Consider the following 62,900-nt stretch of genomic DNA (forward strand, 5'->3'; position numbering starts at 1 on the left):
GGCATGCAATCAGTCAAACAGATGCATCAATTAGGACACGGGGAACAGTTCTGTGCAATCACTACCCCGCTACTGCCCGAGCGCAACACACACGCCGCATGAATGCTAAACAATGTTTGGTATTCCCCAAACTGTTCACCGGAATTGAAAATATTGGATGACTCAGAAGCGTGAAACATTCATTGGGAACTTGAGATTATGGCTGCAAATAACAATTAGAGATGCACCAAATTTCCGGCCGTCGAAACCTTTAGGCCGAAATTGGCAAAAAACTGTTTTGACCTCAACGTCTCCATTTTTATTCTCGTCAACTAACAATATCAACCCACCACTATTAAAAAAAACATTTTCAATCACTGATTAAGTATACTAATAAACGGCTAATCAATTACGCTGTCATTGTATGATATGGCAAGTCGCTAACGCTAGGGCTAGCGCTAATTATGTATGTGGTGCACATGGAGCATTCAATCTTAAACTCAGACAGAAAATCGCAATGCAATAAATATTAACAACTGCAAATGTCTGAATAAATTAGGCTTCCTTTCAATCTATAAAAGCTGTCATACATCAAGAATACATATTTTTAATATCATGTAATATTTATTGGACCGTATATAGTCATTTAATGTTGATTATTTGTTAATTAATCAAATAATCAGAAATAAAATAAAACACATTGCAATTTCTTTCCTTTGATACAAAAAAACGGACATAATTAAGATTCAGCTGCTGGTTTTGTTTATAACATATCAGAAAAAAGGAAATGTGGATTTTTTTCCCCAAAGTTGAAGCAAATACTTGCAAATGTTTTCTTTTGATTCATTGAACATGGTAAAATGAGATGGAAATCGATAGAAATAGGAGAATTTCAAAGGGGGAGCTGAAATTTGGACGCGTTTTGAAAGAAATGATAAAGATGAATCGATGATGAAAAACGGTCATTGATAAATTTTATTATCAATTAGTTGATTTATTCATTGAAGCTCTGATTTCATGGTAAAAAAATTTTTTTAGCTTCTTCCTGAATCCATTCAACAAAATAAGACACTCAAAAGTCTGATAAGTGCCAGTCTAGTGCAAATTTGACAAGTTACTTCAACACAAAAGGTGACAAAATCAGGTACAGTTTGTTCGTGTCAGGCAGATAAATTTGCTACCCTGAAGTTTCGCACTGATACAGTAGGTGTTTATTTGACAGGAAGTTTTTGTTCTTGCTAGCAGGCCTCAAGTGTTTTGCACAGTTAATGTGATCATCGCTACCTTAATTAGTCTCGAGGTAAAGAGGACATAAAAGATAATGCGAACTCATTTAAATAAATCTGCTTACTCGCAGATGATTCTTCAAGTGAGTGATTTCTCTGGGAGAAAAGACGAAAGCGAATCATTCTTACAACAGTTGGTCATTCTTTGATCTTGAAATTTAACACAAGGTCGCTTTGAGCTGCCGGAAAGAAAAAAAAAATCCTTTTATCCCTTTGGAATTGATTTTCCAAAAAGACGAACATTGAGAGGGAACTGTTTGTGAAATTTCCTGCCGGCCCACACGTGTACGTGATAGCAAATGTTCTCGCGGCAGAGATCGGGTCAAATGTGCTTCCGCGTCGCCTGGCGCCGCTAAGTAATTGTCAGCGCGTGCCGCAAATGCATACGTCGGACATGACAGAGGCCTCCGACCCGCGGGTGAAAGGTTTCGCGTCTGCCACTCATCATCTCCAATCGTCCCCTTCAAGTTGAACGGGGGTCAGCTCGTAATGAGATTTAATCGTGCTTGTTTTCGTCTTCGAGGAGCGGCTCCGCCGTAAAGTTAGCAAGCAGCCCTCAAAGGAACTTGTTATCATTTGTACCCAACTTATTACAGTTGTCCCACGTCAACGGCTCGAAAATTGCGGTGGGACTGTTTAACTTATAAAAATAAAGTGTCTTTAGTCTCTAAACTCATGAGCAGTGAAATGTTTTTTAGTTGTCAGGTAGTTTAGTTTCAGATTTAGAAAAGCTCTATTCCGTATCAAAGATATTTATTACTTTTTTTTTTTAGGATTTGCTGGGAGACGCTTAAAAAAGGACAGAAGTCCGCAAATGGCCCTCGGCCGATAGTTTGAACACCGATGGTGTAGACGGACCTATTTTCTGTTCTACAATATGCGCCATGTTGTTAGCGGCTCACAATAACGCCGAGATTTTTGCCCTAACATACAATGAAAGTGTAATTGACAAGCTGTTTTTTAGGATTAATCAGCAACTGACGATTTTTTTTTTTTTTTTTTTTAATTTTTGGCGGTGTGTTAATGTTGAGAGAGACGTGTTGTGATGACAATAAAAGCGACAATTTGCAGCTACAGTATTTATTATTTGGTGTGTTTACTTTGAAGTTCATTAATTACTTTCCGACAAACCCCAAAACTACGACACAGTTTAGCAAAAAAAAAAAAAAAAAAAAATATATATATATATATATATATATATATACACACACACACACACACACACACACATACACACAGTATATTGTGATTACAAAGAGTTATTAATAATCAAACAGAACATAAATAATTGTGATTAAATATGCCGGTGAGATGCTGAGTGTGGGGAGATGGTCAAAAATCCTTAGTAAGATGCAATAATAATTGGATAAGAGGATCAAGAATGTATATGCCTGTGAGTAGATTGTCTACCTGTGTTGCTCCATGGTTTGTGTTCAAATAGCCATCACTTTAAAAGGGACACAACTCATTTAGCCATTTTCGACGGTAAAAATGTGTAGGCCACAAAAATCATAGTTAAATGATTACCTGAGCCTTGAGCATTTCATGTCATTCTCAGTCGACAGTAAAAGAAAAAAAGTTGTTTTTAAAGTATTAGACTAGAATTAAAAATCACCTGGTTTTGAATTTAACAATAGACAAAAATTATTGTACTGCCGAAAATAACTAAATAGGTTTTGTAATGTTAATTGGTAGACTGCCTATACATTTTTTTGCATTGTTTGCAAGCATTAAGCTAACCAGACTTTTCTAAGGCGATGTGAAGTTATTTTAGCTTGCATCATGTTTACTTTGACAGTGAACTCATGCCAAAAGTGAAGCGTGCTCTCAGCAGGCTTTTCGCTGGCCAGCAACGATGCTTCCAAAAAAATAAATAAATAACACACACAAAAGCATCTTCACCATCACAATCAATTGCCGCATTGCAAAGACACACTAATGTGTGACATTCCGGTGAAATATTGATTGAAGGAGCTTTAAGTTGGTTTAATCTTTAATGGAACAGCAGCAGGGCGACATAAACATTTACTGGAGCACTTAATATGGCGTCGTTAAAACTCAATGAAAATATGTTTGTTTGCTTGTTTGAAGAGACTAACACAGCATCTAATCAATCCACAATATGGCTGTATGCTGCAGGCACACACACACACACACACACACACACACACACAAGCTGACCAAGATCAATGGACGCAATCATTAAGGGGCAGCTTTGGCACAGCTCTTCTTATCCTGCGCACGAATAATGGCGGTTAATTAGAAAGCGCTTTCAATGAAAGCACAGATGTGACTAACCCAAAGCAGGTGGCACTAAAGATTCTTATAGATTAGTGGGGATGCGTTCAGAGTCGCACTCTATTGTGAGGGCTTAATATTGTCTTCTCGGCTGATCAAGGAAAAGGGCGCGATGAGAGAAGCTAATTAAGGAGTTAGGTTCTCTTTGACAACAAAAGAATGCTAATGTGAAGTTTTGTTCTGTTGAAAATAAAAATCTGATCACAGACACTAAAAAGGGATTCATAAAGTACCGTTAGGCAATAAACCGCACCGGAGTATAAGCCGCGCCAACAAAAATCCAACAGAAAATTGATTTTTGTCATGCACAAGCCACAGCGGACTATAAGCCGCATGTTGAAACATCAGATATCCCCGCAGAAAGATGGTACATGGAAGTTTTTTTGGTTTTATTTATGTATTTTTTTTCCAAACTGCAAAATCATGCCCTCAACACAGACTGAGCATGCATGCACACAGAAATAAGGGAATCACCAACATATACTCAACATAACACATAAGCACTCTGATCGTTAGAATACTGCACCAGCACAACAGTAAAATGCCAGACTGTGTTTACTAATGGAGAGTGGCGACTGGTGGCGAGTAAAAAAGCAGTTCAAACTCAATGTCAATACTTCGATCACATCTTCTTCTGTCTCCATTTGTTTAACGAGGAATTGTTCTATGGTGGATAGTAAAAAAAATACATAGCCTCTGCTAGCTGGAATATATCTTCCTGGAAACATTTCAGTTAAGGTATGGTCCTTTAAAGCCCAAAATTACTTCTGAAAATCCTACAGAAAAAAAAAAAAAATGAACATTGCATGAAAATAACTGACGGATTACACCTGACATGGGCTTCTGCCAACACATTAAAATGAAATTATCAACTCGGTTTGCTCATCATCAAGCAGCATGCGCTTTCAGCTGGAGATGTTTTCACTTCTTTTTGTGTTAATTTCTCCACGTAGTACAAAACAGTTGCAGGAAAGGCAGCTTGTTTATTGCATTCCCCTCTGCCGTATTACAGATAATGTGGCCCAGTGTGCCGTACAGTCGCAATGAATGAAGTGTTTCACCAAAATAATTGCTTTTTTGCTTGTATGCAGCGAGCTTCGAGGAACAGCACAGCCAATCTCATCTGGGTTGCAAAATGTACACCCCCTTCGGCGCTTTTTTTTCCCTCTCTCCTAAGAAACCATCAAACCAAAACTACGCTTCATCTCCGCAACATAAAATAATTCCTTTTGTTTTTTTTTATAGTCTGCAGGAATGACAATGAGAATAAGGTTGCGGTAATGGACCAAATGGCCTTGAGAATGGCCTGGGGACTGCAAAAATTGGGGAAATAATCAAATGCTGCTGCTTTTTTTTAGAGGGGTAATGAAATAAGGAGACACTGGAGCAGAGATGTTTAATGGGATGCGGCCAGCGTCTTAATGAAGCTGTGAACGGTGAGCACGCAACGCCGGCTTGACATTCAATCAACCTGCGCGCGCATTGGGACGCCATCATTAACCATTAAGCAGGCTGACAGGTGTGTCAATATTTGGAGGGGGCTATCTCGGTGGTACATAGGAGGATCTCATTTAACCTCGGAGAGCCAATGTCAGCACCTCCGGGCAAGTCTTCAGTGACTTGTTCGGGCGATTAATCAAGCGATTCATTTGGTGTTTAGTGTGAGGTGTTTGGTCCCCACACATGGGAGAAAAAGATCAGCGCTTACGTATGGCTCTAATGTGGTATTATTTAACACGAAATGTAAAAGAAAGTATATTGTGGACACCCCAACACCATTATAACCCCTTAAAAAAGCATTGGTTTGAACACAAATGGTGGAGCAACACACGTTGACAGACATTGTAATAAGAGATATGATTAAATAATTAATCAATAATCAAATTAGGTTACTGAATGATTTATTTTGCACTTCATGAAACAGACTGATTATCAGAGTTGAATCAGGATAAAACATTTACAAATGCCTTGGTTTATTTTGAAAAATGATTAACATATTTTCTAACGGTACATACTAAATAGTCTGCAAAAATATAGGCTTCCTAAAATTTATTGGGAAATAAACGGTAATAACAAATCAGAAAAGTTGTATAACCAAAATATGCTTCAAGACGATTCCACAACATTAAGAGTAATTTGGTATCGTATCTGTTCTGGAAAAAAAATCATATTGTTGGTCGCTTGTATCATTAAAAACATGCATGTTCAAATGTTGAGCACGCTATTTTTATTAAAAATTTTAAAAATAGTTGTCGGAAGAATGATCGTCCTATGTTGGTTCCTCGATTTTTTAAAATGTTTTCAAACTACGATTTTTTTCTCCAACCGCACAGCCGAGCTTTAGCTGTACAGACGGTAGCAATCCTGATATCAGCAAACCTTAGCCTCCTTCTTTTTCCTTTCTTTTTTTTATCAGGTCACCCAAGATGGCAGTGCCAACGTTTGCCCATTCCAGACATGAAAGAAAGGATTAAGTTGTTGACCGGCACATTTTTGCACCCGCTTTGATGACAACCACTGAAGCCGCCGCAGCCGCCACCTCGCTCTCCGCCGACAAGTCTCACAGTCTAATCCCGCGCGAGTTGCCGCGTGACATCTTTTCTCCGAGCATCTCCTCTCTTGTAACCTTCCCTGCGTGGCTTAACGTGCGAGCGCCGATAGGAGGAAGCATCAAAATGCGACGGGACCATTTTATTCCCCCCCGATGGGCCTGTAAGCGCAGGTCAGAGCCGGGTCAAAGAACTTAACGAAAATTAGGAATGTAGTGCGGCTGCTAGTTCTGGATGAGACATTACCACCCACATAACAGCGTTATCTGCGCCGCTACAGAAGAGCGCGCATCGCCTGGAGTGCCTCACATGACAGAGTTGGCCTTCTTGTATTCGCCGGTAATTACCGTTCGCCTCTTAAAATTCACGTGGCACCTTTATTTTCGCCGCCCAAAAAGAGTCACAAAGCATCCAACAGCTTGGGCTCCGATCTATTAGTTTTTCTTAGTCAAATTTTAGCCAAATGTGCTGATGTGAAAACACAGCTGCGGGGCATCTGCTGAATTAAAGGCGCCGGAGAGTTGGCAGAGCGCAAGATGACGTCCCTTGACAGATGGCGAGCGATGGCGACCAATTGCTCTGTTATTCACTTGGAGCCAAACAATCATCTCAAGTCACACGTCAGAAAAGGAAGCGAGCATCTGCGCTGCTGGGACTTCCAGGGCTCGCCCCAAACTTACGTTAGGTGTGTCCCAACAAAGAGGTGAGAATAAAGAGTCTGCTATAAATGACTTGCTACCCATCCTTTGTCCTATTAGCTGAAAACACAGTCGAGTGCACGACACCCTCCACTGATCACAACGAAATATTGATGGCCCACACACAGAATGCTGGAGTCTCACTCTAGAGCCAAGGAAGGGTGGACGGAAAGACAGAAGGAATGAAGGATGGGAGGAAGAAATGGTGGAAAAACAGATGGATGGGTGGACAGAAAGATGGTAGGAAAGATGGAAAGAATAAAAGGAGGACAGAAAGGTGGAGACAAAAACAGAAAAGGAGAGAAGGATGAGAAAAACAGGCAGGCAGACTGAAAGAAGAACAGAAGGATGGAAGGGAAGATCGACTGAAAGAAGGCATGAATGAACGAAGGTAAGAGAAGGAAAGAAAGATGAACAGAAGCAATTAAGGAAGGAAAGAAGAAATGAAGGAAGTGAGGAAGGGAAAATGGAAGGAAGGGACAGAAAGAAGGAAGGAAAAAGGGGCGGATGGAAAAAGGAAGGAAGGAGGGAAGGAAAGAACCAAGAAAGAAAAGATGCAAAGACAAAAGAAAGGAAGGAGGGAGGGATGAAAAAAGGAAGGACAGAAGGATGTCAGAGAAGATTTATTGAAGAAAAGAATGCATGAACGAAGAAAAGAAGGAAGAAATGAAAGGATTGAGGAAGGGAAAAAGGAAGGATGCACAGAAAGAAGTAAGGAAGGAAGAAGGGGCAGATGGTAAAAAGAAGGAAGGACAGAGGGAAGGAAAGTGGACTGGATGGAAAAAGCAAGCGAGGAAGGAAGGAAAGGAGTGAAGAACCAAGAAAGAAAAGATGCAAAGACAAAAGGAAGGAAGGAGGGAGGGATGGAAAAAGGAAGGACAGAAGGATGGCAGAGAAGATTGATTGACGAAAAAAATGCATGAACGAAGGAAAGAAAAGTGAGAAAGGAAAAAGGAAGGAAGGAAGCAAGGAGTGCCGGATGGAAAAAGGAAGGAAGGAAGGAAGGAAGGAAGGAAAGAAGGAAGGAAGGAAGGCAAGAAGCAAGGAAGAAAAGATGCAAAGACAGAAGGAAGGAAGGAAAGAAGGAGGGACGGATGGAAAAAGCAAGGACAGAATGATGGGAGGGAAGATCAATTGAAGGAAAAAAATAAATGAACGAAGGAAGATGAGAAGAAGGAAGGAAAGATAAAAAATCAAGGAAGAAAGGGTCATACACGGGAAAAATCAAGGTCATAAAACATTTTCCATGTTCAATTTCCATAAAATATATGACAAAAATAGAACGGTTTGTATGTACTTTTGAAATGTACTATCAAATATTGGTACTCAAATGATGTATGTGGCTTGAAGAAAAATAAATAAATAAAGATCGGCCCATCCCAAGTCATTTTCACCATACTAGGAACTGGCTGAAGATCACCAGTCTACATTTTTTCGCATAAATCGACGAAGCGACGACGTTCCTAATAGGTGTGAATATTTGATCCGTTTTGGGCTTTGCATCCAACTGAATATAGCTTGAAAAAGAATTTGCAAGTCATTCTGTTTTGATGTTTTACACAGTGGCCCAATTACTGCATTTCATTTTCTACTTTTTGGATTCACAAACTTTCCATCTCAAAGCAGTCTGCGTCTCTTGAAACGCCTTTAAGCAAGCGCAGTCGCCATGTCGACGCATTTGAAGAACTGCAATGAAACCAGTGGAGAATGTTTTTTTTCAATTTTTTTTTAACTTAGGTCGTTAATTTCGCTCGGTAGCATTCACACGAACGACTTTTCCAACAAGTTTGGTCTTCGAGGATCAGCAAAGAATACGTCAAACTTTTTATTTTGACAATAAGTTAGGAAGGACGGCACTGCGGAAATGCGACATGCGTCGAGGAAAATGACTGCATGGAGATGGCTCAACTCCGGAGATGTTTTGTAGCCGGGGCCCAAGGCTACGGCCTCCCCTGGAGCCGAGGAACGCGCTCCTCTCCCGGCCGGGCCTACTTGACATGGAGATACAGTAGAATGTGTAAACCCGGGAGAACAGCGGGGCGGCACGCAAATGTTGTTTTTCAAACAGAGAGCGTGCTTGGCAGAAATTGGAGCAAGCATGCGAGAAATGCGAGCGCTTGGACTTTTACTGCGCTAAGCAGATAACGGCGCAGCCTCCGATTCGACGGCGTTAACGCGAGGTAATGGTGTCAAAGAGTCGGGGGATGATGGAGAGACAGACAGAGAGGAGGAAAGACGAAAGATGGAAGCGAGGACCAAAGGAAAGACCGATGGAATGAAGGGACAGGAGGAAGGAAGGAAGGAAGGAAGGAAGGAAGGAAGGAAGGAAGGAAGGAAGGAAGGAAGGAAGGAAGGAAGGAAGGAAGGAAGAGAAGATGAACTCCAGGAAAGAAGGATACAAGAATGGGCAGAAGGATCAAAGGCAAGATGAACTCAGGAAAGGAAGGAAGGACATAAGGAAGGAAGGAAGGAAGGAAGGAAGGAAGGAAGGAAGGAAGGAAGGAAGGAAGGAAGGAAGGAAGGAAGGAAGGAAGGAAGGAAGGAAAGATGAACTCCAGGAAAGAAGGATACAAGAATGGACAGAAGGATGAAAGGCAAGATGAACTCAGGAAAGGAAGGAAGGACATATGAATGGACATAAAGATGAATGGCAAAATGAACTCAAGGAAGGAAGAAAAGAAAGGACAGAAGGATGTAAGGGAAGATGAAATGAGGGAAGGAAAGACAAGGATGGAAGGAAGGAAAAGACGAGGATGGAATTAAAGATGGGCTGAAGGAAGGAAGGACAGAAGGAAGGACAGAAGGAAAGATGGATTGAAGGAAGGAAGGAAGGAAGGAAGGAAGGAAATAAGGAAGGAAGGAAAGGACAAGGATGGAAGAAAAGATGAACTGAAGGAAGAAAGAAAAGAAAGAGAAGGATGGAAGGAACGGTGGACTGAAAAAGGAAGGAAGGACAGAAGGAGAGAAGGGAAGATGGACTGAAGGAAGGAAGGAAGGAAGGAAGGAAGGAAGGAAGGAAGGAAAGGACAAGGACTGAAGAAAAGATGGGCTGAAGGAAGGAAAGAAGGAAAGACAGAAGGATGGAAGGAACGATGGACTGAAAAAAGTAAGGAACGAAGGATGTTAGGGAAGATGGACTGAAGGAAGGAAGGAAAGAAAGAATGAGGGAAGGAAGGAAAAGGCCCAGATCCATCATTGCATTCTATTTTATAGCACCCCACTAGATGTCTATTTAACTTTCAACAAGAGCTACACCAAGCCCAGTAGACGGCTAGAAGCGCACACAAACGACAAAAACCTCCACGAGAGCTAAGATTGACTTTTTTTTGCGCTAGCCATAATAAAGCCATCAGGCTCTCGAAATTGCAGTCTCATCACGCGTTGTTTCAACACTTGCGTGAACCCAAAAAAAGAAGAGCCCCCATTGAAGAGGAGCCTTTGCACAGAGCCATCCAATTAAAGGCAGCCCCACTGGAGATAAGGTCACCTGCGCCCGCACGCGCACAATGACAACCTGATGATCTCGTCGCCGCCTTTGAGGGGCTTTACAAAAGACTAACACCAACTTCAAAGTTATTTTCATATGAGAAGGCGTCCTCGGAATCGTAATTTCCACCCGGGGTGACGCCGGGGCTTTGATGTGTGTCCTCTTTTATATTTATTTCTTTACCCTTCTTCAATGTAATGAGGATATGAAAATGATTCCGCTGGCACCATTCAAGGCGTCCCCGTGGTGCTGATACTGGTCTACTCCAAAATAAAATGGCCGCAGGATATCCCGCTACTATCATCATTCATTCAGATGGAAATTACACTCAAGGCTCGCATTAGATCTTACGCGCACCAGAAAATGCACACGCGCACACAAAAAAAAAAATCTCATTTTGTCTTTGACCTTGAAGATTTAAAAAAAAAAATCCCTTTTGATTAACTGTCTAATATGATTAGTCTTAGATATTAAAAATGCATTAGATATGAAATAAATTTGAAAGTTGGCCTGCCAGTATGGTCATGCTATGAAAATCAAATGAAAACGATTCACCGGTCACGTTACTAATGAAAATATGTACTCAAATAAATTAAACTTCTACAGAAAGATGTTTGACCATTTAACAGTTACTCTATGGAAAAAATGGGCAACTTGATGGAGGAGGCCAGAATTTTTCAGCAGCTGCTGGGGGCCCACATTGGACCCCACACTTTCAAACCAGCCATATAAAAAAATTAATGATGTTAGTTCAGGAAAAAATGTCTTTTTTTTTTTTTTTAAAGGGAAAGTGTGTAAGAATTAGACCGTTTTTCATTCCGGACAGCAGGAAGTGCTGCAGGTGCTGCATTGACCATCGTCCGTAGCTAAAACAAACATGGCCGATGATATTGTAATATCATTAAATGATAACTAGACCAATAATTATATTTACACTATAGTGTTGGTCATTAAGAACATATTTATTTGCAAGTTTATTAAATTTATAATCATTTAATGTATTCCTTTTTAATGAAAAACACTCTAAATCTTAGACACTGTCCCTTTAATAAATCATAAACCCCCCAAAACATCAGCAGTAACCGGAATCGGCAAATTATGTTTTTAGTTTGTTTCTTTTGCTCCATTAAGCTGTTTCATTCTATTTTACACCATTAGAAGCCTGTTTTGGTCTGTGTTTATCACATAGTCAAGTATGATTACCAGACTTTTTACTCTGATAGCCACATAGAGGAAAATAGAATTACATACATTTGTTGATTGCAGTTATATTTACATTTTCTATACAATGCTATTTGAGCAGTAGGCCAGCCAATCACAGGGCGCACAGAGACAAACAACCATTCACGCTAATCACACCTAAGGACAATTTAGGATGTCCAATACGCCTTCCATTCACGTTTTTTGGAGTTTGGAGATCCCGGAGAGAACCCGGGTGGGCTCGGGGACAACATACAAACTCCACACAGAAAGGCCGGAGCGAGGTGGATTTGATTTGGAGTCCCTGAACTGTGATGTGCTAACTTCAAACCGCTGCGATCCCTTAAATTCTCCTCAAAAAAACAGAACAAAAAAAAAGTAGAGCAACCAACACCAAGAGAATTACGAGTAATTTGTTTTTATCATACAACTACAAAATTTGTTTGTTCGTGTCAGTCAAACTTCGAAATTAGGAGTAGGCTCACTCACCTGGATGCGTCCCTTCTGAAAAAAAAACCCAGCAGATCCAACGAATCCTTTAATCGCGGTTGTTAAGCGTCGATCATATCCATGTTTTGGCAGGACACAATTTTACTAACTTCTTGTGCACTTCAAACAAACTGTCAAGTGCGTGAGGGGGGGAAATCGCAATGAATTGAGGACTTTTGTGATCTGCAGCGTTGTTACTCTTCTTAACTTGGGGTTAAAGGAGCTAGCGGGCGATGTCTGCCACCACGTGGTTAACACGTGAATTACAGCTTTCGATGACTCAGCACAAGTATTTTTTCAATTAATCGCCAATTGCCTAATCTTGCTCTATGTGTTGTATATTTGTGTCATTGAATTTAATTTAATGAAAGTTTTTCAAACATTACTTAAAAAGTGGTAATGGGAGATCCTGTTGATGTCATTTTCATCATTTTGTCACTTTGATGCCCTTGGTCATTTTTTTCTGTTTCAGACTAAGCTGTAAACTTAAACTAAAAGCAAAGTGCTAATTATGACTTCAAGTATAGGGCAAAATTTCCGAGATGCCGTCAATTTATAGTTTTTTTTTTCGTAATCAATACCCCTTTTGAACAGTTTTTAGCAGCCGCTTATTTGAAAATGTGTTATGATCATACTTCAAATTTATTTGGCTTTAAAGGCCCCCCGACAAAAACAATGACACAATGACCCATGGTAAAAATGAGTTTGACATCGTTAGTGCAAGTGTTATATATTTTTTTTCTGTGAGTGAGAAAATCGAATGGCTTAGCTCCTGATGTATTTGATTTTATATACAATATATATATATATATATATATATATATATATATATATACATATATATATATATATATATAACCACTGCACTAGTGTTGTGTTAAAATGAAAATCACACAAGGTCCAATAAAGCACTTTTATTCGCATTTTACATTATACAAAATTGATCGAGCAACAAAGATAGTGACTTGATTACACATGAGGAAAAAGACAAGTCAAAACTAGAAGAGAAAAGTCTTGGAGAAACAATCTAGCGCCTTTCCGCTGGAAGATGGTCTCCCGTGCAGCGGAATAAGAACCCGGCGAATAAACAAGACTTATCAGGGCGCGCACAGCTTCTCGCAGCTTGTGAAAAGAGGGGCTGGGGTCTCCTGCCATGACCGCCGTGCTGTGAAGCCACAACGGGGCCAACTTAAGACACAAGCGCCCCGCGCTGTCTTACTCGCGCTGGCGCCAACGCGCTAACAAAACAAGAACAGTTCAAACGTGACGAGCCAAATGTTTGGGCTTTTTCGGGCTAAGAGGATTTACTCGCGAGAACGTAAAACGACAACATAGGAAGAGCACACATGTAAGCCTAGCATAAACGATTAGCGTGACTTTGTGGCGTTCTACTTGGTGGCCATTTTCCTGATGTTGATGATCAACCTTTTGCTGTAGTCGCTGTGGTCCACGGGCTTCACGTCCATCACTGTGGCCTTGATCCTGGACTCATCCTGGCAGACCACATCAAAATATGCTTGTCAAGAAAACATTATGTATACATTTACTTGTTTTTTTGTTTATTTTTAAGGTTTGATGAAAATATTTGGCCATTTATTCAGCCATTTTCTTTTTATAAAATAAAAACATATATTTTTGGTGCCTTAACACTTATAATTAAGAAAGTTGACGTTTTACTGCAAGTCCAAGGATTTCTTTACATTAGGGCTGTTATTTGACTTTTAAATATACTTGTTTTTAGGTCCGGGGAGTCACTCATTTTTGCTGTAGGCCGTTTAGTTACAACTCCATCTTCCCTCATTGGGGCGATACGATGAGGAAACAAAGTCAATTTGAAATAGTCTCATAGTACTACGAGTGTACACAAATTGATGGCTTCCTCGTTGTGAAATCAGAAGTAAAACATAACAGTGAGTTGAATAAAAGTACGTTTCTGTGAGAAAACAAGACAAAAATGATTGCAAAATCTCGACTCTTATTATACACAACAAATTTTGGAACTGAGTTTAGCAAGAATGGTGTAAATTTACGTGATTTGCTTTTTGCGGGCCACATAAAAAGTCGCTGCGGGCCGGATTTGGCCCCCGGGACTTGTGTTTGACCCCTTGTAAATCTTACATAAGACTAAATCATTTATGTATAACAAGTCTGATGATGTTCTTGGTACGAAAGGTAAAAACACACAGGCGGCTAAACAAAAACGAGAAAAAAAAAACAAAAAACAAATAGCGATGGCAATAAGATGGTGAAAAAACTGAAATGAAGAATACTTTCAAATATATTCAGCCCCATTTATCAGCATCCAGCCTACACGGCCAGCGCCTGAAAGACAAACCTGTAAAGGCTTTAATCCTTTTGTGAAGCAAAACACTCGGCGAATGAAAACGCATCCCAATGTAACAATAGTGCAAGTACGACAGATAATGGATAATGGAATGTTCTATTTCTCCACGTAGAAGCGCTGAATACGATAGACGTGGTTAATGTGACAGCGAGCAGCGGGCCAGCCAAAATGCCACCAGCGCCCCCGCAGCCGTCTAGACGGCGAAGGTCAGCCATTATTCCCCGCAAGTAAACAGGTTGCGCTCGTTTTGTCTCCATTAATCCCCCCTCGTTGCTCATAAAAAAAAATCCTGAGCTCGCCTTTGGTCCGGTGCCCACATTCAAGAACGAGCGTGCCGCACTGCTTCTCGCATATTATTATGATTATGATGATGCAAGAGGACGCTGTATGCAGACAACGTGAACACAAAATGGTGGCACGATTGTTTATCAAGCGCTAAAGAGAAATAAAATAGCCCAAGATTTAAAAAAAAAAAAAAAAAAAAAATTCTACCAGAATGTATAAGTTTGAAATATATATATATATATATATATATATATATATATATACACATATATACATATACATACATATATATATTACACACACACACACACACACACTGCATAACATGAGCATATATATATATATATATATATATATATATATATATATATATATATATATATATATATATATATACACACATACACACACACACAGGTTAAAGGGGAGCCTAATAATTGAAAAGCAATAGTACTTTTGTTACATCAGTTCATTTAGTTTCTGGTTTTGTAGGGACGTTTCTCTTTATGGCCATTCAAATAAAATGACCTTCAGATATGCTGAATAAGCAAATTTGCGCCTTCACTGTATTCTAATGACGTTGCGCTTCTCCGAAAGGGCAGCAATAAAACAAGAAGCGAAGGTTGCGCTGGATTGTGCTCTAACTCCCAAAGCACCAGCAGTGGGCCATTTGCAGTCTGCTGTCCATTTTGGAAAACTCGACAGTGTTTTGGCAGGAATATTTTAAAAGAAGGTCGAGAATTAAACAGTTTGTATATCATGATGACTGTCATTGTGCTTCTACTTTGGTGCGCATGCCTTGGCCACCAGGGGGAGACATAATACACAGATTTGATCGGACCAGAGGTGCCAAGCGTATGGTCCGTGGACCGAATCCGGCCCGCATGATCACCAAGCTGCCATTGGCTAAAATGAGTTTGACACCCCTGATATAAGTAGATCACAGAACATATCTGCGCTCACTCAAATCGAGAAGCCCGTTGGCCTTTGAAACCGAATGCGGAAATCGAATTTGAAGTGTATGGTTTGCGCAATATTTTAGCCAGTTAATGAGCATTGCACTGTTAATCGGCCAAAACAGCCATCTCCGCAGTATTCCAACGGCTACTTCGCCGTTGCTAGCGCGAAGGGAGTGAAACCGGACCAGAGAAGGTGTTGAGAAGCTCTCCATTGTTAGCTTGACCAGAATTCTGTGGTTAAATGTGGATTTGGGGTACCGCTCAAGGTCTGGGTTAATCAAACCAAGGAGACAAGGAACGGCAATAAAGAACTTTTCATTTTCCTTTTTTTTGTGGTTTTTAGAATTAATAATATTTGTACAGCCTTTTTTGAACGCAGGTTGATGACGCGGCGCCCGAATCTCACAGAAGAAGGCGTTTTTGCAGGTGTCTGTTGAAGAAGCGTTCCGTTTTGGCAACGAGAGCGACACACTGGCCTGGTCTGTACCACCAAGGCGGATGTGGCCGTTGGCTGGGCTCCAGACTTCCTGCTCAGAGGCCCAGCCCAATCAATTCTTTTATGCGCCGCAAAACAAAACTCGATCTGTGTGACTGCGACAAAGCTGTGTGTGTGTGTGTGTGTGTGTGTGTAGCTTCGAAAAGCCATGGAAAACGAGCAGCGCCGGCAGGCCAAAGGTGGATGCGGTTGCTATGTAAATGATTGGAATAGCAACATGTTAGGTTTTTTTTTAATTAAAGCCGAACACCTAAAAGTTAATTATTAGTCATCATGAATAAATCTATTTAAAAATGAGAATTGTTTAATTAATAGTATACATAATTAATCTGATTCGGAAAAGGTATGGAAAGCTTTGAAGAACTTTTAAACCATTCTGTTTGGTTTAATTACCTGGCCCAATGGTTTCTAAAAATAAAATGAAGCCCCGATTGAGGACGATTGGCGTAGCGGAAGCCACGCAGTTGATGAAGCACATCCCCATAACCTGTTGGACTTACGTTATATGTTTCAAGCTTCACTCTGTTGCGGAACACAAAGGTGTTGAAGTTGGCTTGCTGGAAGATCTCATCAAAAGCGGCTTCATTCTACAAAAAAAAATAAAAAAATCACTGCGGGTCTGACAAGAAATGGGACCTTATTCAGAGGATTATAGCTTAAAAAAACAAAAACAAAAACAAAAACAAAAACAAAAAACTCTAAAACTTACCGTGTCCTTGAGCTGTCCTAGGTAAGCTGCGTTCTGGCCCAAAATGGCCTCGGCGGCCTCCTGGAAGCAGGTCACCCACTGGTTGTCCCCATAATCTGAAATGTTAGCCTGGGGGGGGGGGGACAAAGGTCATTAAAAAAAATAAAATAATAAAATACAGGTCATTTGTTTCCTCCCAATGCATTTCAACAGACATAGACTACAAGGGGCTTATCTATTACTTCTGTGTTTGTGTTTTTGTTTTGTTTTTGGTTTTAAACAAACCGTGACTTTAGTTTGTGCGTAAAGTAGTGATAGAAGTCAATTATTTGCACATCTACCTTTCATTTCTCACCTAATCATTATTTTGAATGATAGTTTCCCACAATGACCTCATCAACACATTTCATGATATACTGTATATTTAAGGACTCCTTTTTATGAGAGATTTATGTGTAATATTTATTTTGACAGCAGTGAAGGAAAAATGAGACGGCAGTTGTTTACCACAGAAAAAAACGGTTAAAGAGACATCTGGAGTGAAGGACAAACGTTTGCTTGTTTAGCATTTCTATGAGGGGAAACTTTTAGTTTCGATCCACATGGGGACGTTTTCCTTAAACAGCATTTTAAAAGGAAACAACGGCCCATTTATCTCCATGTGGATGTAGTATTTTTGCATCGCTTCAGTGCATAATCTATCATCCAGACAAAAAAAAAAAAAATGCATACACATCACAATGGTGGCTTGAGGGAGCCCAGTGCTTAGTCACTCACAGATAGGATGAGGCGGTACTTGAAGTTGGGAAATTCTTTGTCGCACTTCTCGCAGCGAAACATCCCGTTTTGCTGGTCCACCACCTTCTTGTTGCAGTCTTGGCTCGGGCACGCCTGGTAGAGGCAATTCTCTTTGCGCAGGTATACGATAGTAGCGATGCATGTGTAGTAGTCGGCCTAAAATAAAGACAGACTGACGTTTTTACAGAGCTGGTACCGATGAGGTTCGTTTTGAGTCCTTAGAAGTCAGGGAGGCCGAATTTTGCTATGAGAATTCAACTTCAACTCTTTCATGACCTTTCTATGCCCCAAGCATGAAGAAAAACACAAAGCACACACAAAAACAACCTTTTTTTTCTTTAAAAGCAAACGAGGTGGGGTGGAGGTACCAGAATCCTAACGGCGGCGATGCAAATGAGCGCTTGCTGCTACCGCAAGCCCGAGACACCGAGCGCACATAAATAGCTTTTAGGAGACATCCCTCATCTGCATGGAAAATACCCAAAGCAGGGGAAATGGATTTCACATTCATAAATAGTAGATACAAAGAAAAAAAATTAAAGAGTGGGGGGCGCAGGAATGAAAACTGGGAGGCGGCTTGAATGCAGATACATTCTATTAAGTGATTGTTGGACACCAAATCATTCGACAACAGGAGCTTTTTATGAGTGGTGAGACGTCACTGACGTCCTGGTTGCTTTATTTCATTTGATGTGGTTCTTCAGGTATTTGATAACCTCTTTTATTTATTAAAAAAGCAAAAGAGGACTGAATTGTTGGTAGTCCTGCCGATTCCTATCCCTGCTATGCCATAAAAATCGAGCGTTTAGTTAGTTGAAATTACTAATGAATGTAGAATTGCACAGCTGTTGAATAATGTATTTATTAGAAAAGGGGCGTCAAAAATATTTTATCGTGGGCCACATTGTAGTTATACTTTCCGTCAGAGGGCCGGAATACATCTAAAAATAGTCTAAAAATGTCAGTCATTGCTTAAATTTTAACGTACCCCTGAATTTCTCTAAAATCCTGAAAACATAGGACTTCAAAATAGAAAAACGTGTCTAATAAACACTGTTTTTGCTTATTTACATCCTTACCTAGTTTTGAAATCAGAGGCTGGTAAAAACTGTTCAAGATAGATCTGGAACAGGTTTTTTTTTTTTTTTTTTTTAAAGACAACCTGCAAGTTTAGCTAGAAACTTGAAATCAAATCAGCATTTGGCGGGCCACATAAAATGATGTGGCGGGCCGGTTCTGGCCCCCGGGCCTTGAGTTTGACACATGTGTATTAGCCTAACCACCAATGGAAGGGTTAAGGGTTGCCCTAACTTAACAGTATAAGTGCAGCAAATAATCGACAGCTACTCAATCAAACTTATGATTAATCAATCATTATTTTTGATGATTGACTGATTAGACAAATTTATCCAAATGCTCAGAATTTCAGTCTCGACAGTTAACATTTTGTGAATTATTTAGGCGTCGCAGTAAAAGACTGGTTAACACATCCGGCTCGCATGCGGAGGCCGTGGGTTCGATTCCGGCCTTCCTGTGTGGAGTTAACGTGTTCTCACCATGCGTGCGGGGGTTTTCTGTTTTCTGCTTCTCTTTGATTCCACATTGCGTAAAACCCTACATTGTCCTTACATGTGTTTGGAATTATGAATGGCTGTCCGTCTGTGTCTGCCCTGCGATTGCCTGACAAACAATCCAATGCAAATGTTACGTGACTATTAATAAATAAATAATAACAAAAATCATTGTCAAATTTTTGGCTCGCACAAAGATTTTTCAAGCACAGTCCCAAACAATATTTTGTTCCAAATGAAACAGACTTGTGTCCTTGGCACAAAACGCTTTGTGGCGCCGTTTAGACGATTGCCGGTCCAACGTCAGCCTCGTGGGATGCAATAGAATGGATTGTTCCGAAATGCAAACATCCCCATTGTGGCCCATCTCATGTTTCCCATTGTGTTGTAGCGCGGGTGACATTTAACCCTAATTAACGAGGTGGAGAAAGCAAAAATGTCACTTTGGAGAAACCATAAGAGGGAGAAAAAAAAAATGTATGAAATGTGAGATATGACAAAGCTATGGGGAGTTATCGCCCCCCCCAAAATACCTCGCGGTACCTTGTCGCCTTTCAAGGGGGGGCGTTTGAGTCTATCCTTCTTCAATTAGCTGACCGAGGGATGTGTCTTGGCGAGGGGGGGGGGTTCAGTTTTTGTTTGTCGCCAAGGTGGCAGGTTGCTGTCACAGGGGGCAGGAGGTGGGCACGAGAAGTTTGCGGCACTGACACTTGGTGACAGGGGCAATTAATCGCAGCGGAATTCCTCGGGGAAGCGCGGTCTTCAGAGGCCTCGACCACAATGTTTGGCTCGACAGCCTGGGCTCAGCTCTTCTGTCGCGACATGGGAAGAGCGCGAGCTTCCAAAGGATGGGGGTCAAAACCCTTTCACCCATATGAGAAGGCCTTCGGCTGACAGCCGGCTGCGTGCTCGCGGCGTGGACGGCGGTGAAATACGAGGACGGCTTAAGCGGCGTTGTTGGCCTCCACATGACAGAAGAGCTTTAAAAAGGCAGCTCAAAAAGAGGCTTAAAGGTGAAGCAGTAAGTTATTTCTTATGAGCGTTTGGGAATTGGGACAGTCTGGGCTGCCCTGTAAAGAAAATAACAGGACACAGTCAAAAGCCCCGCTTCTACAATGCGGTACAGTGGGCACAATTTGGGCAATTGTGGACGTTTCCCGACCGCTACATGTCAATTACGGAACCGCCTACAGGATATAGCTTGACATTTTCACACATGGCGTTCTCCACCTATGCCAGAGTACTATTTATATGGTAACTCTAATCAGTCAGGCGATGCTAACACACCTAGAAAGAAAATAACAGCTAATAATTAGCATGCTAATTACAGAGATGCTAGCCAAACAATAGACCTAAATCAGCGGTGTCGAACGTATGGTACGCATAAAATCTACATATAATTGACTGTTTTTAAGTCATATACAACGATTTTACCAGTCCAGCACACTTAAAACAGAATTTCAGCTCAGGTAAACTGTGTGCTATTGTACTATACATGTGACAAAATCTCCTTGAATCATGGCTCAGTTTGCAAACAACACGACCAAAGCTGAGTAATGACTGGTCCAAGATTGGTGGTTACCTGAGACTTCAGCATATCTTATGTCATTTTAAGTTGACAGAAGTGGCAAAATGTGTTTGTAAAGATGTTAATTGTCCAAGAAAAATAATGTAGTCATCAAATTATTTGGGTCGGGGGTCAACGGAATGGGACCGCTTGGTGAAGTCTTTGATCAAGTCAAACCTTCACTCAAGGTTCAAATTTCTTTCTTTTTGAGGAAGACACAAAACGAACCTTTGCAGCATAATATTCAGTTTTATTCTAATGTATTATTTCATGCTTCATAACGATTAATTTAATAGAAAATAAACCGAGACCGCTTCAATGGCGGATCCCTGTGAGCCTTTCTTTCCCCCCTGTAAAAATTTGCATTTTCACCAAGTGCTCCCCTTCATATTGGCCTATGTAGGAGGAAAATATCTTTTACTGATGAAATGGCTAAATAGGTACAGTTTAATAAGTAAATAAGTAAAACGGCGACTGGTATCACCATCATCGGCAATACTTAATCGATACAGGCCGACATCATTCCGATATAAATACCTGTTATCAGAACTCGCTCATTGTTAATGAATACTTTTCAATAAGTTCAAGCGTACAAATGCGGAGCCGATTTCAAGGGGTTTAAAAAATGTCCGCGTTACCACTCCACAATTTGCTCTTTGCTTAACTTCATCCCCCTCGACATATTGTGATTTCTAGACGTGGAGCGCGTGCTAAATCAAGTTAAATGGCGTCTGCTAATACCTCGGAGCCCGCCGTCATTTTCCGCTCCAGTTGATTTATACACTTCTGCGAACACCATTTCCCTTTGCAGTACAAACAAGGGGCTAGGAAATTAAAGAGCACATATTATTGTACTTATCTACGGGCGGTAATTTCATTACAGGGGGCAAAAGAGGAGGGGGAGAGTATATGTAATCGATAGCTGAGATAAATGTGACTTTCAGCAAGAGCAAACAGGCAGACGGTGAAGACAGCAGATTAATGAGCTGGAAGAGAAGATCAGGAACCCTTTCGGTATACATAAGTGCTGTTGCGGCGATTTAATAAGTTAATGATTAGAACGGATCATCGGGGCTGCTGGCGGAATAGAACCTTTGCGATGTGACAAGGTTACACTGAGGAGAGACTACACACCGCCAGTGTGCACGGCGGCCTCCGCGTGGGAACCGTCTGCGCTTGCACTCCTCGAAGAACGGCACGGAGGCCTCGTACCTTATCTCCGTGTCCCAGGTGCTCCGTCTTCACATCGCAAAGGGTCTTCCAGTTGGAGTTTGCGATGCCGCCGCTGCCTCTCGACTCGGTCATGGACTGTCCTTCCATGGTGTGGCCTTCCTTGTCATACCTGCACGACAGCGGATACTTTTCTGTTAACAAGGAGAAGAAGCTGAAAATGACATTGAAGTTCCTCTGGGTGACCAATCATGGATCGGCTTTTCAGGGGTCAGAACACAAGTGAGGCATGATTGGACGATAACAGAGCGACTGTGATGTCATTTTAAGTTGATAGTAAGTGGTAAAATAGACAAGTGACACAGCATAGAACATTATTGTTAAGATTTTTTTTGACATTCCCTTTAGGTTTTTCTCCTTTTTTGACCTGTTGCGTTAATCCATCCTAATGGCAGCACGGTGTCTATTACAGCGAAGTCTGCGCTTCTTCAATAAATCACGAGGAAAACACAATCCTATCCACACGCCTGCCAACCAGTTGCAGTCAGAACATTCATTTTTGTGTGCGTGTTTGATGGCTTTTGTGAAAAGCGGAGAAGGCTTGCGAAATAAATCACGAGAAGAGGGATAGCAAAGTCATCTTGGGTCGGGCTTGTTGCAGTCATATCAAAAAACCCATTTTCGCACAGTGTCCCCTATAATCCAGAAGACAACAAGAGAGAAGGCAGGTGGAAAAAAAAGGGGGAAAAGAGAACGAATTGGAGAGTAGGGGACAGATTAAAATGGTTGCCGAGATCAAGTGTTCAATAATGTGTTGGGCTACGAGGCACAACGGCGCACAGGTCAGGTTGTAAATACATGCCTTGCTCCTGAAGGCATGACTAATTGAAAGCATCCCTATTAATACAGCAGGGTGTTGCCGAGGCAACGCGCCAGCTGCCACGTTCCACTTTTTAGATGACTAATGGCAGCGAACCGATTTATATAAGTGTAGTGTAGGCTTCACTTGAAATTGTGCATGCGAATAAGTAGTGGCCTCAGTGTTATCTTGACTTGTGGAATGACACCACACGGATATGCACAACATCCTTGCTCAATAGTCAAAGCAGGTGTTCAATGGGAGTACCAGAGGTAGGGTGAGGAGGGGAAATAAAGGAAGTTCAACTTACGATTTTGGTGGAAATGTGCCTTTTAAAGTGAAATGAAATGCACAGGTTAAAAAACCATCCTGGGTGAGCTCATGCACCTCGTCTCTTTGCAAGTGAATGTGTCGGTTTTTCAAACGGTTTTGACCTCTTGGTAGCCCTTCAGTTCGTCTCGCTTATGTTGTAAGTTTTAATCAGTATATCTGGTTATTTCAATTGATTTAGAGCTTAGAACAGTTTAGAAGTTTGCCCGCCTCTATTTTCTTAGGTATAAATACTGGGGGCGGGGTCAATCGATCAATGGCGTCAGTGTCCGGGCTACACACAGTGCTTGATGTCAGACAATGAGTAGCACAGAAAACAAATGGGTGCATCACAGTCACGCAACAGCGGCTGCAATGAAACAAATTAGATCCGGCAGAAAATGTGCAGGTGTCATTCGTGGGGAGACAAACGAGCCCGCCTGACTGCAGGTTGGCGGGTATGCGCGTGCACGTCTAACACGTGTTAAATGTCGGCATGTGAAGGGATGAGGTCGGGCACATGAGCGAGGAGGAGCAGTCTCCGGAAGTAGCCTCATTACCGCCAAGATAACATAACGGCCCGTGCTAACATTTATTCCGAGCTTTTAGCTACACACTGGAAAATGTGGGAGTTTAAATGCAGTTTATTGGGTACACTAGGACAATCCAAGTCAAACTAAGAGAGGTTTGGGGGTGGGGGAATGCGCGTTCACAGAAATTACATACAAAATCATTTTATTCTTTCCAGTGTAATATGTGCATATAAATTCCATTTAGCACACTGGCAATTTGATTTCTGATGAAATGGGTTTTATGGTACCAAGATATTTGTAACCAGGAAGTGAAACGCCTTGTTAGGACCGACTGCGCCTCTTAACCATGGATTCCACATCATGCGTCGCGTCTGCTCCGCTGCATCCCCATGTTAATGAATAAAAGCGGTTCTACATATTGTGTATCCACCGCACTGCGGTTCGTATTTTATTTTTTTAAATAAATCGTGCGAGTTGTCAATCCACGCACTTGCGCAGTTTGACATTCCAGGGAATGTGTGACGCAGCGTGGCACGGTGGACCGGAGATGCATGCAGTGGGCGGGATGTGTACCGCGGATTACAGTGTGGAATCCACGGATTACCGCGTGGCTGCCTTGCCCCCTTCATAACGTAGCTCAATGGCAGCGGGCCATACAACGCGCATCCATCCATCAATCATTTTGAGCGCTCATTCTCACGAAGCTCGCGGCTGATGGAGATTATTCCAACAGCGTGAATACGTGCGTTTTTCTGTCATGAAAATGCAAAAAGACGTCACCATATATATATATATATATATATATATATATACACACACACGTATATAAATATGGTTTATAATACTTTGACCGATCCGATAGCCTTTTTTCAACTTAACATAGAAAAATCAACAGAACGTGGGCAGTACTTGAATGTCATTATCTTTGTCTCATGTTATGCTGTGTAAATTTGTTGCTAAGCAGATTTTTGTCAATTTTTCTAAAATTGACTGGTTGATTGGTCGGGACTCAGTGAGTAATGAACAACAATAAACCCCTCAATAAAATGTGTGCCTCAGCCCAAAGGTTGGCAAACGAAAATTGAAGTTGGTGACAATGATCAAGGAGCCCTCACACTCCAGTTTTTATAAACAAAACCCAAAATGATCAAATTTGACATCCGGCTTCGTTTACATTTGATGGCAAGAGGCTAAATAGCTTTGCAGGGTAAGATCGCCAATCTGTCTAGGATATACCTGCTTCTGACTGGGGCTTATTTGGGTGGATTCCCTGGAGGCTCATGTCAGACTTTTTTTTGGGGTGTATACTGTTATGGCTGACATGACCACCATTTTGTAAATCGATGATGACGGATCGTTACTTAAGAGCTAGTGATAAAAATAAATGTTTATGAGGCCCCCTAGAATGGTGATTCATTGGTTGTAATAATATCTTTAAAAAAAAAACTGTTTATTTTTCACTCTGAGTTATGGTATAAGTGTTTAACAGGCAGTATAACATGAGCAAGGAGCCGTATGAAGGAATCGGGAGCTTATTTATGACATGTACATGCCATCGCAGACAAGCAGTCAACTGCATGCATGAGCGCACACACCGCACTTGAATTTTGAGTTTTCCCCCTCGCAGAGGAAAATCTAGCCTAGGAAAATTGAGTCCCTGACCACAAATTCAGTCAGTGATGCTCTAAAAACGTTAAAATAAAAGCAGAAATTATAATGAAGCGTGAGGGTCACCGGGCTACGGCGAATGTGGCTTGTTTGCTTCTTTTTCCCATCACGTCGGATGAGTGAAGGGCTGGAGTGATGGGGAGGCTGATGAGAAACGTCCGCCTGGCCTTGAGTGACAATGCTGGAAGCTTTGACACAATCCGCATGTGGTTAAAAAAAAAAAAAAGAAAAATACGGCAAAAGCAATCTGCAGCACCCATGCTTGGCGGCTGACAGGGTTGAGGTTGTTTTCTTAAAAGCTGCTGTTGCCACCTACTGGCACAAAACACCAATGCATAGGTGAGAAGGCTTGTCCACCATAGGCTAGATGTTGTACCTGTATATCATTATCAAGAGCAAAATATCTAGATAAAGTCAAGTTATTTTCATTTTTGTGGTGTTTTTCATGCAGTTTTCTCTCCAGCTACACTTTGGAGCTTTCTCTAACTTTTAATGACATTTTCTGTTGCCTAAACAATATCGATGACTTTCTTATTAATCCTGCTAACAAACAAGAAAGCAACCACCCTGGTGGGGTAATTAGCAGCCTCTACTAAAATGCCTTCTAAGTGGCAATGCTAATACCTTGGCGTTTTAGTCAATAACCAACTGAGCAAAGACAATTCCTCAGGCGCAAACAGCACAATAGCTGAAAGGACCGCCCTGAAAGAGCCAAGCCTCTCCCGAGTGCGACTGAAAAGAATCATCACAAGAGTCTTTGGGAGCTTAATTGATTTGCTCTCTTACTCAGTTTTCCATTACGAAACAATCAAAGCCGAGGGACACTGGCCGTGTGACGACCAGGCTGAGACCGAGGATTACTAGAACGGCAACAAAGCGAGCTGTCCTTGCGTCTCAATGAAACAGGCGCAAAGAGGCATTGAGGATCAACCATTTGACTGAATGGGAAGGAATCCTAGCCAAAGCCACATTTCCTTTAGTTTCGTACAGTAAGACCTGATTTGGCTTGCGGCAAGCGACATAATTTGCGAGATAAACAAGCGCAACCGCCAATGAACATGAGGACAAAACGGGAACATGACACGGTACAGTGATTGCTGAACATTATCCTTTAACAACAAACAGCTTGGCCTAAATTTTCTGTTAATTTCCATCATATATTTACTATGATAGGAAAAAAAAAAAAAAAGTCATTCATTTGATATTAAAACAGAAATTAATACACGCCATTATATATTACGCCATTATGTATTACATACATAATCTATCTAATGCAGTGTAGCTATTTTGTATATATAGTGCATCCTTATTATATTGTATCTATCATATATATATATATATATATATATATATATATATATATATATATTTTCTGTGTGTAATGTTTATCTGGCGTGTCACTTGTTTTATCCTTAATGCTGTTGCCAATGCAATTTCCCCACTGTGGGACAAATAAAGAATTTTCTTATCTTATCCTAAACTCGGAAAAGGAAGCCGCATGGGTTGTGGGGCCTCAAGTACTGACTTAATAGCTATCAGGTGCTCTTTAAAAGAGACAAATGTCTGTCTTTGGCCGCATGAAGTATCATCTACAATAGAGAGGGAAGCTGTGGGCGAGCAAAGAAATCGTCAAACAATTAGAGGGAGTCAAGATGTCCGGTTTAAGAAGTGCTCTTAATTTGCCTTCTACTTAACAGAAGAGTAGAGTCAAAAAGTCATTGTGATCAAGCGGATAAGCTCTTGATCAAGTGGAAACCACTTATGGTATAGCTGATAGAAAAACTAAAACAGACTCGAAACGTAAGCACTTGTCTGCTGCAGTAGAGATGGACGTTAATCAGAACTACTACAGCTACAATTAGAAAATGCAATGCAATTAAGGGAATGCAATAAAATGTTTAAGACTCAATGCTTTACTTTTTGACACCGTTGAATACACATGTCTAAAAGCCCTAAAAGTCATCACTATCTGACGCACCAAATGGCTCCTCCCATTTCAATGAATGGCTCTCTCTGACGTGCTCTTTTTCCTCCTCGTTATCTCTTCAAACATGGTTGTTACTCTTCCACTGGTAGTCAAATGATTTGCTATTCATCTTACTCTGGATATTCTCCCAATTTTTCTGTACGCAAGTGACGAAGTGGCGAGATCAGAGCGTGCAAGGTTGCCCTTTGCTATGAATATGTTTTTGCACATTAATACCGAAATGGATTTAAAATCAGTATATTTTATTTAGGATCTATACTTTCATAAATTGAATCCTCTTTAAATAAATCTTTGTTGGGTTTATGATTTGGATTAAAATCGTATTCACCCAAATGAGAAATTTTATGTTTTAATATGAGAATTTTGGTGTAATAACAAAACAAAAAAAAATGGAGGTTTGGATATATACAAAATGTTGCAATGTTGAAAATTGTTTCAATTTGAAATTCGAAGTATTTAGGTCTGTTCACCTTGGGAGCAATGCAAGTGTAACACTGAATGTATGATTGGAATGAAACAAATAGAATAACTAATAGGGGAAAAATTGGAACTCATTGGAAAAGAATGGAGTTTTTGACTCAACATTTTTAAACATTTGGGGACATGGAATATGTACTGATACAAGCAAATCTACGTCTGACCCATCAGCACTGAAGAGAAGTACAAACCAAAGTTTCAGAACCGTAACATACTGTTCTTGTACCAAAGACATTAGTATGGATTTCATTCCACCTGCAGATGCAGAGGCGAAGAGGAGGCCAATATATGCACTTCCCCAGATAAAGAATTACTTCCATTTCCATGCAATGTCTCACTGGAACAAGCCCATCATCCCCTCCCGCAACCACGGCACAATGGCGGGAAATCGTGATAATGAGAATCAGAACATGCTCCATAATAACTTGGGAATTGAAAATGCAACTTTCCTTACAATTCTTCCAACTATAACAGGAAGCCTCAGGGCGAATAAATAGAGGGCCGCGGGATGTAAATTGCATAAGATGCCTTCAACGGTCTACTAAAAGCACCTTGTCGCATGTTTACAAGGAGGATCCCGGCAAGAAATTTCTCGAGGTGACCCCTCTGTGAGCCACGTGCGCACTTACCAGCCTCGCAGCTTGTAGGCCTCTGGGATGTCCGGGTTAACCATTAGAGTGCTGCTGAAGGACGCTGAGAGCGAGCGGCCTCCAAAGTCGGAGACCTTGGCGCCTTTGATGGCCACGACGGGTTGAGAGCTGCCGTCAAACTGCTCCGCCTGCACGACGAGGCGGGGGTTGTTAGACTGTTCGTTTGGACTGGTGTTTTCATGCATGTATTCACCCAAGGCATCTACTGTCATGTAAAAAAGTTCTGAATAAAAGACAATACGTGATTTTTATCCGCACTTTGAATAGGCCAAAATCCGAAGTAAATCCAATTCCAGGTTTATTATTTCCCTAGTAATTCTGCCAAAACCCTTGAGAGAAAGAAACACAATTGGACCACCTGAGCCATCCTTACTAGGATGTTAGTGGTACACAAAGTACTTAAGAACTGAACACTGGCACAGACAAATCAAAGGGGAAAAGAGAGAGAGAGAAAAAAAAAAACGATATCCTTTGCACTTGTTTGGCATAAACCAACTTGTGTGGCTCTAGCGCGTCCCTGTAGCAAAAAGCGCATAAACAAACAGGAGGAGCTGTTTCATTTTCTCACTTCGTAAACAAATAAAAGAAAACTGAACACAGTCCCAGTGAGCTGCAGGTAAAAAGTCAACATCTGGAGCAACAATATACATCGCTCAATAACACGACATTTACAAAGTGGATTTCTTCCCCAAAATTAAGACAAGAAGAGAAAATAAGGCCATTGTGGGGGGATTACCAGTAAGCTTGTCTAATGACTGAATAGATGAATTGAAATGAATTTAATCTGAATGAAAGCTAGGATTTGTTTTTCGGTAAGGTTGTGTCATTGATGTCCTAATTAATGCAATATATGATTTAAAAGGGTCTTGTTAATTGTCCGTAAACATACGGTATTATGGCCCAACCGATAAAGTTTTTTCGGACTTTTTTTACTCACGTCGTCTCCCCACAGTGTGAGCGTCACCATCTTGCCGGACGCGTCCATCAGGTTAATGGCTCGCTTCAAAACATCCCGGTTGTTCTTTGTGGTGAAGCGGGTCACCTCCTCCATACTCTTGCACACGCCAATCACGTCTGTGGGGGTGGGAGTCGGCCGCCATTAAACCAAGAGCGAGTCCGCAGAGAAAAAAAAAATGGTCTGATGTCTCCTTACCCACGAAAGAGTCCTTCTCCTTCTGATCCAGGTTGCCAATGGAGATGAAGTCGCACTGCAGCAAGGGAACATCAGAGCTGTCTTCGCATGGGATGATGGAGGTCTCGCCGTTTAGCGTGATCTCGTAGTCGTTCTTCACCGAGCTGTACTGCTTGTTGGCCACCTTCAGGGAGCCCTTGGAGATGTAGTAGACCTGACCACACAGCACGGATACAAGTGTAAGGCTTTATATAAAGCAGCAGAAGCCAGATTTGTACTGGATGGTTCAAGTGACAAAGTTCCAGACGTGTAGACTCTCAAGTGGCACAAATGGGATAGGGCGGGGTGGATTTAGGGGGCAAAAACAAAACAATCGTCTTCAAACTGGAGTCAGGTTCAAGTAAATACACAAGTTTGGCAAAAGATTGGCAAAGATTTACTGTTGATAAGCAAAAAAAAAAAATCGGACAAGTTTGACCATTTTGAACGTAGACAGTAAAATGATGATCGAAAGATAATTATCAATTCATTTAAAAATTGTTGCACCTTCATTTTGCTTCCATGCCATCACTACTACAACTGTAAAACAAACAGTAGATTATTAATTAATCATTTATTAGTGGTTGAAAAATCCGTGCATCTTTCATGCCTTTATGTTCTCAATGCTGCAATTGTAGTCAAAACGATTAATCATTTACCAAAAAAAATGTATCAATGTATTTGTGTCAATCATTGCACCTCCATTTTACTTAAATCTGCCATTGCGAAAAATGTTGTCGAATAATTGATCTATTATCAAAACATTTAGATTTAACTAATGGACTACTTGTTGATTACTCATTGCAACCGTGCTGTCACGGCTACGATTGTCGTCCAAAAAAATCATCGAACAGTATTCTCAATGAATAACTTATTAGTTGTTGCATCTTTATTTTTCTTCACTGTTATCAGTGCTATAATTATTTGTATGCCTTCCAGCATTCTGTCAGTCATATCAGATACTAGTCACTTAAAATGAAAATGATATCAGCTTTCAAATTGGCATTAAATCTGAATTGTGCACTTGGACCTGCAATGTTAATCCGGCCAAATAGAGTTCTCTTGAAAAACCTAAATAAGCAAATCATTTGTTATCATCTAAAGGGGGAAAAAAAAATATCCCACCTTCCCAACCTCGATGAGTCCGTAAAACTTGTCCACTTCTTGGTTGAAGCTGGTCACCCTTACCTCTCCCTGGAACCACAATAAAGTAAGGCATTGCAAGGCGTAGGCCCGCATTGAAAAACGTGCGTGAATAAAACTTACACTCTCATCCACGACCTCCATGGAAAAAAGTTTACCATCGCCACGCGAGTTGCTCCATGTGCGGATACTGTTCTTGTTGGTGACCCGAGCTCGGATGGTCCATCTGAGGGCGGACACATCTTAATCTCAAATGACTGTGACATGATCTTTTTTTTTTAAACATTATTACACACTCATAATAATGTTGAACATTCTTAGACGTTTAAGCATGTGCAGCACTTACTTTGACAGGTAGGGGTTGAGGCTGGCAATGGGCACGACTTTGGCGGGAGCCCCCGGCGTCGCAGGCGCAGCGGGCTTCTTCCCGAAATCTTTGCCGACCGCCCTGTTCACTAGAGGGAGGAAAGAGGCGGAGGAGGGCGCTAAATGGCGTGTGAAGAAGAGCGGAGTGAGATGTACTCGCTTGATGGCGCCATGACCTTTTTCGCAGCAGTCATTTTGGCTCAGTGACACAGTAAAGTAGGAGAGATACAGTAGGTTTTTTTTTTTTTTCTTTCATGGTTTCGGTCCAGTTAGCTTTCACAGGCAACTAACTGCTGCTCAAATGGAAGGGCTGGTCACTCTTTTGAAATTTTCATAACAAAATACAGAGAACTGCATAAATGGTTCCCCTGAGAAGGACTGACCCAGTTTAATTGGCAATAATTGGCATTTCTGTAATAATTTTTTTCAATGTCCTCTTTCCATGTGAGCGTTTAACAAGCAATAAATAAAATCACAATTGTTACAAATATATTAGAACTTATAGATTAGGCTTTTGCTAGTTAGGCTTATGCTAATTTACAAAACTGACTTGCGAAGCTATAGCAACTCACAAAAATCTACTAAAGAAAAGTGGTGTGAAAATGAGTTGGACTACAACCATAATGCAAACAAAACTCTGGCTTCATCAATAGCCATATTTCATGAAGCAATGTCCCAAAACTTTGAAAATATGTTCTATGCTACCTGATTATTATCGCATTTGCGGAATAGGAAGCATCAATCATGTTGATCCATCTCAAGGGGCGGGAGGCCATTTTGCTGTTGATGGAAAATGACGCCACAAGTTGCTGGTAATGACCAATCACGGCTTCCCCGTTTGGTCATGTGTCGTTGGAAAGCTGTGCCATGATTGGCCATTACGTGAGCCACTGTGACGTCACTTTCAGTGGACAGCATGTGGCAAAATGGATTAAAACGGGTGACTTTTACTGCTTGATTCATACTTGAAAAACCTTCAAAGAAATTTCAACATGATTCATTGTATTTTTTCCAATTTGGTACTTACAAGTTTTACTTTCTGGAAAGATGTTTTGACTAGATTCCACTGATGGTGGCCAGCAGTGTTACTAACTCATCAATGATCATATAAATGTACAGCTGGCGGCTCAAAGGGCGGCAGAATGAAGCAGCACATAAAGAGTGTGAGATGGCAGCCTGGCATTGCGAAAGATGATTCACAGAACAGGGGCGAGTGTGAAACACTGTTACCTCCACCAAGGGAGCGCCAAAGAGCGATCCAAACACGTGAGCCTCCCCCGTTAGGATGATTTTTTTTTTTCTCCCCTTGCGTGCAGCTCACGCAGAGGATTAGAGTTCAAAGTGTCCGCTTAAGTCCTCCCACTTGGCCAACGGCTGCACTTGTGGTAATTAAGTCCCCGGCTAAAGGCGCCAACAATGACCGCGCTAATGAGGAGGATGCTCGCCCCAAAACTCAATCCTTCTCTACTCTGCAGATTAGAGGGATGAAGGAGACGCTATGACACGAGACAGCCAAGACGAGCAAGAACGGGAAAAAAAAATAAAAATAACACCCTCTTCAGAGCTGGATTGCTACTGGTTATAGGTTCTGTATAGAGGTGCTCATCAAGCGCTTATGTGTCAAAGACCCACACAATTTCAATGGTTATTCAAACTAGGAGGTTTGCGACTATTTTTTTCTTTCAAGCTTTAAAAAAAAAGGGCAAGAGAGAGGAGAAGGCTTTTCAAAGGGTGTCAAACTGTCCAGTCTGAGACTAGTACTTTGAATAGTGAAGAAATGCTCCCATCTGGTGGTTGATATGACCCGCGAATGCATTTACGAGACTGTAGTAGTTTTATTTTAATCATTGTTTAATTTATTAGGGCTAAGAAATGCATCATGTGGAGGCTTTTGTTAGGCTACATGAAGATCTAAGGAAATGACAGTCGACTTATTAACATTTTAAGACCAATAATGAACTACAAACCCCAATTCTGATGAAGGTATTGCAAAAATTTCAACTCGCATTGAATTAAATACACAAAAAAGGCAAGACATTTCAAGAGAAATCAAGTCAACGACCTCAGCTGTGAATGCCAAGCGAACAAACTCAAAACGGAAGGTGAGTAATGATTGTTTTCTGTACCTGAGCAACAGTGGCCCTTAACAGTGGCCCTTTTTTTTTTTTTTAAAGTCAAGTGACAAAATGGCCGCCCTTTGAAAAGTATTTAAAAAAAATGTTCGGTTTATGTTGCGTAATTCATGTGGCAACATTCTTCTCACTATGTATGTAATATCAACAGCGACCAGAGGCGGCGCCAAAAAAAACAAAGATCAAGCACAAACGTATGAACTGTTAAACTAAATCATACATACATACATTACACACACACACACACACATATATATACATATATATACATATATATATATATATATATATATATATATATATTCACATGCACACACACACACACACACACACACACTTAGGAATTGCAAGTGCTATAGATTTATATTAAGAGTTTTTAGCCGATTAGAATTCAACTTGTGTCGCCGGGCTGTATGAAACCTGCGCTGGTAACAATGTAAATAAAAAGGTTAGATTAGGGTTTGCAAGCGAGCAACACTCACGGTCATTTCCAATTTGAGCCTGAAGTGGAGGTCGACTGACGGGGGCAGCAGGTGACGCGGTCGGTTGTGCAGCTGGCGCCGTGGCCTGCTGGGCGGCTTTCACCAGTCCTGTAGACAAGAAAATTTGAGACAAATTGTGGAGGAAATACAAATGAACAGTTTCATATCAAACCTAACGAATAATGCTGAAACTTTACCGTCGTTGTATGGGGTCGGGTTGCCGATGCAGCCGTTGACCTCAGCCGCGGACCTGAGGACCTCGATCTCCAAAATGATGATAACATTTCTGACGAACGTTCCAATACAAAAAATGTTACATACGGTACATATTACCAAACGAAAACAACACAATTTGCAAAATTCCACAAGCCCTTACAGTTCAAAACGTATCATGCGGGATTCACAATTAATTGGGGGCCACAATTTCCATAAAAGGTTGTATAAAAACCTACATATACAACTTAGAGCTAGCTACAAAGAGTAGCAATTGTCAACAATCTATTTTTGTAAAAAAAAAAAAAAAAAAAAGCATGTTTCTTGTAAATCAAAACTTACATAAATTAAAGTAAAATAAAACAAAAGACACTGTGTCTCCCTTTGTTATTGTCTTGCAAAGCATACTAAAGTAGTATGATGACTCTTTTGTACATCAATAAATTGAAAGATATCATTAATTGAATCGAAAATCGATTCAGACTTGAATCAGACCAAATCGAATCATGAGACAAATATTACCACTCCAAATGTGTGTGTATGTATGTACACAACACACGCACGCAATATCCAAATAGTTCCAAATTTAAAAAGGAGCGCTAGGATTGGAGAAACTTTACCGTCCATCCCTGAGAAGATTGGTCACGTGTCTCTTGAGAAGAACAACGCAGTTGGGGGCCAGGAGCTTGTCTTCGGCCAAGTGGTTAAGTTGTGTGCAAAGCATGCATGCTGCGCAAGAAAAACAAATACAAACAACAACACCTTTTGTAATGACACCACATTTGACCTTACAATATAGAAGAAGCCATCCAGGGAAACAAGATCTTTAATAAAAAAAATAATTAAAGATTTTTAAAAAATGGGCGGAAAAGTTCATCGACTTACAGGACATGGTGTGCTGTCCATCATTTAGCATCACACGAAAGCGAGTTGGACCACTTCCGCCTTCAATCTTACGGATGCTCTGAAATATGAGAGTAGCAGGTTCATCATCATCGTGAACGAAAACTAATAATTAAGTTTTCATTTGGAAACAGTGAAATATGTTAAGTGATAAAACCAGATGAAAAAATTCACAAACAATTAAAAAAAACCTGCTGTCTGAGGTTTTTATAACTGCGGGGTGTTGTGATTACATAAAGCTAACACAGATCATTGTTTTGTTTTTTTTTGTTCCCCGCTATAGTCTCAACACAGCATTCTGATTAATATCAGTTTTGTCAATTTCTAAATCCATCTTAAAGATGGCCATTTTGCCAGATTCTGATGGACAAAAATCCCATCACAATTGCTGACTCGTGGCTCAGTTTACAAACGTCACATGACCACACGGACACCAGGTGAGCCTTGATTGGTCATTAACTGAATGCAAGCAACTCAGAGATTCATTATAGTCGAGAGCAAAATGGCTGCTAGATTTTGCTACTTAATTAATATTCAACAATGTTAACCACAATGCTCTTTAGACTAATGTGGGTACACAGAACATATTGTTTAAAAAAACAGATTGACTTCTCTTTAAGGGGACATTTTTTCATTAAAAGGAATAAATTAAATGATTATAAAATTAAAAATCTTGCAAATAAATGTGTTCTCAAAGAGCAACTGTATGTTTTAAATATAATCATAGGTCTAGTTATCATTAAATTATATTTAATGGGGGGTGGAACTTCTCCAGAGGCTGCCATGTTTGTTATAGCAACAGACAATGGTAAATGCAGCACCTCCTGCTGTCCGTATGGTCAAATCTTACACAGTGTCCCTTTAAGACAAATTAAGCCAAGTAAAGCCTCATTTTTAAATTGACTCAACACCATTTACAACTTTTAAGATCTGAAGGAACCATGTCATGTTGAATGGTTGCAGTGGTTCAAAATCCCCGGAAATCCATTCGCTTTACTGGCCTGAAAATGTTTTACTAAAAATAATAGTAAATGATACTAAAATAACCTATCGATGCCAGAAACGTTTAGTGTCAGGCTGAGCAATTAAATGCTCCTCCACTAGACGGTCGTAGTTAAACAATTAACCTGAGCGTGCAACTGTTATTTTAGGACTCATTGTTTCGGATTCAACGTGACTTTAGTACTTTTTTTTTTTAATTATGTAAATATTTGGTATCCTATTTTCAGCGCCACTTAAGGCACTGCGCTATGACGATTCTAGAACATAAAGCTTGTGCCCATCAGCAATAACGATTGTGTTCAAATATCAAACTCACCACCAACTGAAGCACGAAGGAGCCGATTTCATTCTTTCCACTGCACAAGGTCTAGAAATCAATTAATCGAGTTAATACTGTAATATCCATTGGAGTACAAAAGATTTCAATACTCATTTACGATTAGACGTTTGAGCAAGTATCTGCGGCGAAGAAAATAAAAACAATAAACAACGCAATACTTGAGAGACACACAAACGTAAAAAAAACAACATTCTATAAGGATTGCCAGTTTTAAGCTAGCTTCTTCTTGACGGTACGTTACTGATGAAGACACTAGAAAGGAGGGGAACAAAAATAAAGCAGGGCAGTCATACCGCTATCGCGCCGTCAGTCAGCTGAATCATCGCTGCGAAGAAGTTGTACTGTTTTTTATTATTAGAATTTTTTTAATGAGTAAGACCCCAGACTCTGCACGTCTTGCTTCTTCAGTGGACTGAGGTGTATTGTCCCCAATGGCGCCAAACGCTTCGTCGGTCCCGCCAAGCAATGTTAACTTCCGGTTTCCGCTTTTTTTTTTTTTCCCCACTGACTCTGTAGCAATCCCGTTCGACAATAATACTGGAGTAGATGCGTTTGAATGCGACAAAACTGACCTGAGATCAGTAAAGTAACAGTGTTGTGAAAACGGAAACTATTGCGGCTACGTCATAGCGGTGCCTTCATTGACTTGTAGAAAATTTGTAAATTTAGACATTTTCTCGATTCTCCTGTAATTAAATGAAGAGACTTAATTGAAGTTTCCATTTGAATCCAGGATATTTACGAAGTGCTTGTATGTCAACTGTCAAGTGTTCTGGAAAGATTTGGGAAATGTAAGGACAATTTGAGGGTTTATTTAGCTTAGCGTAAACGAATTGCACAAATTTAAAACAACAAAGCTCCATCAAACAAAACGCCACACACACGTTGACGGACTTAACAGATTTATTACTGTACTGTATTTTACGGTGTGAAACTTGTATTGTTCAACACAAAGCTATGAATGTATTCAGTTGAATGAATGGCTCTGCCTGTTATATGTCGCTAACTTAATCAGATAACCCAAGATAACAAAATAATGTTAAATTCTTTTTTTTATTTTTTTTAACTAAGTATATTTTGGATCCTTCACCTACATACGTTTTCTAAACGCACACTAGATGATCTTTACCAAACACCAAAATAGTTCACACAAAAGACAATTTAATAATGACAAATTCATCCAAATCAACCATTATTTCATCATTTTATGAAATAAAATTATACAGGATGTCTGATTCTATTCATTTGGCAATACATTTAGACATATGAAATAAACTCAAGAAGGGACATATATCATGTTTTTTGTTCTGTAATTTGAAAAACAAATGGTAACCATGATTTTGCATCTACACCAACATTTTCTAATGGAATATTATGATCACACATAATAATGGAAACCTAAACAAAATGAAACAAGTGACGTTTTTCACATTTTAAACATCGAGCTATTTCGTATTGTACACATTTTGTACAAAAACAATGCTCTAGTTCTATGCTTTTTATTTTTTCACCAAATGGCAGTTGTTGGTGTGATCGTCCCTACTTGGGAGGGCCTCCAAACGTGGCCATTTGATTCTTATCATTTTGCAGCATATCTTTATCTAAACTTTTGGCTTCTCCTCTCGGCAAGACCGGCGCACCGGGATTGGGGTTGTTAATGACGCCCATAAAGATCGGCACTTGCGTTTTATCGTCCACCAGGGCAAAGATAAAAGGGTGGCTCAGGTAAAACACGGGATTGGACGAGCGCGAGATGACGACGGTGGTGGCGGCGGACGCTTCCGCTCCCTCCTCGTTGATCTCCATGGCGGATTTGTGCAGAATGCTGGACACCACCAGGGGACCGTCGGCCATGTCGGCCAGATTGGGGCTGGCGAAGATGTCTCCCAAGCCTTGCGCCAAGAACAAGAATAGTCAAGGGATGTTTAAGAGCATGCTAGGCTAAAACTTTCAGAATCCACTTCAGTGAAACAAATTATTGTTTAGAATAAGTATTTACAAAACAGTGTTCCATTTTTTTCTGTTTTTGAAATAATCTCACAGTGGTGGCCTGGGATGAAAGTTAAAATCGTTGGTCAGCTATCTCAAATTATTTTAACTCATTGAAATGAACAGAAAAGCACCCCAAAACACTAATTTTGTGTATGTATTTGAAGTCATCCACTGCCATTGACATCTATAGATGTCAGAGATCATTTTTTTAAGATTACATTTTGTAATTTAGTCGAATAAAAATGAGCAGCTTTTATTATTATTTAATGCTACACTTTATTGCATTGTTCTGTTCCTTCTGGTGTTTCTGCCTTGGCCACCAGGAGGCAGTATAATTCAGTAATGAAGAGACAAATCAAGAAAACTAGTACACTAGAAATAACCTATTTGAATATGTTGTTTTATTGAATTTATGACACTTAACTATTTTAATACCAGTTACTTGTTTAAAAGTAGAGAAGCTGCCAGTCAATTTCAAGCATTCTGACTGACCACAGATTGTGTTTTATTTATACTTAGTTACTTGAGCCCTGAGCAAATGTAATGTCATCATAGCAAGTGGCAAGAGTTAGCCTTATAAATGATAAAAATGCATTGCTGACATCAACGAGTCGGCTGATTATGGCCACAGTAACTAAGACTTAAGAGTGACTATGCCCAGAGCACGTGACCTCCTTTTATTTCTGTAGCTTACCCAATTTTGTGAAGACCTCCTGCAGATCCTGACCGTATTCCAGTTTGAATTTGGGGACTTTAACGTGAACGACTCTTTGCTTGGGCAGACGGGCGTAAATGCGAGTAATATTCAGCTTGGGAGCAAGCGAGGAGACGTTGACGTGGCCAGACATAGGCATGATTACTAAAAAGCTCATCCCCTTCACAAATGGGAAGCTTGCTACCTGCACGGGAAGAAAAAACAACATGTCATAAAAATGTAAATGGATAGGTTGGAGGCAGATTTATTTTGGATGAGATTGTGATATAGTGGCGGTGTTTTTATGGCAGACCAAAAACAACTAAAACAATTATTGTCATTTTGCTTTCTAAATTGCTGTCTACAATACTAAGAAAACCATCCTTGCAACAATTGAAGAAGCTGCTGCAAGGACTTTTCAAGTTAGATAATGTTATAACAATGAAACAACAACAACGCATAACAACATTTAACCATATTTACGATTTTAAAGGCAACTCTGAATGAAATAGCAAAGTTTTTAGTCTAAATATATACGGGTGGCAAAAATACCTCGCTGGCTACTTTTAAATGAATGGGGGACAGCGACCATTTCAATATACACCCAGTTTTTTATATTTATTCGTATTCATGTTATCTTTAACTAATAACTAATGCGCCACCCATGCTCCATGTTTATAGATTAAAAAAGCGATCATTTAAAACTCAACAAGAGCAAAGAAAGTATTTAAAAGCAAACCAAAAGACTTCAAAATTGCCAACGAATCACTGTACGGTAGAGTAAGCCGCACGCAGTTGAGGACGTGGCTTAATGTGAGGGTGGAGCCAAGTGTGAACCATCCAGGAAGTTCACTTTCTGCTGGAGACACAAGGTACTGCTGGACAAACTTCTGTAACTCTTCAACTCTCTATTTACCCAAAATAGAATCAAAAAGAGCAATTTTGACCAATTTCAGTGGGTTGGGCCAAACATATGGTGGAGTCATTGAGGCCACACCCATATTTTAAGCCACAGCTCAAACTGCAGCATACCAAAAATGTAATTTTTCTTCACTAGTGCCACCCGGTGGCTCAGATAGGGCATTACACAACTTGTGTCAAATGCAAAAACGTCCAACAAATGAATGCCATCTCACCTGAGACTCGAGTTCACTGTCAATCACAAAACTCAAAGGATGTTTAGAACTTTCCATCATTTCGACGTTGACCATGTGCTTGTCGTCCAGGAAGAAGCCACCTGTGGTCGTCAAGAGCGGGTCGAAACGAGCCTCCCATTCGCCTGAGGAAAAACAGTAACGACGTCACAGCTGAAGAGAGTCACTTTGTCGGCTGGGATGAAGGTTCACCTTTGAAGTGGATGGCGTTGATGAGCATTAGCAACATGTTGGGCGGCAAGGCAGACAGGAAGTCAGTCATCTTGCCGTTGGTGGCGTTTTCCACCCAGTCGTTGAGTTCCTTCACGCTTTCCAGGACTGCCGGCTCAGAGTCGTAGAGGCGCTTAGATTCCTGGAGGAAGTCCTCCTTTGGCTTGAACCCTAAAAAAAGGGGGTGCATTTGCTCTAAAATTCACAATAATGAATGATGAATTAAATATTTATGTACTGGGTGTTTTTAGGACCTTGCCGCAGAAAGATGCGGGTGGCAATTTTCAGGTCACTGTTTCGGAGCTGCCCCAAGATGTGATTGACGGCATGGTGGTAGCATGTGATGGTGTTCCCATGGAGATGTTGCATCAGCAGCTCCTCGGTTTCATTGACGGCACCTGGTTAGAACGCCAGAGACGAGAGAGAGTGAGCAGGCGATAAAGCTATCAGAGTGTCATACAAATCCCCAAACAGCCAAGACAGACAGATGGGTGGATATATGGATAGCTAATTACACGGCTCAACAGATGATCAACAAACAAATAAACAACAGATAAATAAATTACAATTGATCAGTCTTCACTCCACTCCAGTTGAAGTTAACTGTGTAACTCATCATGAAACAAAGAGAGTAACTCATTTTGCATTTAAAGTAACCACATAGCATAAAAATACCTTCTTAGGCTATTGTTAGCTTGATGCTAAACTAAAACAGCATCGATGTTGCAGTGCTGAAACCCTTTAAAAGGAATCAACATACTTCAGCCATTTTCAGCAATAAAAAGTTCATGTGTGATCTATAATTAATTTGATACGTTATGCATTTCCCACAAACATACAATTAATACATTTTAAAACACATTTTGACACTTGCTCAAGGCTTAGGTAATGACCAAAGGCAGACGTTTGCAAGCTAAGCCGTGATTGGTGGTTACTTGAGCCCTGAGTACATGTGATGTCATTAAAAGTCATCAGCAAGTGATGAATGTTTTTAAATATATTGTGCATGAAGTACGTCATCAAATTAACGATTGTCAAAATATTCACTTTTGACTGTTGAAAATAGCTAAATCGGTTTAATACTATTTGTTAGCATGTCTCTAGTGTTTTGCATTGTTTAAGATAAGCAAACCTTCTTATGGCTAAGTGATAGTTTAATTTGTGATTGACTTTATTTTACATTTAGTCTGACTGAGAGAATCCATGCCAAAAATGAAGTGGGTTCTCAGCAGGGTTTTCATTGACTAGTGCCAACACTATAAAGAAAAAAGACTACTAATAACTTAATGATCCCTCTCTGCAACAGCTTGAACACAAACGGTGGCGCAACAAGTGGACAGACAACACAACACTACTCAGTAATATATTATTTATCCTCTGTGAAGAATACAAGATAGTAATGCCGCACTGATGAGTTGAGTGTTGCAATGAAGTTTGTCTTATATTACTACCACATGATCACACTGAAAAAAAGCAACGTAATATCTATTCAATTGATATTGTGACCGTGTCAAAAACTGTCATCTGTGAGCTTGTTTCAAGCTTACCGAGAGCCAGCTGGGAGAGAGCCAAAGAGATGCTGAAAGGCGATATGATGATATTGGGCTGCTCGGGCTTGATCTTGAGGTTCTGCAGAAGCTGCACGCCCAACTTCTGAATGGCGGAAGCGATGGCCTCCTTGGCCTCAGTGTCCCGGCCGATGGCCGCGCAGCCTTCGTCCTCTGACGAGTCCTCTTCGCCCGGTGCCTTCGTTGTCTCCGTGGACAGAGGCGGTCTTGCTGTGGCGTCGGCCGAGCTCAACTCAGGCATGCTTTCATTTTTCTGGAAGCCATTTTAAGGGGAAATGTTGGTTATGGGCTCAGCATTTTCTTGGTTTAAAGCTCTGAGCGGACATGCCACAAAAACAATGGCAATGCGGCATTTACTGTATCTGTATAGGGAAACACAGTTGGATCCAAAATAATCCAATGTGAGTTAAAAAAAAAAAAAAGTATAATACAGCCCATTTTGGGGGCATCAAATTGACCCAAATATTGGGGTCGGTCTTTATTCAACCCATAATTGGCCTCTTTTTAACTTGCTATGAAAGTGTATGAATGTATTCAAGAGAAAAATTATTGATTTGTATTTGCTTAAAATCATTCTCTGGTCGTCCGATCGTATAACATTTGCTCCACTTTGAATAATAATAATAGGAATAAATAAAATAAAAAATATATTAAATGCAACCGAATCGTTTGGAGCAGGGTTGTCAAACGTGAAGCCAACGGGCCAGATGCAGCCTAACTGTGTGAAGAAAAAAAATAAAAAATAAGATTGAACCGTCTAGAATTACTTAAAAGTATTGTATTTATTTCTTCTTAGATCATCTTATGTATTCTGTACAAAATATGTATTTTATGAACAAATTGAAACATCATAGAATATTTCTATTCATTTTATGCAGGCGGGGGGCACCCAGCCAATTGCAGAGCACACATAGACATCAACCACTCACACACCCAATCACACCTAAGGACAATTTAATGTGTCCAATACACCTGCCGTGCACGTTTTTGTAATGAGGAAGCCAGAGTACACGGAGAGAACCTACCCAGGCTCGGGGAGAACTTGCAAACCCAACACAGGAAGGCTGGAGTGAGCGGATTTGAACTCGGGTCCCTGAACTGGGAGGCAACTGTGCTAACCACTGGGGCACCGAGCCGGCCTTTATTGATATTATCTGTAATGTAATTTTGTTCGTTTTCAAATTTAAAATAACTGTTATAGAAATAAAGTAAAAACTTTAAAGTTTTATACAACTGGGAGGAACTTGCAATCATTGTGTACATCACTTTCCGGTCATTAAAAAAGAACAAAAAAAAAAAACTGAGGACAATATAAACGAAGACTGACCTCTTGGCTGGGAATCAGAGGCACCGATGGGGTCGACTCTTCTCCTGCCACCTGAGCAATCTGTTGAGAAATTCACTTGTGTGGATTTTGTGATAGAAAAGTGAACATTTGAGCGCCACGTGGCCAGCTTACAATCACTCCATGGTTGTAGAGACAGATGAAGAGGAGTGTCAAGCGAAGGTCCATGTCTTAATGTAAAGTAGCTGTAAAAGATCATCTTTATTAGCACAGTGGACAGATTTGTTGTTTTTGTGGAACATGGTGACAGTCGATCACCTTGTTTGTTGTTTTTACTGGTTTAAAAAAAAAAAAGTCACCTCTTAGGAAACTCATGTGACCAGAAACATCAGAATCACAAAACACGATTTTAAAGTCAATTACAACGCACTGAAATATTTCTTTGAATTTTCTTTAACAGTTATAAATAACCCAAAGGCAAGAAAACAACCAGGGAAACTTGAATTGAAAAGTGGGTTAGTCTATGTCAGGCCATGGCGGTGTGTCTGGACGCCACCAAAGAGCAAATATTCAACAACGCAAGCTGTCAAACATGCACTATTTAGGGTGTAATCAACATATTCATCTTACCTTAAATTAATGTAAAAAAAAAAAAAAAAGTTAAAAAAAAATTGGGCGTCTAGTCCAAAAAAAGGCGCGACCAAGTGAGCGCAGGTGACAGAATTCCTGAGAGTCAAGAATTGGCAATTGCACGGCAAATGGTTAAAGATCAACTCCCATTGATCGGGGCCTCATTTAAGCCACTATTTGTTTGGAAATGCAGCACGCCGGACCACGTGTAGAGTTAAATATCAAAGCATAAGATACAAACGACAAACATACAATCATACATCAAATAAGCTTTGTGCTTCCTGTCGGGAAGAATGACAAGCTTGATTGGCAAAGTGACTCAAACGCAACATGCCCTGAGTGTTGAAAAAAAAAATAAACAAGAGTCCACATTGGATTTTTTCCCAGAAATAACTAGTTACTCCCTGAACAGAAGGGGAACGCTTTTTTTGGTTTTGTTTTTTTAAGTCACCACCAGTTTCTCAATTATAAGTAGTGACATAAGTGAACACATGACGCTCCTCTGCAAACACCACGGGGGACTTTGCTCAATGTGAATCAAGCCGAGTGGATATACTAGAACATCACTGAAACAAAAACGCACACAAAATACACTCCCCACCAAATGAAAAAAAAAAAAAACACATTGAGGCAGTTCTTTTTATTCTCATAAATGATAAATAAGTGTTACCTTGGACCTCTTGAGCAATAACGCGACTTCAAATGCCACTTTGAAAACACTCCGCGGGGTCAATTCATGATTATTGAACATCGGTGGGAGCAGAAAAAAAAAAAAAGTTACACGTTTACATATCAGAGCATCTGAGATATGAAAAATATGATAGACAGCAGAAACATAAAAAGTAACGTACAACTGACCTTTAATGAATGTTTTATGCCATTTCGTAAAAATGTTCCAGTACAAAATTTCGGCATTGACTCGGACCATTGCTATGGTCAATACTGTTCAGAAAATAAAACACAAAGTTTATTAGTAGATTAAAAATCATTCAAATAAATGACTCGAGGCAGCCAAAATGAACAACACGAGACGAAACAAAAATTCAAACGCAAAATAAAGATTTGATCTACAAATACTGCATAGTTTAATCAGTGCATTGGACACAGGTAAAGGGTAAGTAAAAATAGTTTTTGGTGTTGGATAATTGTGTGGATTTCAGTTGTGGGCCATACGAAAACGTATGACAAAACCATGCTTGAATAAGTATGTCTCATATATTAGAAGATTTTGAGAGTTAAATATTTTTGGGCTTTTATTTATTTTTTTAAATAATAGTTCCTCTGAGGTTAATTTGCATTTAGAATTGCATCTAATGCTCTCATAGGCCGTTTTTTTGGCCTCTGGGCCGCAGCCCACCCCTTTGGAAAGAGAACAAAAGAAGTGGTCCCTGAGAAGGTCTGTGTCGGAACAGAACCACAGACCAGGTCCAAAACCAGTTGACAGAATTGTCGGATGCCAAAAAAAAAAAATGCTTTTAGAAAATGTGCAGGCCTCACTATATTACGTGAACATTTTCAAAAGTGCTTGCTTGTTCGGCGGCGATCAAGCCAGTAAGCGGATGGCGCCGTTGTCCGAGCCCAGCAGCAGGAGCCTCTTGGTGGGCAGAACGGCCAAGCTGGTGAGCGTTCCGCGGAAGTTCTCCGAGCTCAGCTTGGTGCTGCTGACGGGGCTCAGCGAGATGTCCGCCACCGAGTACACGCCTACCTTGTTGGCCATGGTGCCGGTCACGATCTCCGAGCCGTAAAAGTCCAAGGCGTGAACCGGGTCCGACTGCGACTTGTACAGGCGGAGGGGCTTGTGTTCCAGGTCCTTCCACACGGCGAGGGTGTAATCGGTGGACGAGCTAATGACTAAATTGCCTTCCGCCGCCTGAAGTGCGAAACATACGAAATGAAAGTCATGTATTTATTTTCAACACAACGGTGTCAGGTTTTTCACTAGAAGTGGGCCAACAAGGCCTTAAACAGGGGGTGTCAAACGTAAAACTAAAAAGGTTTCATCCGGCCCGCAAAATGATTTCGTGAAGCATTTAACTCTTTTGGTGCAATGATTGAGAATTCTCCTCTTTTAATATAGTAATAACGATAATATATATTAAAAGTATCGTCAAATATGTTTTTTTTTATGGAAGGTAGCTGACACCCTTGACTAATGCTTACGCAATTCAAAGAATTATCGTTGACCTGAAAAAATCCCTTATGCTCGGAGGCCCCGCAGGTAAAAATCAATCAAGGCTCACCTGTTTTCTAATACTGGTCATGTGACATTGACAAGCTGAACAGGCTGTGGTTGGTTGTTACCAGAACTCTGAGCAACTGTGATGTCATTTTTAGTCGGCAGCAAAAAAAAACAAAATGGGTTTTGAAAGATATGTTACGCATGAAAAATAATGCTGTATAATTTATAGACTAATGACTTATACTGCTGAAAATGTAAAAAAAAAAAATACGAACTGTTCGCTGTGCCGACAGTGATGAAGCAGTGTGCGCGTTACTTGACGCTCAACAGTCACCATTTGCAATCTGAAGGCCGAGGGGTGCCAACGAGAACCGTTGTGCTACTTCTAATGAGTAACCTGTGTCCATATTTGCATAAACCTGGGCCTTTAAAAGCACAGGCACAATCCTTGACCCAATCTGGGGTTAAATAAAGTTTGCTAATCCTTTTGGTCTGTTGACCGCAGATTGGCTGGGTACAACATTCACCCACCCCCCCTGCATCCGCAAGCTGCGACCTTGTCAAAATAAAAGCTCGCAGATGAGCCATAGTGACACATCTGATGCAATCTGATTATAAAATACGCATATTTAAATACTGAATAGCCTTCAAAGAAAATACGATCCACTCAGTGACACTACGTGGCGACCATGTTGTGTTTGTGGGCTGTACATAATTCTGTACATCAAGTCTTTAACACATTTACACAAAACTACTTTAGGTTAAGATCCAAAACGATGACCTCGTTGATATCACATGTACACAAATGTCAATACAAATAACACATGTATTTTTTTTTAAATACCTATTTTTTTTTAGTGGCTGCCGTATTTTTACTGTTTTGCCCAAATAAATGATAGGCGGTATGACCTGAGGTCCTCCAGCCCACGCCTTGTTCAAACAGCTCGTGAGGTATTAAGAGAACAAAGTTGCAAAAACACACGAACGCACACACACGTTTGCACTTGTGAGGACATTCATTGACATAATGCATTTTATAGCCCCTAACACGAACCATCAGAAATGATTGCCTACCCCTAACCCTTACCCTAACCTAAACCCCAACCCAATTCAACGGTATTCTCTGAACAGCAAGACTTGACCTTCAAAAAGTGTTCTGAATAAGCAAGGACTTAATGTCCTTCTCCAAAATGTCGTCATTATGTTGGGAGAAAACGCAAATTGGTCTCACAAGTAAGGGTGAACAGAAACACAGACACACTCATCATTTCCTGTACTCACTGTGCAACATAAGTAACTTTCCATAAATATTTAGGATCAAGATAAAATAATGGTGCAGACTAATTTGATTTTGTTTGGCGCTAATCTAAGACAAGAACAGTAATGTTCTTGGACGTTATCCATCCAAGATGCTCAAATTATTATTTTTTTTATAAATAGGGGGCATTTCTTTATGTATTATGTTGACGCTTTCTGGGAAATTATGCAATAGTCAAGAAGTTGGCAGTGTGAATTAGAGTTTAATAAAATAAGTACTAATTGAGGTAGACAGTGTACGTAAATTTCTCTTTCATATGGTCATGGTTAATTTCCATTGATTTTAGTATTAGTCATAAATGTAAGACTGAATGTATTTGTGTTATGAAACTTAAAGCCAAATTTTGTGAATCTTTTTGAGGACTATAGAGGCTATGACTATCTGACCACCAGATGTCACTAGTGTGGCTATTTTAAAAGGTTTTGAGGCAGTGACTTTTTACAAATCAAGATGGTAAAGACCTCAAATGTTTCACAAGGCTTCATCAACTCATGTCTAAAGGACAGGTTAAAAAACGATATTTGAACTTTCTATGCTGTAGTATGTACAGGTTAAGATGATATTCCCTGCTTGGCATTTCGCCTGTCGCACCTCCTCCGGTGCGCTGATTCATACACACATTTATTCTACCTTCATTTGGAGGATGTCTCCCTCGTGCGCAGGCCAGCCCCTCAGTACCAGGCCCGTGCGAGCATCCAGCAGGACAATGAAGCCGGACGAGAACCCCGCCGCTATGGTGCGCCCCGTCGGGCTAACAGCCAGATACCGGATGAGCCCGGCGCTTATGTTGTTGTATGCTAGCCGGAATTCATGCTGAAGGGACACGAAGTGAAGATTTGTCACTGTCGAATGGCGGGCTTTTTTTTTGTCAAGTACTGCGGGAATGTTGGTCTCAAGGGGATGCAGTTGCGCGGATAATTTAGTACCTGTAGTCCCGGCTTGCGTGGATCAATGAAGCGGAGGACGGAGTCGGCGCTGCCGAAGACGACGCTGCAGTGTGGCGCAGGCATGGTGGTGACGGCTGTAATTGGATTCTTTCCATCCACTGCTTCATATGAGCGGATTTGTCTCCCTGGGAAAAGAGAAAATAGTGTTCCCTTTGCTTGAATAGAAGAAGCGACACGCTTTCTGTTGACAATATTCATGGCGCCATGGTTTCACATACACTACATTCGCTACATCTGCAAAAGTTAATATGGAAGGAACAACAAAATCTCCCTCATGTTTAGTTTTGATTGACTGAAAGGTATTTATTTAACATTGGAAATACATCTTTCATAGGGCTGAGAAAAATAGATGTACAGTATCACTTTAAAAACAGAAGAGCTGAAAATTAGCTTAAGTGGTAAATCGAAATATTGCTTGATGACTAGACAGTAGACATGTTTACATATAACAATTAAGCTGTTTAAAGGGACAGTTCACTTATTTTGCGGTAAAACGTTCAACTTTAATCAATAATTAAATATTTTTCTACCGGTCATTTTTATATATTCACTGTAACTCCTTTAGCCTTATACCTGTACTTAAAAATATTTGGAAAAAAATATTTTTAAAGGTTTTTTGGATTGAAGACTCTTAAAAACGTAAAAATCATCTCTTTGGGATTGAACGACTAAATTTGATACCGAAAATAATTTTTGCCAATTCTGTGACATATTATTGAAGAGCGAGTGAGACAATTATAATTCGCGACTCCCGCACTGCCTGTGCAAGAGAAAATAAACGCTGACCTTATCCACGTCTTTTAGTTTTGTTTCGATTCCGCAGCTGAGGAGAAGAGATTTTGCACCAAGTCGGCCAAGTAAACAGCTACAGTTCATTTATTAGCTAGTTTTACTGTAGTAATGCTGAGGTGGCCAAAACGTGTGTTTGTGCACACACAGCTTGATAATTAGCGTCAGTAAATAATTCACCCGTGGGCGGAGCTATTGCTATGAATACTGGGTTCCCACGAGGACTGATTTGATAAAAGGAACGCGTGTTAGTGAGAGCGGTACATCAACGCCGCTTTGCCTTTTAACGTCAGTAAAACACCTGTTTTTGGGACGGTTATTCATGGTCATAGTATTAATCAGTCAGAAGCCTAGTGAGGATGAGCGGTGAGGATGATGGATACATGTTGCTTGGCCCATCGCTTGAGCTGCAAGATGGCGTGGTACTTAAATATAATATTACAGCCCCTTTAAAAATATGTGTCTTATTTTTTAATCATGTTATAGAAATGAAAATCCTCCATCCGTTCATTTCCTTAAGCAATCATCCCCACAAGGGTTGCGGGTTGCTGATGCCTATCCCAGCTGTCTTTGGGCAGTACGTGGTGTACAGGTTTTGATTAATGGAAAGGTTAATAGATTTCTGAAATACTCAAAAGCTGCAGCCCTAATTGTAATATGCTCTTGAGACCCAGCCTATATATTTCCGTCTACTTTCGTGGACATTTGTTTTTGTTCCATATCATTTGACTCATTCGAGCTACCCAACTAAGTCCTAGTGTGCTTAGTTGGGGACAGCAGGGCTTTACCAATGATGTCTCTTGAGTCTGGGTGGAATGCAATTCACTTTGCGGTCTCGCTGAGACCAAATGGAAACAACTGTAGGCACAAATGAATAGGCTGGGTCTCAGCAGGAGATTATAATAACATTGAGCAGGTGACATGGATTTAAACATGATATTACACACCTGCAAACTGGTCCCAAAGGTGCACCGTGCCATCGCAGCTAACCACCTCCTGTGAAGTTTCCAGCTGTCCAACATAAAAGACAGACTTCCTATGGTCCGTATACGTTAGCCTGGGCTCCACTTCCTGCGTGCCGTCGCCACGGTTATAGAGGGGCCACAGCTTCACGGTTTTATCTTTACCTCCCGAGAGGAAGTAATCTTCCCCTGCCAGCGGCGCCATGCACTTGATGGCACCTGAGTGACCCAGGAAGCTTTGCAGACGAATCTGGTGGAAGTGGAAATGGGGATCTTGCTGGTTAAGTCCGATTTCATACTGCCAGTAGGCCAGCCAGTTGCCCTGCAAGGATCGTCCGCTACGAGGGAGTTCCTGCTTCAGGGCGCTGTCCTCCGGAGGGGGTCCTGATAGCCAGGATGATGAGAAAGGAGCTGCGGCAAAGGATGGGGTGGTGATGCCGGAGTGTGTGGTGTTAATGGTGGTAGTATGGTTTGCGCGACCCCAAGAGCTGGCCAAACTCATGTTAGGGCTACCACCATAGTACGAGTCCCCTGACACTTGGATTCGGTTTCCAACCAAATGGCTCCCAAATGTTCCAGACTCAGGGAGGGGGTCTCGAAGTGAGGTCGAACTAGTGGAAGGTGAGGGGAAGGGACCGCAACCCGAAAGTTTGCTAAAACCAGACGAGGAGGACGGAGGGATGTCAACTCTTGACGCTGCGTGACTTACACTTTGATGATACGAGGAGGACAACTGCCAGACCAGCTCATGGTTAGGAACCAGTTTTCGTATTGCCAAATCACCTGCAGAACCCAGAAGACACGCTAATGAATGTATTTGGTGCAAGGATTATTCAAAAACTAATCAATAACCAGATTAATAAATAATTACCTTTGGTGATGAATTAATCATTTAGAGACCAAAGACTATCCAAAAACTCAACAGTTAATATTCTGATAGATTTACAGTGGTCATTTTACCCTTGGAAACTGTTGGGTCCCCGGGATTCACAATGCTAAAAAGCTATGGGTCCCAACAGAAATGTTTGGAGTACCAAATATTGCGCAATAAAAAGGACAAGGCAAGTCTAAGGTTCAAACTGCATTTATATGACAGCGAGCAAATAAACAATAGATATTAACAAATGTCACAGTAAAATTTATTAAAATAATAATGAACTTACATGTAGCAGCCGCCATCATCATTTTAATATTTTAACCACTGATATAACTTAGTCTATTTTGGTAGAAAAATCAGTTTTTTACTTGTGTTTGTTTGAGTTCTTACCTGATGCATTATTTGACTTGTCACTGATAATAAAATAAATACATAAATAATGCAGAGTTGATGTTATTTCAGGCTTAAAGACCACACTTTTTAGATATATTTGTGCCACTATGGTAAGTGAACAATGAGAGGTTTTGAGCAAGTAAGGATAGAATTTGACCACAAAAAAATATATATATCGAGCGAGAAATGATAGATTGAGCAAGCAATGAAAGATTTTGATCACAGAAAAAGATTTTGCTCACTTAAAATCTGTTATTGAATGATCTATCATTGATTCTGGGAGGGGAAGTTTGTGTATCAAAAGTACTAGTACTATCAGTACAGGGAACTACTCAGGAATTGAGTACTTGTACGAGTATCAGTCGGTAAAAAAGTGGCATCGTACATCCCTAGTTTAAACAATTGTTCGTATTAGCCCCGCCAACAGTACATTTTCCACATCAATGGCAAAACTGGGGCATTCCTTACCAATGAGGCAGTAAAATGGGATGTATGAGGCATGAGCCATCTCTGCGCCAAACACAGACTGCAGTTCCTCCAGGACGGACAGCTCATAAGTCGCACTGGACTCATCGGGTGTGTTAACATCCACCACTGTGACCTCCCCTACAACTCTGCGGGGGGCACTTTCCATCTGCAGCGTGGAGGAAGAAATTAGTTTCAACTCATTACTGAATTGAAATAAGGATTGTAAGCAGAAACCTTTGAAATTTGCCACATTGGAATAATGACTCATGTACCACATGTCCTCACAAACACTATTTTCTACTCCTTCCCTTGTCAGGTACTTCTTTTCTAAGTTCCTATCTCCTGTTTCTATTCTTAGCTTCGTTTTCATCTGCCTGTGTGCCGTTTGTTTCTTATTAAGCGAGACGCGGCGGGCCCGCCTGCTGAAAGCGTTCTCGAAATAAACCAGACGAGACAGTCATCAGTTACTGTGACTTACAAAAGCGAGGGTACCTGAGGCCGCAGACAGTGCAGCAGGGAGAAAACGGCAAAGAAGCGGCGTAGCGTGTCGGCCATGTGCTGCTGCACCATCTCCCTTCCGATACGCAGGCAGATGAGAGCCATCAGGCTGAGTGTCTTGAGACACACCACAGTTCGCGTCTGCCCTCCGCTGGGGAATCTGGGCACAGCAGGAGGTGCACATCCAGAGAGAGGGTCAAGTTGGATGCCAAAAATATTTGAATATCAAAAGGAAATTCCAGTGAACGATTTCAAAAACAAATTCTGTTGAGTTAGATTTGAATGCTCATTAAAAATAAAACTGACATGTTGATTCCAAAAATGTATCCTTTGCTTTTAGAGCGTGTGTTTTTTTTTCTCCACAGCTTTCCCGTTAAGCAAAATTCTATTGATTGTCTGCAGCAAAACCTGCCATTTCATTATACTAATTTGTGAAGCCACGATTGAGACAGTAAAGTCAAAGGTCTGTACAGCTCCAGGTAGGTCAAGGCGGTCAATAATACTTTAAAAAAAAAAAAAAAAAGCAGCAAAGTAGGCATGAAGAAGTGTTGCCTTTTCAACCAATTTTGCAACCATGGGTATACTGCTCTATTTTGTTTTATGGTGTTTTTCATTTTTGGAAGATTGTAACAAGGAATGTTCAGGACCACTCAGACTAACTTCGGTAAGAGTACTCAACTCACAAACAGTCATCAATACCAACACCAAATACCGATACCACAAGTACTTTGGATATACCCAATTTTCACCCCCCCCCCCAAAAAAAAAAAATGTTACTGATAATTTTAAAGAAATACCTATTGTACATGTTTCTGCTATAGAAAATTTCCATAAAATATGAAATTAATGACGATTTTCTATTCTTCAAATTTGTAGTTTCAAATGTGTGATCGTAGAAGTGCTCTAAGACAACGAACAATATTACAATTCCCCAAATTTTATACTTTTTTAGGGAGGGAGGTGGTATCAGACCAATATCCAATATCAATAGTGGATTGAGACATCTGTAGACAAGTAGTGATTCCCAGTAAATGATTGAGATAGACTTTCTAAGGATATTCAATTTGTCAGTAATGTGATTCAGAGACTCTTACCCCATGTGGGGGTTTGTGAGCAGGTCGAGGAGCGGTAGTAGGACGTCCCGATTAATTTTCATGAGCATGTCCATTAGCGTGGTATCAGAGAGAAATACAACAATCTTCTGTGTAAGAGCGACAGCTCCCAGCAGGCTGGCCTCCTTGCGTGTGTTGAGTCGCTGTGAAGGCGGCGGAGACACCTGCACGCATTTTACAAAGATGTTTTCACGCACTAAAAAGTGAGTCTTTAACTAAATCTGCTTAAGAGCAGGATTTACCAGGTATCCTATGTATGGCAGATACTGATAGGTGAGCACAGGTTCACCGTAAAGTTGAGCGATGTAAATGAGACAGTCCAACACGGGAGCAGCGGTCTGGTCGCCCACCACAGGTCTCTTCTCATAAACACTGCCCATTCCCACACACTCCACAGTGCTCTCTTCAGGTCCAGGTGTTACAAAATGATGACTTTCAGGGCCTGTGGTCAGGGAGAAAGACGAAAAATGGAAGTACACGTGGATATTAAAACTCATTTTATGTTATGTTTGTCTACATACCAATGTAGCAATTTGTGAGTAATCGCAGAAGGTTCCTAGCGACACATCGAGACGTCACCGTCGGTCCAAGTTTGGCTGAGAGCCACCGGATAGTTTTGCAGACTGTATCTGTGTGAAGAGGTTTGTCACTAACATGCTGTTTGAATGAACATCATCTTCGCAAGCTTGCATGCTCACCAAGAAGGATTTTTTGCTCCTTTGCCTGCGATTCCCCTGACGGATTCTGGTCTACTTCCTCCTCTTGCTCCCCCATAATCACTTCCTCAGTTTCTTCTAGCACCATTGCAGTCACAAAGTCCCCTTCCAGAGTGGCAACAGTCGTGGACGAAACTTCAGTGCAACCAGAGAAAGAGAGCTCCATCTTGGGGGTTGAAGGTTCATCTGCGGCCACTTTGCAATCCCCAGCCTCCATCGCCTCCACGACATCCAGCTCTGCTCCCTCCTCTCCCTCACTTGCTTGTTTCAGGTCCTGGCTGCTATCGGCTGACTTCAGACTGGCTCGATCCCGCATGGAATCCCCGTCTCCAGACGAGAGTTCGCTTGCGCTGCTTTTGTCGCTGAGCTTGCCCACGCTCAGAGACTCGTGGTCCTGCTCCTTGGTAGCAGAATTTTGGTCTGCCTGTTTTCCGCCCTCTCCTCCCGTGCTGTTAACGTAAAATTCATTCTGAAAGTCCTCAGCCTCCGAGAGAAATACCTGATCGTTAAGACTGATGCCTGAGGAGTAGTCGACCAGGCCGGTGTCCCCAACCACACCTCCACTAGCTCCACTGCCACCACCAATGTTACCACTAACCGATCCAGATGAGGAGCGCACGTCACCAGTCTGGAAGCCCTCCTCCTCCTCTTCTCCTAGAGTGCAAGTAGCACTACGCATTCCTTTGCAAGTTTCCCCCGCAGAATCAGAAGTCCAGCTTTCGAAACCAGTGAGGACCAGCAGCACGTGAGGGAGCAGATTTGACAAAAAAGCCTGCAGGCCGAGTCTTACAATCAGTTGCAGGACAAAACAATCTGTGTAGAGATAGAAACGTCCCCTTAGGCAATGAGGGTTCTCGAAGACATTGACCAGTGGCTTTAAAAGGTACTTGTTCGCATTTCTGGGACCAAGGACTCTGGAGATGGGTTCAAACAGGTACCAAGCAGCATAGACGGCAGTGGACTCTTCAAGCATGAGGGCCAAGATGAAGGGCAAAAGAATTTCAAGGCCCTCGGCCGTGACGTTGCCCCGCAAAAGGGGTTCCAACTGTTGCCAAAGTTGGAAGACTATGTCCCTTCCTTGAAGGCTGCTTACAGTCTCCATCTTGGTGTGGTAGGAGAAGATAAAGCGGTGGAGTGCTGCAAAGTAAGACGGGAAAGGAAATGGAGAAATGAATGTGTTCAGTAACTGGGAGGGATTTGGAGGTGGAAGGCCATCACAGATGGGATCATAGCTGAAAAGAAGCGGGCCGTGACCATGTTGTGCTTCTCCAGTTACTACCTGGTGGTTATGGATTTGCAGCAGTCTTTCAAGAGCGTGATGCAGAGACAGCGGGACGTCCCGTAAGCCAAGAGAGCACATTTTCAAAACAGCATGGAAACGTTGTCTGAGGGAGCTGCCCGGTTTCAAGCCTCGGACTTTAGAGGAGTGAAAGATCTCAGCAATGAGGACACCAAGGGCCTGCATATCTCTTTCGTAGAGACTTGTGAGAGACAGTGGCATTTTGATCATTCTCAGCTTGCTTTGTGAGTTTTCGGAATGCAACACTTGGGCGTGCAGACTCTTAACCAGAAAATTGTTCAACTTCTCCAATTCTTCTAAAGGTTGCAGTGGGCTGAAGCCCTCGGGAAGAAGGATCTTGATGTCCTCTGCATTAGTGGTTGGCACACTTCCGTCTATGTGCTTTTTGTTCACCGGGCCACCTCTTTGGAGAACAGCACTGCGCAAACCAGGACCTAAACCGCTTGAGAAATCCCCGGAGAAGGAAGTTGGAGAACGGGATGTTATATGCGCTGCATCCCCAATCTTTGCCCCCGTTGTATTGATACTTGGCAGGGGTGCAGAGCAAGTGGCAGAGTTTGATGAGCTTGTAGACATTAATGAGTCCAGGGCTTCAGTACCTTGCTCAAGCTCTTCATCTCGGTCCACCATGGTCCAGCCAATGGAGTCACACCCCGTGGACTCTGGCACCATTCCATCCACAGAGTCAGTCGCCTGGTCAATTTGCGGGATGTGTAGAGAAGGCACGTCAAGGGCAGCGAGGCCAATGAGTGGAGGTTCTGCCGGGGCGTACTGGAAAGCAGATAAGCGAGGCGGGTGGGGCTGGTCAAACAACTGGACCACACCAAAGGTGGTCAGATGGGTGTGGTTGTCTACTAGGTGTAAGCAGACATTCTTGGCTTTGACTGCATCTTTGCCTGACAGCTTATAGCCAAAATTGAGGTCTATCCAGTGGTGAAGATTCTGAGACACCTCCCTGCTCTCCAGGAGGCGTCGATGGACAGCGATAAACTCCTCGTAGGACTTGCACCAAGAAGGCACATCTAGGTCTGGCATGTCGGGATGTATCGAACGGAAAATTGAGGGGTCCGTGTAGAACTCTGGAATACACTCATCAGGGGTCCAGCTCTGCATGCGCTCCATACTGGAGGGGTACTCGTTAGGCTCCCACTGGGACCTCACATGGCTGCAGAGGACCCATTTGGGTGTCTGCCGGGCTTTGTAGACATAGTATGTAATGTCTGACAACACGTCCGATATGTGATGAGGTACGTGAAGGTGGTCTGGTTGTCCACCCCCACTGGTAGAGACTGATCCACTCAAGTCTGTACTGACACCAACTCCCCCTATACCACTGCCCACTGCAGCGGCTAAAGCCTCTTTGGTCATCTCATAGGTGAAGTCCAGTTGCTTATCCCCCTTGTTGAGCCTGAACTTAGATCTTCTGAGGTCCCGGAATTTTCCAAATGGCACTGTGAAATCCACCACCCACGGCAACACCGGGTGGTAATTTGGGTCTCCCTCTCGTCGCCCCGCTAACTTGTTGAGCTCCATTAAGTAGCAAAAGTTGCTTACCCGACCATGTACCCAGTCGAGAACTAACGTTTTGAGCTCACCAAAGCAGTCCTTGCAAAGCATTTTGTTCTCCTGGCTTGAACACACGTCCACATTAGAAGCGGCACTTTCGAAGACCTGTCTTGCAGGACCGTCATTGTTTAGGGATCCCAGTTCCTCATAATGGGCAAGGTTGATCTTAAGACGGCTGCAGAGCTGCTCGTCCACCGCGACATCAAACAGGGAGAGATCGCCGCAGGACAGACCTGCAGCGTGGCACGTCTGCATGGCTGTCAGCAACTGGTAGAGAATGAATAAAACTTTGGCGTGACTATTGGCCAGCTTGGCTGGGCTGAAGGACACAATGTCGTGGAGTGTATACTGTGTGTAGGGCAGCACCACATAGAGCATTTCTGCAGTCTCCAGCAGACATTCCACTGAAAGAATATTGGGAGACAAAGAATCCGATTTAAGCTTGGATGCAGTCGATGACACGAGGTTCTCCTTTTCTTTGGCTGGAGAGAGAGATGGTGACACTTTTTCGCATGAGATGAACGCAGAGTTGAAGAGCTTTTGAAGGGCATGGCGAACTGCGTCTACAGCCGTGACATGCATTTGCTCGCTGGCGCCGGCGTAAGGTTGCACAAGTTTGGAGTGGGCTTCACGCCACAGATTCCTGAAAGGAAAGAATCAAAGTAATTTAGGCAACCTTTGTCCTGTTGGACTGTCTACATCTGACTCCATTCTAATATTTGCATATTTACGTCAAATGATAAACCCAATGGGCGATAATACAAAAAATTGTCTACTATCGAAAGAATAACCTATGACACCTAAAGCCGTCAATGGCAGTGAGTTAATTTATGAGAAGGCAACTTAATTCATTAAGGTTCTTATACAACAATTAATTCGATGCGACCCTACAGGTCTAAATACAGTATTCTGATTCATATTACAATTGTGAAATCTGAATTAAGGCTGCACAAACCAGCTGTTCTAATTATCTCAGGGAGAGGCCATTTTGCAACTTGCTGTACACATGTCATTTTTGGCAAAATGGCCGCCCCTTGAGACGGATAAAGTGGATGGACTTCCCTGCTCAATTCATATTGCAAAATATTATTCAAAATACTATGTTTAGACAGTTAGGGGTGTATAGACCATTTAACTGTAATTTTTTTTCTTGACTTCCCCTTTAATATATTTGAGCACATTTCCTCAAACACTGTTGCATAGCTAACAAGTATTCCTTTTGTGTTGTATGGAAAAAGTTGTGTGAAACGAAATATAGTTGATGAAATGCTACAATGTATTTAAAACAGACACGATTACAACATTGTAATAGTTGTTGTTGGAGGTGGTGTAAAATGATATATTATTAGACTGTCAAGCAGTATGTGCAAAATTGCACAAGACTACATTTGAGAAATCGCGCTTCCTGTTTTAGTAAGAGGCGCCAAAACCACAGACAATACTTACTACTGCATGCTTCACATGCTGCGACTTTTTGTGTGTTCATTACCTGACATTATGCAGCGACACATTTTGCATGGTGCTAACGTAGGACTCCTTTGTCAATGAGTCATTAGGTTGAAGAAAAGGGTCTCTGACCAGCCTGTAGCTCAGCTTGCTTTTTCTTAACCCTTGCACACACACCCGTGTCCAGCCGGGCGGCAGCTTAGCCTGAGAACACTGAAGATATGTGCGGATTTCTGCTTCGCTGATACTTTCCAGGCGCACAAAACGCATGAGCCTCCGCTCGCGGAGAGCCGCCAGCCAGCGCACGGGCACCACAGCCACAAGCTCATGGCGACGCGGCCCGGCGCTCAGCTGCCGCCGGTCGATCCCCAGGTCTCTTTCCACGGCGCATACGAGCCATTCCATTGTGATGTGCTTAGAGCCGCAAAGTGTCCAGCTTCATTCACATGTAGACAGAAGACGGTCTCTTTAACCACAAGGGAACATTTAGTCGCTCATCACACATGTTCTGAAAAGATAAGGAGGAAAAGAAAAATCATGTGATCTCGTACAGAGAAAGGTGGGAGCAGCATTACAAGTTGTACTACATGAGCCACATGATTACATGACACTAAAGTGAGCTCACATGATGATGTGCCATAAATATGCACTTGAACTTGTAGACACTTGCAGACTGATTGTTTCATTTTTTAAGGCGTTAAATGGAATCGAATGCAGATATAAAATAGAAAACGTTTTTTTGAAAAAAAAAAAAAAAACCCTCTTATGATTGGTTTTAATAACCAAAGTAGTAAAAGTCGAAAATCGATTTCTTTTAGCAGTTCACATGTTTCAAAGTGCATCCTTGCTGTCATGCGCTGCTTACAATAACATCATGGCTGAGGGCAGTTAGAAGCGGGGTTAAAATAGCAGAGCCTGTGTTGCCCAATTAATTGTTGTATTGAATAGCTTTACTGTCCATTCTTGCAACCGTTTTATTTGGGCAGTAATATATTATGGTGCTGTATTGTCTATCAGATAAGTGGCATTGTATATGATTTAAAAATTTTACTTTAACAAAAATCACATGTAAATGTATTGTATCGGTTGATAAATGAGGCAGCTCGGTGGCGCCTTGGTTAGCGTGTCCGCTTCACAGCTACGGGACCCGAGCTGGAATCCATCCTTCCTGTGTGGAGTTTGCATGCCACGTGGGTTCTCTCTGGCTTCCGCCCACATTCCAAAAACATGCATGGCAGGTGTATTGGACATACTAAACTATCTTTAGGTGTTATTGGGTTTGTGGATGGTTGTTCGTCTCTATGTCCCTGCAATTGGTTGGCAACCAGTTCAGGGTGTTCCCCCCTGGTGCCCGAAGTCACCTGGGATAGACATCAGCAGGCCTGTGACCCTTGTGAGGATAAGCGGCTATAGATTAGGGATGGATGGATGGACAGTTGGGAAATGGCCAGCAAAAGTTGAAAATATCTGTTCTCATTTTTTTTTAAATATACTGTACAGTATAACCAAAACGGAAACTTCCTTAAAAAGGTGTCCAAAATATCATTAAAACAAATCTCACGCATTAATTTTGGGCTAAATCATCCACGCCAGTAGTTAATTGAAATAATGTTACATCAAGCTGCCGAATGTACAACTTTGACTAAGTCCAAAGTCGTAGTTGACACATTTGAATGACTTCAAATGAAATAACTGAAATAGATGTGCATCCAAATCCGAAATAAACCACAGTAAAAAAAAAAAAAAAGAGCAATTCACACACCGATGCATCATTAAAAAATATAAACCAAAACAAGCGCCCATGACAAGCTAAAAGCATTCTTGAGCTAGGAACGGCTTAACGCGATCGTATATTTAAGAAAAAGGAGGTCCTCGATGTACTAATTAATCCCATGCATCTGATGAACAGCTATTTACCCCAAAAAATGACAAATGAAAGTCGAAACTCACCTGCGGGAACTTTGGAGCTCTTGAACCGCTTTTCTAAAAGCACCAGCTAGCGTCAAGCTACCTGAACAGAGTCGTCTCAAACTCCAAGGTTGTGAGTTTGTTCTGACATTTTACTCTCTGCAAATGAGGTCGAAGGGCAATACGTGTCAGCTACGAGTGCTACGGTTAGGAGGATGGGTGTCAGTGACCAGATGGCGTCCAACTTGTCGCTGTTCCTGCTGGACTCGACTCGACCGCCATGTTTGGAAAGAAGTGACTTGTCACGTGACACAACAACAGGCTCGTGTCATGTGACTCACGTGACCAGCCGGAAGCGGCTAATATTTACTTCGTTCAAAAGAATAATCACAAATAAGAAAAGTAAATTGTGCTTGTTACTGAGTTCGTTTAAAGGACTGCCGTGGAAGTGTAAAATGAAAACGTTGTTGATTCTAAGTGAAAGCACAAATGATCAATTAAAACCCTCTCCAGGGAGGCGTTGCAAATTTGCAACAACAATATGAGAGTTCCCTAAATGTTGCACATTACTATTGATTGAGGCTTTTTTTTTTAGAAGTTTGAAAAAAAAAGTAACTTAATTTGAGTCTGAAAGGGTTAAGCTTCCATATTGAAAATTGAAAACACAATCTTTCGGACAGATTGTAAGAATTCCATGTAAACTTGAAAGCAACATGTACGTATTTACACTATAGCCACACTCCAACCAAACGTCACGATGATGTTTTTTTTTTTAATTAAAGGACCTAGATCGCGGTATTTTATTAAATTTCCAAATATAAAATACCGAAATTACATATGGATCGATCCCTGGCAGAGTTCACAGTTTTTCTTCTCGAGTTCATTTGTTTTCCAAAATTAGCCAGCAGAGGTCAGTGTGCAACAGAGAATGACCTCGTTGCCTTCTGCACAAGAGAAATATTAACAGTACAGTAAATAATTTTAAAAATTCATGTATTCGATAGTTACGGTGTAATATTTTAGAGGCTCACAAAAATGATTTCACTATCTCAAAGATCTTTAAGAGTCGAGTGTTGCTCTCAACTTGGAACATGAATGACAGACATTAAAGTTAATTAAACTTTTTATATCCAGATTGTATCCAACTCATTGGGTTTTTCTGAAAGGTTTGATTACTCAACTCATCTCAAATCAACCCAGTGCAACTTTACAGCATTTCATTAATCGAACAAAACAAACCACAAGACTGTACGGTGTAAGTTTTTTTTCTATTTGGAAATGCTACATTTTAAGTTAAAATGTGTTTGTTTCATTTTTCTGTGGAAAACACATGTGTAAATCCACGAATAATAGCAAATCCTATTTTTACGATTAAAAAGATGTTTTGGTTAAATGATGTATAGTAACGTATTAACCATTACAGACACGTTGGACGCATGTAGCAGAATAAAAGTTTCATTTGAATGTCAAACTCATATTTTCTTTGAGATCACACCTGTGGTTTGGGGGGGATTTTGCTCTAATATATATTTAGAATCATACAGGTCAAAATCCGTAGCCATTTTACATGCATCTTAACATCACTGCAGCTAAGGTCCATCTAAAATGTTTTGTTTTTGCGCTGTTTTATCATTTTAATACTTCATCCTTACAAGCACTTGATTATAGTTTGAAAAATAAAACAGGGGTTGATTTTTAAAGTTGTTCAGTGCAAGAAAACACCACTTTTCCCAGTGAATTCCACATAATTAGGTGAAGAAAAGGCTGTGTGTTTACATATAGACTTAAAACTTCATCTGTCAAATGACAATTTATGAGATTGTTCAAAAACATCCTTTGTTTTCCTCATGTTTTCCCTTATAATCTCATCCTTGGACAACCCATAACATCTTTCTTTAAGAAAACAATAGATCATATTAGAGGAAATATAATTATTTGTGTAGTGTGTCTTTTTCCCTATGAGCAGCTCATTGTGACTGCTCATGGGAAAAAGTGTATATATGTATATATGTTTTTCTTTTAAAAAAAAAAAAAAAGCATGCTCGTGCCTGTGTGGCTAAGGGCCCATCTGGCTCCTATGAGGGGCTACCACTTCATGGTGCCTCAGCCTGATTCATGAGCAAAGGACAGCCTCAGATGCTCTTCCACTTCCAGTCTCCTACATCAAATTCTTTCCTCAAAAGTCCTCACATACTTGCCATGCCTCACTTCTGACAGACAAGCTGAGGAAAAAAAGTTTATTTTCTTTGCAGGTAGTATGAACGCAGAACAGACATCTGCTTCTTTCTATACGCTGAATTAGATTCACTCTTGTTCTTTATCTGTTCACACTTGTTCTCTGGCTTTCTCTGCAACTTCTTGGCAGGGCAAATTAACACCAAGTCCTCCTTCATTTACATATCCCCATATCTCTTTCCATCATCCATATAGATACGTATTTAAAATTGAGCAGTAAAAAGGACAAGCTGTATATGTACAGCTTTTGGTGTTTAAACTCTGGATGATCAAAATATTTCATTGTCTTTCCTTTACATTAGCAAGCTGCAGGATGATGGGCAGTTTGAAATACACAAATATGTTGTGCAGAATATCTGGGTTAAATCATCCGAGACAGAAGTAAATCCAAAAAAGCATGGCTTGTCGACAGATGTCTTGATGTTAGTCCAGATGATTGTCAGAGAAGATTATGGAGAAGAATTGAGTCCTGATGGAAAGTGTGTGTTTTTTTTGTTTTTTTTAACTTGCCTTGTTGCCCAAAATCTCATGTATTTTCTTTAAATCAATACAGT

At 41.1% G+C, this 62,900-nt stretch overlaps 3 protein-coding genes across 3 annotated transcripts; all 3 read right to left on the minus strand.

Annotated features, from left to right (window-relative positions):
- Positions 1-12,885: 12,885 nt before the first annotated feature.
- On the minus strand, positions 12,886-36,599 carry rpa1 (replication protein A1). Its single transcript, XM_088427423.1, has 17 exons — positions 36,393-36,599; positions 36,076-36,126; positions 34,740-34,818; positions 34,475-34,583; positions 33,839-33,927; positions 33,642-33,749; positions 31,008-31,116; positions 30,785-30,887; positions 30,644-30,712; positions 29,501-29,693; positions 29,285-29,421; positions 28,327-28,475; positions 21,907-22,036; positions 17,536-17,712; positions 16,780-16,887; positions 16,571-16,657; positions 12,886-13,479 (listed from the first exon to the last, which is right to left on the minus strand). Exons 1-17 carry the CDS (start codon positions 36,420-36,422, stop codon positions 13,375-13,377), a joined length of 1,833 nt encoding a protein of 610 aa, XP_088283549.1. The 5' UTR covers positions 36,423-36,599; the 3' UTR covers positions 12,886-13,374.
- Positions 36,600-37,240: 641 nt separating this feature from the next.
- Positions 37,241-43,999, minus strand: serpinf2b (serpin peptidase inhibitor, clade F (alpha-2 antiplasmin, pigment epithelium derived factor), member 2b). The gene is made up of 9 exons (XM_088427356.1): positions 43,633-43,999; positions 43,177-43,247; positions 43,045-43,104; positions 41,697-41,970; positions 40,404-40,547; positions 40,132-40,320; positions 39,922-40,064; positions 38,786-38,990; positions 37,241-37,991 (listed from the first exon to the last, which is right to left on the minus strand). The coding sequence occupies exons 2-9, from the start codon at positions 43,228-43,230 to the stop codon at positions 37,639-37,641; spliced, it is 1,422 nt and encodes a 473-aa protein (XP_088283482.1). The 5' UTR covers positions 43,231-43,247; positions 43,633-43,999; the 3' UTR covers positions 37,241-37,638.
- A 258-nt stretch (positions 44,000-44,257) lies between these two features.
- wdr81 (WD repeat domain 81) lies at positions 44,258-60,381 on the minus strand. The gene is made up of 12 exons (XM_088427355.1): positions 60,154-60,381; positions 58,247-58,711; positions 53,874-57,400; positions 53,697-53,804; positions 53,418-53,617; positions 53,158-53,339; positions 52,058-52,223; positions 51,566-51,731; positions 49,813-50,610; positions 48,056-48,201; positions 47,760-47,942; positions 44,258-45,502 (listed from the first exon to the last, which is right to left on the minus strand). Exons 2-12 carry the CDS (start codon positions 58,606-58,608, stop codon positions 45,176-45,178), a joined length of 6,165 nt encoding a protein of 2,054 aa, XP_088283481.1. The 5' UTR covers positions 58,609-58,711; positions 60,154-60,381; the 3' UTR covers positions 44,258-45,175.
- Between the last annotated feature and the right edge of the window lie 2,519 nt (positions 60,382-62,900).

The sequence above is a fragment of the Hippichthys cyanospilos genome, chromosome 11, assembly GCF_059441005.1.
Source record: "Hippichthys cyanospilos isolate Australia breed blue-spotted pipefish chromosome 11, RoL_Hcya_1.0, whole genome shotgun sequence".
Taxonomy (NCBI): domain Eukaryota; kingdom Metazoa; phylum Chordata; class Actinopteri; order Syngnathiformes; family Syngnathidae; genus Hippichthys; species Hippichthys cyanospilos.

Bases quoted from the DNA above. Each gene is read 5' to 3' on its own strand.
- wdr81 (XM_088427355.1), bottom strand. From the start codon at position 58,608: ATGGAATGGCTCGTATGCGCCGTGGAAAGAGACCTGGGGATCGACCGG. The intron at 57,401-58,246 runs GTAATGAACACA...CTTTCCTTTCAG, and splicing joins GTGTCGCTGCATAATGTCAG to GAATCTGTGGCGTGAAGCCC. The intron at 50,611-51,565 runs GTAAGGAATGCC...TGGGTTCTGCAG, and splicing joins CCCATTTTACTGCCTCATTG to GTGATTTGGCAATACGAAAA.
- rpa1 (XM_088427423.1), bottom strand. From the start codon at position 36,422: ATGATTCAGCTGACTGACGGCGCGATAGCG. The intron at 34,819-36,075 runs GTGAGTTTGATA...CTCATATTTCAG, and splicing joins CCTTCGTGCTTCAGTTGGTG to AGCATCCGTAAGATTGAAGG. The intron at 29,422-29,500 runs GTAAGGAGACAT...CCACCCCCACAG, and splicing joins GGAGAAGGACTCTTTCGTGG to ACGTGATTGGCGTGTGCAAG.
- serpinf2b (XM_088427356.1), bottom strand. From the start codon at position 43,230: ATGGACCTTCGCTTGACACTCCTCTTCATCTGTCTCTACAACCATGGA. The intron at 43,105-43,176 runs GTAAGCTGGCCA...ATTTCTCAACAG, and splicing joins TCTACAACCATGGAGTGATT to ATTGCTCAGGTGGCAGGAGA. The intron at 41,971-43,044 runs GTCAGTCTTCGT...AATGGCTTCCAG, and splicing joins CTCTGATTCCCAGCCAAGAG to AAAAATGAAAGCATGCCTGA.